The sequence below is a fragment of the Festucalex cinctus genome, chromosome 16, assembly GCF_051991245.1.
Source record: "Festucalex cinctus isolate MCC-2025b chromosome 16, RoL_Fcin_1.0, whole genome shotgun sequence".
NCBI classification, from domain to species: Eukaryota; Metazoa; Chordata; class Actinopteri; order Syngnathiformes; family Syngnathidae; genus Festucalex; species Festucalex cinctus.
Genome location: NC_135426.1, coordinates 12,346,731 through 12,418,819, shown reverse-complemented (window position 1 = coordinate 12,418,819; position 72,089 = coordinate 12,346,731). Strand labels below are relative to the sequence as shown.

At 32.8% G+C, this 72,089-nt stretch overlaps 3 protein-coding genes across 12 annotated transcripts; 1 reads left to right on the top strand and 2 right to left on the bottom strand.

Annotated features, from left to right (window-relative positions):
* Positions 1-40,214: 40,214 nt before the first annotated feature.
* LOC144003631 (uncharacterized) lies at positions 40,215-43,438 on the bottom strand. Of its 7 annotated transcripts, none has more exons than XM_077500091.1 (7): positions 43,068-43,438; positions 42,692-42,738; positions 42,516-42,557; positions 41,661-41,720; positions 41,296-41,434; positions 41,167-41,211; positions 40,215-40,698 (listed from the first exon to the last, which is right to left on the bottom strand). In XM_077500091.1, exons 1-7 carry the CDS (start codon positions 43,096-43,098, stop codon positions 40,694-40,696), a joined length of 369 nt encoding a protein of 122 aa, XP_077356217.1. In that variant the 5' UTR covers positions 43,099-43,438; the 3' UTR covers positions 40,215-40,693. The 7 variants fall into 7 exon arrangements, 5 of the variants coding, with proteins under 5 accessions (XP_077356217.1, XP_077356218.1, XP_077356219.1 ...); XM_077500092.1 differs by having other exon boundaries at positions 41,170-41,211; XM_077500093.1 differs by having other exon boundaries at positions 41,661-41,687.
* Positions 43,439-43,686: 248 nt separating this feature from the next.
* LOC144004201 (dnaJ homolog subfamily B member 9-like) lies at positions 43,687-45,393 on the top strand. Its single transcript, XM_077501225.1, has 3 exons — positions 43,687-43,971; positions 44,251-44,486; positions 44,720-45,393. The coding sequence occupies exons 2-3, from the start codon at positions 44,270-44,272 to the stop codon at positions 45,148-45,150; spliced, it is 648 nt and encodes a 215-aa protein (XP_077357351.1). The 5' UTR covers positions 43,687-43,971; positions 44,251-44,269; the 3' UTR covers positions 45,151-45,393.
* A 3,045-nt stretch (positions 45,394-48,438) lies between these two features.
* LOC144003206 (aldo-keto reductase family 1 member B10-like) lies at positions 48,439-58,911 on the bottom strand. 4 transcript variants are annotated; one of them, XM_077499200.1, is made up of 10 exons: positions 58,718-58,911; positions 56,854-57,021; positions 56,572-56,688; positions 56,417-56,494; positions 56,115-56,237; positions 55,571-55,677; positions 55,405-55,486; positions 54,263-54,346; positions 54,114-54,196; positions 48,439-49,427 (listed from the first exon to the last, which is right to left on the bottom strand). In XM_077499200.1, exons 1-10 carry the CDS (start codon positions 58,781-58,783, stop codon positions 49,298-49,300), a joined length of 1,038 nt encoding a protein of 345 aa, XP_077355326.1. In that variant the 5' UTR covers positions 58,784-58,911; the 3' UTR covers positions 48,439-49,297. The 4 variants fall into 4 exon arrangements, with proteins under 4 accessions (XP_077355326.1, XP_077355327.1, XP_077355328.1 ...); XM_077499201.1 differs by having other exon boundaries at positions 58,590-58,730; XM_077499202.1 differs by lacking the exon at positions 58,718-58,911 and adding an exon at positions 58,298-58,581.
* Between the last annotated feature and the right edge of the window lie 13,178 nt (positions 58,912-72,089).

Here is a 72,089-nt window from a genome sequence, read left to right as displayed (position 1 = left end):
AAACACCATGTATAGTAAGGCGTTTTTTATTTGATTAGAAAAAACGACCATGTATAGTAAGGCGTTTTTTATTTTGTCAAAAAAACGACCATGTATAGAAAGGCGTTTTTTATTTAATTAAAAAAACGACCATGTATAGTAAGGCGTTTTTTATTGTATTAAAAAAACGACCATGTAAAGTAAGGCGTTTTTTATATTATTAAAAAAACAACCATGTATAGTAAGGCGTTTTTTATTTAATTAAAAAAACGACCATGTATAGTAAGGCGTTTTTTATTTTGTCAAAAAAACGACCATGTATAGTAAGGCGATTTTTATTTTGTCAAAAAAATGACCATGTATAGTAAGGCGTTTTTTATTTTGTCAAAAAAACGACCATGTATAGTAAGGTGTTTTTTATTTTATTAAAAAAAAACACCATGTATAGTAAGGCGTTTTTTATTTTATTAAATAAACGACCATGTATAGTAAGGCGTTTTTTATTTTGTCAAAAAAACGACCATGTATAGTAAGGCGTTTTTTATTTTATTAAAAAACAACAACCATGTAAAGTAAGGCGTTTTTTATATTATTAAAAAAAACGACCATGTATAGTAAGGCGTTTTTTATTTAATTAAAAAAACGACCATGTATAGTAAGGCGTTTTTTATTTGATTAAAAAAACGACCATGTATAGTAAGGCGTTTTTTTATTGTATTAAAAAAACGACCATGTATAGTAAGGCGTTTTTTATTTTGTCAAAAAAACGACCATGTATAGTAAGGCGTTTTTTATTTTATTAAAAAAAACAACCATGTAAAGTAAGGAGTTTTTTATATTATTAAAAAAACGACCATGTATAGTGAGGCGTTTTTATTTAATTAAAAAAATGACCATGTATAGTAAGGCGTTTTTTATTTGATTAAAAAAACAACCATGTATATAGTAAGGCATTTTTTTTTCTCCCCCCCCAAAAAATAACCATGTATAGTAAGGCATTTTTTTTCTCCCAAAAAAAACGACCATGTATAGTAAGGCTTTTTTTTTTCTCCCAAAAAAACGACCATGTATAGTAAGGCATTTTTTTTCTCCCAAAAAAACGACCATGTATAGTAAGGCTTTTTTTTTTCTCCCCCAAAAAAACGACCATGTATATAGTAAGGCATTTTTTTTCTCCCAAAAAAACGACCATGTATAGTAAGGCATTTTTTTTTTCTCCCCAAAAAAACCGACCATGTATAGTAAGGCTTTTTTTTTTCTCCCAAAAAAACGACCATGTATAGTAAGGCATTTTTTTTCTCCGAAAAAAAAAACGACCATGTATAGTAAGGCTTTTTTTTTCTCTGAAAAAAACGACCATGTATAGTAAGGCATTTTTTTTCTCCCAAAAAAACGACCATGTATAGTAAGGCTTTTTTTTTCTCCCAAAAAAACGACCATGTATAGTAAGGCATTTTTTTTCTCCCAAAAAAACGGCCATGTATAGTAAGGCTTTTTTTTTTCTCCCCAAAAAACGGCCATGTATAGTAAGGCTTTTTTTCAGACGAAAAAACGACCATGTATAGTAAGGCTTTTTTTTTTCCGACAAAAAAACGACCATGTATAGTAAGGCTTTTTTTTCCGACAAAAAAACGACCATGTATAGTAAGGCTTTTTTTTCCGACAAAAAACGACCATGTTTCGTAAGGCTTTTTTTTTCAGACAAAAAAAACGACCATGTATAGTAAGGCTTTTTTTTTCCGACAAAAAAACGACCATGTATAGTAAGGCTTTTTTTTTTCTGACAAAAAAACGACCATGTATACTAAGGCTTTTTTTTTCGACAAAAAAACGACCATGTATAGTAAGGCTTTTTTTTTTCTCCCCAAAAAACGACCATGTATAGTAAGGCTTTTTTTTTTCCGACAAAAAAACGACCATGTATAGTAAGGCTTTTTTTTCCGACAAAAAAACGACCATGTAAAGTAAGGCTTTTTTTTTCCCGACAAAAAAACGACCATGTATAGTAAGGTTTTTTTTTTTCTCCCCAAAAAACGACCATGTATAAGGCATTTTTTTTTCCCGACAAAAAAACGACCATGTATAGTAAGGCTTTTTTTTTTCCTGACAAAAAAACGACCATGTATAGTAAGGCTTTTTTTCAGACGAAAAAACGACCATGTATAGTAAGGCTTTTTTTTTTCCCACAAAAAAACGACCATGTATAGTAAGGCTTTTTTTTCCGACAAAAAAACGACCATGTATAGTAAGGCTTTTTTTTCCGACAAAAAACGACCATGTATAGAAGGCTTTTTTTTTCCGACAAAAAAACGACCATGTATAGTAAGGCTTTTTTTTCCGACAAAAAAACGACCATGTAAAGTAAGGCTTTTTTTTTCCCGACAAAAAAACGACCATGTATAGTAAGGCTTTTTTTTCCGACAAAAAAACGACCATGTATAGTAAGGCGTTTTTTATTTTGTCAAAAAAACGACCATGTATAGTAAGGCGTTTTAATTTTATTAAAAAAAACGACCATGTATAGTAAGGCGTTTTTTATTTGATTAAAAAAAACGACCATGTATAGTAAGGCGTTTTTTATTGTATTAAAAAAAAAACGACCATGTATAGAAAGGCGTTTTTTTATTTAATTAAAAAAACGACCATGTATAGTAAGGCGTTTTTTATTGTATTAAAAAAACGACCATGTATAGTAAGGCGTTTTTTATTTTATTAAAAAAAAACAACCATGTAAAGTAAGGCGTTTTTTATATTATTAAAAAAACGACCATGTATAGTAAGGCGTTTTTTATTTAATTAAAAAAACGACCATGTATAGTAAGGCGATTTTTATTTTGTCAAAAAAATGACCATGTATAGTAAGGCGTTTTTTATTTTGTCAAAAAAAACGACCATGTATAGTAAGGCGTTTTTTATTTTATTAAAAAAAAACACCATGTATAGTAAGGCGTTTTTTATTTTATTAAATAAACGACCATGTATAGTAAGGCGTTTTTTATTTTGTCAAAAAAACGACCATGTATAGTAAGGCGTTTTTTATTTTATTAAAAAAAAACAACCATGTAAAGTAAGGCGTTTTTTATATTATTAAAAAAACGACCATGTATAGTAAGGCGTTTTTATTTTATTAAAAAAAACGACCATGTATAGTAAGGCGTTTTTTATTTAATTAAAAAAATGACCATGTATAGTAAGGCGTTTTTTATTTGATTAAAAAACGACCATGTATAGTAAGGCGTTTTTTATTGTATTAAAAAAAAACGACCATGTATAGTAAGGCGTTTTTTATTTAATTAAAAAAGCAACCATGTATAGTAAGGCGTTTTTTATTTGATTAAAAAAACGACCATGTATAGTAAGGCGTTTTTTTATTGTATTAAAAAAACGACCATGTATAGTAAGGCGTTTTTTATTTTGTCAAAAAAACGACCATGTATAGTAAGGCGTTTTTTATTTTATTAAAAAAAACAACCATGTAAAGTAAGGCGTTTTTTATATTATTAAAAAAACGACCATGTATAGTGAGGCGTTTTTATTTAATTAAAAAAATGACCATGTATAGTAAGGCGTTTTTTATTTGATTAAAAAAACGACCATGTATAGTAAGGCGTTTTTTATTGTATTAAAAAAAAACGACCATGTATAGTAAGGCGTTTTTTATTTAATTAAAAAAACGACCATGTATAGTAAGGCATTTTTTATTTTATTAAAAAAACGACCATGTATAGTAAGCCGTTTTTTATTTAATTAAAAAAACGACCATGTATAGTAAGGCGTTTTTTATTTGATTAAAAAAACGACCATGGATAGTAAGGCGTTTTTTATTGTATTAAAAAAAAACGACCATGTATAGTAAGGCGTTTTTTATTTAATTAAAAAAACGACCATGTATAGTAAGGCGTTTGTTATTTGATTAAAAAAACAACCATGTATAGTAAGGCGTTTTTTATTGTATTAAAAAAAACGACCATGTATAGTAAGGCGTTTTTTATTTAATTAAAAAAACGACCATGTATAGTAAGGCGTTTTTTATTTGATTAAAAAAACGACCATGCATAATAAGGCGTTTTTTATTGTATTAAAAAAAACAACCATGTATAGTAAGGCGTTTTTTATTTTGTCAAAAAAACGACCATGTATAGTAAGGCGTTTTTATTTTATTAAAAAAAAAAACACCATGTATAGTAAGGCGTTTTTTTATTTTATTAAATAAACGACCATCTATAGTAAGGCGTTTTTTATTTTGTCAAAAAAACGACCATGTATAGTAAGGCGTTTTAATTTTATTTAAAAAAACGACCATGTATAGAAAGGCGTTTTTTATTTAATTAAAAAAACGACCATGTATAGTAAGGCGTTTTTTTCATTGTATTAAAAAAACGACCATGTATAGTAAGGCGTTTTTTATTTTATTAAAAAAAAACAACCATGTAAAGTAAGGCGTTTTTTATATTATTAAAAAAACGACCATGTATAGTAAGGCGTTTTTTATTTAATTAAAAAAACGACCATGTATAGTAAGGCGTTTTTTATTTTGTCAAAAAAACGACCATGTATAGTAAGGCGATTTTTATTTTGTCAGAAAAATGACCATGTATAGTAAGGCGTTTTTTATTTTGTCAAAAAAACGACCATGTATAGTAAGGCGTTTTTTATTTTATTAAAAAAAAACACCATGTATAGTAAGGCGTTTTTTATTTGATTAGAAAAAACGACCATGTATAGTAAGGCGTTTTTTATTGTATTAAAAAAAAAACGACCATGTATAGAAAGGCGTTTTTTATTTAATTAAAAAAACGACCATGTATAGTAAGGCGTTTTTTATTGTATTAAAAAAACGAGTATAGTAAGGCGTTTTTTATTTTATTAAAAAAAAACACCATGTATAGTAAGGCGTTTTTTATTTGATTAGAAAAAACGACCATGTATAGTAAGGCGTTTTTTATTTTGTCAAAAAAACGACCATGTATAGAAAGGCGTTTTTTATTTAATTAAAAAAACGACCATGTATAGTAAGGCGTTTTTTATTGTATTAAAAAAACGACCATGTATAGTAAGGCGTTTTTTATTTTATTAAAAAAAAACAACCATGTAAAGTAAGGCGTTTTTTATATTATTAAAAAAACGACCATGTATAGTAAGGCGTTTTTTATTTAATTAAAAAAACGACCATGTATAGTAAGGCGTTTTTTATTTTGTCAAAAAAACGACCATGTATAGTAAGGCGATTTTTATTTTGTCAAAAAAATGACCATGTATAGTAAGGCGTTTTTTATTTTGTCAAAAAAACGACCATGTATAGTAAGGCGTTTTTTATTTTATTAAAAAAAAACACCATGTATAGTAAGGCGTTTTTTATTTTATTAAATAAACGACCATGTATAGTAAGGCGTTTTTTATTTTGTCAAAAAAACGACCATGTATAGTAAGGCGTTTTTTATTTTATTAAAAAACAACAACCATGTAAAGTAAGGCGTTTTTTATATTATTAAAAAAACGACCATGTATAGTAAGGCGTTTTTATTTTATTAAAAAAAAAGACCATGTATAGTAAGGCGTTTTTTATTTAATTAAAAAAATGACCATGTATAGTAAGGCGTTTTTTATTTGATTAAAAAAACGACCATGTATAGTAAGGCGTTTTTTATTGTATTAAAAAAAAACGACCATGTATAGTAAGGCGTTTTTTATTTAATTAAAAAAACGACCATGTATAGTAAGGCGTTTTTTATTTGATTAAAAAAACGACCATGTATAGTAAGGCGTTTTTTTATTGTATTAAAAAAACGACCATGTATAGTAAGGCGTTTTTTATTTTGTCAAAAAAACGACCATGTATAGTAAGTGGGTTTTTTATTTAATTAAAAAAAACAACCATGTAAAGTAAGGAGTTTTTTATATTATTAAAAAAACGACCATGTATAGTGAGGCGTTTTTATTTAATAAAAAAAATGACCATGTATAGTAAGGCGTTTTTTATTTGATTAAAAAAACGACCATGTATATAGTAAGGCTTTTTTTTTTCTCCCCCCCCAAAAAATAACCATGTATAGTAAGGCATTTTTTTTTCTCCCAAAAAAACGACCATGTATAGTAAGGCTTTTTTTTTTCTCCCAAAAAAACGACCATGTATAGTAAGGCATTTTTTTTCTCCCAAAAAAACGACCATGTATAGTAAGGCTTTTTTTTTTTCTCCCCCAAAAAAACGACCATGTACAGTAAGGCTTTTTTTTTTCTCCCAAAAAAACGACCATGTATAGTAAGGCATTTTTTTTCTCCCAAAAAAACGACCATGTATAGTAAGGCATTTTTTTTTTCTCCCCAAAAAAACCGACCATGTATAGTAAGGCTTTTTTTTTTCTCCCAAAAAAACGACCATGTATAGTAAGGCATTTTTTTTCTCCGAAAAAAAAAACGACCATGTATAGTAAGGCTTTTTTTTTCTCTGAAAAAAACGACCATGTATAGTAAGGCATTTTTTTTCTCCCAAAAAAACGACCATGTATAGTAAGGCATTTTTTTTCTCCCAAAAAAACGGCCATGTATAGTAAGGCTTTTTTTTTCTCCCAAAAAAACGACCATGTATAGTAAGGCTTTTTTTTTTCTCCCCAAAAAACGACCATGTATAGTAAGGCTTTTTTTCAGACGAAAAAACGACCATGTATAGTAAGGCTTTTTTTTCCGACAAAAAACGACCATGTATAGTAAGGCTTTTTTTTTCAGACAAAAAAACGACCATGTATAGTAAGGCTTTTTTTTCCGACAAAAAAACGACCATGTATAGTAAGGCTTTTTTTTTCTGACAAAAAAACGACCATGTATACTAAGGCTTTTTTTTTCGACAAAAAAACGACCATGTATAGTAAGGCTTTTTTTTTTCTCCCCAAAAAACGACCATGTATAGTAAGGCTTTTTTTTTTCCGACAAAAAAACGACCATGTATAGTAAGGCTTTTTTTTCCGACAAAAAAACGACCATGTAAAGTAAGGCTTTTTTTTTCCCGACAAAAAAACGACCATGTATAGTAAGGTTTTTTTTTTTTCTCCCCAAAAAACGACCATGTATAAGGCATTTTTTTTTCCCGACAAAAAAACGACCATGTATAGTAAGGCTTTTTTTTTTCCTGACAAAAAAACGACCATGTATAGTAAGGCTTTTTTTCAGACGAAAAAACGACCATGTATAGTAAGGCTTTTTTTTTTTCGACAAAAAAACGACCATGTATAGTAAGGCTTTTTTTTCCGACAAAAAAACGACCATGTATAGTAAGGCTTTTTTTTCCGACAAAAAACGACCATGTATAGAAGGCTTTTTTTTTTCCGACAAAAAAACGACCATGTATAGTAAGGCTTTTTTTTCCGACAAAAAAACGACCATGTAAAGTAAGGCTTTTTTTTTCCCGACAAAAAAACGACCATGTATAGTAAGGCTTTTTTTTCCGACAAAAAAACGACCATGTATAGTAAGGCGTTTTTTATTTTGTCAAAAAAACGACCATGTATAGTAAGGCGTTTTAATTTTATTAAAAAAAACGACCATGTATAGTAAGGCGTTTTTTATTTTATTAAAAAAAAACACCATGTATAGTAAGGCGTTTTTTATTTTATTAAATAAACGACCATGTATAGTAAGGCGTTTTTTATTTTGTCAAAAAAACGACCATGTATAGTAAGGCGTTTTTTATTTTATTAAAAAACAACAACCATGTAAAGTAAGGCGTTTTTTATATTATTAAAAAAACGACCATGTATAGTAAGGCGTTTTTATTTTATTAAAAAAAACGACCATGTATAGTAAGGCGTTTTTTATTTAATTAAAAAAATGACCATGTATAGTAAGGCGTTTTTTATTTGATTAAAAAAACGACCATGTATAGTAAGGCGTTTTTTATTGTATTAAAAAAAAACGACCATGTATAGTAAGGCGTTTTTTATTTAATTAAAAAAACGACCATGTATAGTAAGGCGTTTTTTATTTGATTAAAAAAACGACCATGTATAGTAAGGCGTTTTTTTATTGTATTAAAAAAACGACCATGTATAGTAAGGCGTTTTTTATTTTGTCAAAAAAACGACCATGTATAGTAAGTGGGTTTTTTATTTTATTAAAAAAAACAACCATGTAAAGTAAGGAGTTTTTTATATTATTAAAAAAACGACCATGTATAGTGAGGCGTTTTTATTTAATTAAAAAAATGACCATGTATAGTAAGGCGTTTTTTATTTGATTAAAAAAACGACCATGTATATAGTAAGGCTTCCCCCCCCCCCCCCCCCCCCCAAAAAATAACCATGTATAGTAAGGCATTTTTTTTCTCCCAAAAAAACGACCATGTATAGTAAGGCTTTTTTTTTTCTCCCAAAAAAACGACCATGTATAGTAAGGCATTTTTTTTCTCCCAAAAAAACGACCATGTATAGTAAGGCATTTTTTTTTTCTCCCCCAAAAAAACGACCATGTACAGTAAGGCTTTTTTTTTTCTCCCAAAAAAACGACCATGTATATAGTAAGGCATTTCCCCCCCCCCCCCCCCCCCCCCCAAAAAATAACCATGTATAGTAAGGCATTTTTTTTCTCCCAAAAAAACGACCATGTATAGTAAGGCATTTTTTTTTTCTCCCCAAAAAAACCGACCATGTATAGTAAGGCTTTTTTTTTTCTCCCAAAAAAACGACCATGTATAGTAAGGCATTTTTTTTCTCCGAAAAAAAAAACGACCATGTATAGTAAGGCTTTTTTTTTCTCTGAAAAAAACGACCATGTATAGTAAGGCATTTTTTTTCTCCCAAAAAAACGACCATGTATAGTAAGGCATTTTTTTTCTCCCAAAAAAACGGCCATGTATAGTAAGGCTTTTTTTTTTCTCCCAAAAAAACGACCATGTATAGTAAGGCTTTTTTTTTTCTCCCCAAAAAACGACCATGTATAGTAAGGCTTTTTTTCAGACGAAAAAACGACCATGTATAGTAAGGCTTTTTTTTCCGACAAAAAACGACCATGTATAGTAAGGCTTTTTTTTTCAGACAAAAAAACGACCATGTATAGTAAGGCTTTTTTTTCCGACAAAAAAACGACCATGTATAGTAAGGCTTTTTTTTTTCTGACAAAAAAACGACCATGTATACTAAGGCTTTTTTTTTCGACAAAAAAACGACCATGTATAGTAAGGCTTTTTTTTTTCTCCCCAAAAAACGACCATGTATAGTAAGGCTTTTTTTTTTCCGACAAAAAAACGACCATGTATAGTAAGGCTTTTTTTTCCGACAAAAAAACGACCATGTAAAGTAAGGCTTTTTTTTTCCCGACAAAAAAACGACCATGTATAGTAAGGGTTTTTTTTTTCTCCCCAAAAAACGACCATGTATAAGGCATTTTTTTTTCCCGACAAAAAAACGACCATGTATAGTAAGGCTTTTTTTTTTCCTGACAAAAAAACGACCATGTATAGTAAGGCTTTTTTTCAGACGAAAAAACGACCATGTATAGTAAGGCTTTTTTTTTTTCGACAAAAAAACGACCATGTATAGTAAGGCTTTTTTTTCCGACAAAAAAACGACCATGTATAGTAAGGCTTTTTTTTCCGACAAAAAACGACCATGTATAGAAGGCTTTTTTTTTCCGACAAAAAAACGACCATGTATAGTAAGGCTTTTTTTTCCGACAAAAAAACGACCATGTAAAGTAAGGCTTTTTTTTTCCCGACAAAAAAACGACCATGTATAGTAAGGCTTTTTTTTCCGACAAAAAAACGACCATGTATAGTAAGGCGTTTTTTATTTTGTCAAAAAAACGACCATGTATAGTAAGGCGTTTTAATTTTATTAAAAAAAACGACCATGTATAGTAAGGCGTTTTTTATTTGATTAAAAAAAACGACCATGTATAGTAAGGCGTTTTTTATTGTATTAAAAAAAAAACGACCATGTATAGAAAGGCGTTTTTTTATTTAATTAAAAAAACGACCATGTATAGTAAGGCGTTTTTTATTGTATTAAAAAAACGACCATGTATAGTAAGGCGTTTTTTATTTTATTAAAAAAAAACAACCATGTAAAGTAAGGCGTTTTTTATATTATTAAAAAAACGACCATGTATAGTAAGGCGTTTTTTATTTAATTAAAAAAACGACCATGTATAGTAAGGCGTTTTTTATTTTGTCAAAAAAACGACCATGTATAGTAAGGCGATTTTTATTTTGTCAGAAAAATGACCATGTATAGTAAGGCGTTTTTTATTTTGTCAAAAAAACGACCATGTATAGTAAGGCGTTTTTTATTTTATTAAAAAAAAAACACCATGTATAGTAAGGCGTTTTTTATTTGATTAGAAAAAACGACCATGTATAGTAAGGCGTTTTTTATTGTATTAAAAAAAAAACGACCATGTATAGAAAGGCGTTTTTTATTTAATTAAAAAAACGACCATGTATAGTAAGGCGTTTTTTATTGTATTAAAAAAACGACCATGTATAGTAAGGCGTTTTTTATTTTATTAAAAAAAAACCACCATGTATAGTAAGGCGTTTTTTATTTGATTAGAAAAAACGACCATGTATAGTAAGGCGTTTTTTATTTTGTCAAAAAAACGACCATGTATAGAAAGGCGTTTTTTATTTAATTAAAAAAACGACCATGTATAGTAAGGCGTTTTTTATTGTATTAAAAAAACGACCATGTATAGTAAGGCGTTTTTTATTTTATAAAAAAAAAACAACCATGTAAAGTAAGGCGTTTTTTATATTATTAAAAAAACGACCATGTATAGTAAGGCGTTTTTTATTTAATTAAAAAAACGACCATGTATAGTAAGGCGTTTTTTATTTTGTCAAAAAAACGACCATGTATAGTAAGGCGATTTTTATTTTGTCAAAAAAATGACCATGTATAGTAAGGCGTTTTTTATTTTGTCAAAAAAACGACCATGTATAGTAAGGCGTTTTTTATTTTATTAAAAAAAAACACCATGTATAGTAAGGCGTTTTTTATTTTATTAAATAAACGACCATGTATAGTAAGGCGTTTTTTATTTTGTCAAAAAAACGACCATGTATAGTAAGGCGTTTTTTATTTTATTAAAAAAACAACAACCATGTAAAGTAAGGCGTTTTTTATATTATTAAAAAAACGACCATGTATAGTAAGGCGTTTTTATTTTATTAAAAAAAACGACCATGTATAGTAAGGCGTTTTTTATTTGATTAAAAAAACGACCATGTATAGTAAGGCGTTTTTTATTGTATTAAAAAAAAACGACCATGTATAGTAAGGCGTTTTTTATTTAATTAAAAAAACGACCATGTATAGTAAGGCGTTTTTTATTTGATTAAAAAAACGACCATGTATAGTAAGGCGTTTTTTTATTGTATTAAAAAAACGACCATGTATAGTAAGGCGTTTTTTATTTTGTCAAAAAAACGACCATGTATAGTAAGGCGTTTTTTATTTTATTAAAAAAAACAACCATGTAAAGTAAGGAGTTTTTTATATTATTAAAAAAACGACCATGTATAGTGAGGCGTTTTTATTTAATTAAAAAAATGACCATGTATAGTAAGGCGTTTTTTATTTGATTAAAAAAACGACCATGTATATAGTAAGGCATTCCCCCCCCCCCCCCAAAAAAATAACCATGTATAGTAAGGCATTTTTTTTCTCCCAAAAAAACGACCATGTATAGTAAGGCTTTTTTTTTTCTCCCCAAAAAACGACCATGTATAGTAAGGCATTTTTTTTCTCCCAAAAAAACGACCATGTATAGTAAGGCATTTTTTTTTTCTCCCCCAAAAAAACGACCATGTATAGTAAGGCTTTTTTTTTTCTCCCAAAAAAACGACCATGTATAGTAAGGCATTTTTTTTCTCCGAAAAAAAAAAACGACCATGTATAGTAAGGCTTTTTTTTTCTCTGAAAAAAACGACCATGTATAGTAAGGCATTTTTTTTCTCCCAAAAAAACGACCATGTATAGTAAGGCATTTTTTTTCTCCCAAAAAAACGGCCATGTATAGTAAGGCTTTTTTTTTTCTCCCAAAAAAACGACCATGTATAGTAAGGCATTTTTTTTTTCTCCCCCAAAAAAACGACCATGTATAGTAAGGCTTTTTTTTTTCTCCCAAAAAAACGACCATGTATAGTAAGGCATTTTTTTTTTCCGAAAAAAAAAACGACCATGTATAGTAAGGCTTTTTTTTTCTCTGAAAAAAACGACCATGTATAGTAAGGCATTTTTTTTCTCCCAAAAAAACGACCATGTATAGTAAGGCATTTTTTTTCTCCCAAAAAAACGGCCATGTATAGTAAGGCTTTTTTTTTTCTCCCAAAAAAACGACCATGTATAGTAAGGCTTTTTTTTTCTCCCCAAAAAACGACCATGTATAGTAAGGCTTTTTTTCAGATGAAAAAACGACCATGTATAGTAAGGCTTTTTTTTCCGACAAAAAACGACCATGTATAGTAAGGCTTTTTTTTTCAGACAAAAAAAACGACCATGTATAGTAAGGCTTTTTTTTCCGACAAAAAAACGACCATGTATAGTAAGGCTTTTTTTTTTCTGACAAAAAAACGACCATGTATACTAAGGCTTTTTTTTTCGACAAAAAAACGACCATGTATAGTAAGGCTTTTTTTTTTCTCCCCAAAAAACGACCATGTATAGTAAGGCTTTTTTTTTTCCGACAAAAAAACGACCATGTATAGTAAGGCTTTTTTTTCCGACAAAAAAACGACCATGTAAAGTAAGGCTTTTTTTTTCCCGACAAAAAAACGACCATGTATAGTAAGGGTTTTTTTTTTCTCCCCAAAAAACGACCATGTATAAGGCATTTTTTTTTCCCGACAAAAAAACGACCATGTATAGTAAGGCTTTTTTTTTTCCTGACAAAAAAACGACCATGTATAGTAAGGCTTTTTTTCAGACGAAAAAACGACCATGTATAGTAAGGCTTTTTTTTCCGACAAAAAACGACCATGTATAGAAGGCTTTTTTTTTCCGACAAAAAAACGACCATGTATAGTAAGGCTTTTTTTTCCGACAAAAAAACGACCATGTAAAGTAAGGCTTTTTTTTTCCCGACAAAAAAACCACCATGTATAGTAAGGCTTTTTTTTCCGACAAAAAAACGACCATGTATAGTAAGGCGTTTTTTATTTTGTCAAAAAAACGACCATGTATAGTAAGGCGTTTTAATTTTATTAAAAAAAACGACCATGTATAGTAAGGCGTTTTTTATTTGATTAAAAAAAACGACCATGTATAGTAAGGCGTTTTTTATTGTATTAAAAAAAAAACGACCATGTATAGAAAGGCGTTTTTTTATTTAATTAAAAAAACGACCATGTATAGTAAGGCGTTTTTTATTGTATTAAAAAAACGACCATGTATAGTAAGGCGTTTTTTATTTTATTAAAAAAAAACAACCATGTAAAGTAAGGCATTTTTTATTTAATTAAAAAAACGACCATGTATATAGTAAGGCGATTTTTATTTTGTCAAAAAAATGACCATGTATAGTAAGGCGTTTTTTATTTTGTCAAAAAAACGACCATGTATAGTAAGGCGTTTTTTATTTTATTAAAAAAAAACAACCATGTAAAGTAAGGCGTTTTTTATATTATTAAAAAACAACAACCATGTAAAGTAAGGCATTTTTTATATTATTAAAAAAACGACCATGTATAGTAAGGCGTTTTTATTTTATTAAAAAAACGACCATGTATAGTAAGGCGTTTTTTATTTAATTAAAAAAAAACGACCATGTATAGTAAGGCGTTTTTTATTTTATTAAATAAACGACCATGTATAGTAAGGCGTTTTTTATTTTGTCAAAAAAACGACCATGTATAGTAAGGCGTTTTTTATTTTATTAAAAAAAAACAACCATGTAAAGTAAGGCGTTTTTTATATTATTAAAAAACAACAACCATGTAAAGTAAGGCGTTTTTTATATTATTAAAAAAACGACCATGTATAGTAAGGCGTTTTTATTTTATTAAAAAAACGACCATGTATAGTAAGGCGTTTTTTATTGTATTAAAAAAAAACGACCATGTATAGTAAGGCGTTTTTTATTTTATTAAATAAACGACCATGTATAGTAAGGCGTTTTTTATTTTGTCAAAAAAACGACCATGTATAGTAAGGCGTTTTTTATTTTATTAAAAAAAAACAACCATGTAAAGTAAGGCGTTTTTTATATTATTAAAAAAACGACCATGTATAGTAAGGCGTTTTTTATTTTGTCAAAAAAACGACCATGTATAGTAAGGCGATTTTTATTTTGTCAAAAAAAATGACCATGTATAGTAAGGCGTTTTTTATTTTGTTAAAAAAAACACCATGTATAGTAAGGCGTTTTTTATTTTATTAAATAAACGACCATGTATAGTAAGGCGTTTTTTATTTTGTCAAAAAAACGACCATGTAAAGTAAGGCGTTTTTTATATTATTAAAAAAACGACCATGTATAGTAAGGCGTTTTTATTTTATTAAAAAAAACGACCATGTATAGTAAGGCGTTTTTTATTTGATTAAAAAAACGACCATGCATAATAAGGCGTTTTTTATTGTATTAAAAAAAACAACCATGTATAGTAAGGCGTTTTTTATTTTGTCAAAAAAACGACCATGTATAGTAAGGCGTTTTTTATTTTATTAAATAAACGACCATCTATAGTAAGGCGTTTTTTATTTTGTCAAAAAAACTACCATGTATAGTAAGGCGTTTTAATTTTATTAAAAAAAACGACCATGTATAGTAAGGCGTTTTTTATTTTATTAAAAAAAAACAACCATGTAAAGTAAGGCGTTTTTTATTTAATTAAAAAAACGACCATGTATAGTAAGGCGTTTTTTATTTTGTCAAAAAAACGACCATGTATAGTAAGGCGATTTTTATTTTGTCAAAAAAATGACCATGTATAGTAAGGCGTTTTTTATTTTGTCAAAAAAACGACCATGTATAGTAAGGCGTTTTTTATTTTATTAAAAAAAACACCATGTATAGTAAGGCGTTTTTTATTTTATTAAATAAACGACCATGTATAGTAAGGCGTTTTTTATTTTGTCAAAAAAACGACCATGTAAAGTAAGGCGTTTTTTATATTATTAAAAAAACGACCATGTATAGTAAGGCGTTTTTATTTTATTAAAAAAAACGACCATGTATAGTAAGGCGTTTTTTATTTAACTAAAAAAATGACCATGTATAGTAAGGCGTTTTTTATTTGATTAAAAAAACGACCATGTATAGTAAGGCGTTTTTTATTGTATTAAAAAAAAACGACCATGTATAGTAAGGCGTTTTTTATTTAATTAAAAAAACGACCATGTATAGTAAGGCGTTTTTTATTTGATTAAAAAAACGACCATGTATAGTAAGGCGTTTTTTTATTGTATTAAAAAAACGACCATGTATAGTAAGGCGTTTTTTATTTTGTCAAAAAAACGACCATGTAAAGTAAGGCGTTTTTATTTTATTAAAAAAAACGACCATGTATAGTAAGGCGTTTTTATTTTATTAAAAAAAACGACCATGTATAGTAAGGCGTTTTTTATTTAATTAAAAAAATGACCATGTATAGTAAGGCGTTTTTTATTTGATTAAAAAAACGACCATGTATAGTAAGGCGTTTTTTATTGTATTAAAAAAACGACCATGTATAGTAAGGCGTTTTTTATTTTATTAAAAAAAAACAACCATGTAAAGTAAGGCGTTTTTTATATTATTAAAAAAACGACCATGTATAGTAAGGCGTTTTTTATTTAATTAAAAAAACGACCATGTATAGTAAGGCGTTTTTTATTTAATTAAAAAAATGACCATGTATAGTAAGGCGTTTTTTATTTGATTAAAAAAACGACCATGTATAGTAAGGCGTTTTTTATTGTATTAAAAAAAAACGACCATGTATAGTAAGGCGTTTTTTATTTAATTAAAAAAACGACCATGTATAGTAAGGCGTTTTTTATTTGATTAAAAAAACGACCATGTATAGTAAGGCGTTTTTTATTTAATTAAAAAAACGACCATGTATAGTAAGGCGTTTTTTATTTGATTAAAAAAACGACCATGTATAGTAAGGCGTTTTTTATTGTATTAAAAAAACGACCATGTATAGTAAGGCGTTTTTTATTTTGTCAAAAAAAACGACCATGTATAGTAAGGCGTTTTTTATTTTATTAAAAAAACGACCATGTATAGTAAGCCGTTTTTTATTTTGTCAAAAAAAACGACCATGTATAGTAAGGCGTTTTTATTGTATTAAAAAAAAACGACCATGTATAGTAAGGCGTTTTTTATTTAATTAAAAAAACGACCATGTATAGTAAGGCGTTTTTTATTTGATTAAAAAAACGACCATGTATAGTAAGGCGTTTTTTATTGTATTAAAAAAACGACCATGTATAGTAAGGCGTTTTTTATTTTATTAAAAAAAAACAACCATGTAAAGTAAGGCGTTTTTTATATTATTAAAAAAACGACCATGTATAGTAAGGCGTTTTTTATTTAATTAAAAAAACGACCATGTATAGTAAGGCGTTTTTTATTTAATTAAAAAAATGACCATGTATAGTAAGGCGTTTTTTATTTGATTAAAAAAACGACCATGTATAGTAAGGCGTTTTTTATTGTATTAAAAAAAAAACGACCATGTATAGTAAGGCGTTTTTTATTTAATTAAAAAAACGACCATGTATAGTAAGGCGTTTTTTATTTGATTAAAAAAACGACCATGTATAGTAAGGCGTTTTTTATTTAATTAAAAGAACGACCATGTATAGTAAGGCATTTTTTATTTTATTAAAAAAACGACCATGTATAGTAAGCCGTTTTTTATTTAATTAAAAAAACGACCATGTATAGTAAGGCGTTTTTTATTTGATTAAAAAAACGACCATGGATAGTAAGGCGTTTTTTATTGTATTAAAAAAAAACGACCATGTATAGTAAGGCGTTTTTTATTTAATTAAAAAAACGACCATGTATAGTAAGGCGTTTTTTATTGTATTAAAAAAAACGACCATGTATAGTAAGGCGTTTTTTATTTAATTAAAAAAACGACCATGTATAGTAAGGCGTTTTTTATTTGATTAAAAAAACGACGATGCATAGTAAGGCGTTTTTTATTGTATTAAAAAAAACAACCATGTATAGTAAGGCATTTTTTATTTTATTAAAAAAACGACCATGTATAGTAAGGCGTTTTTTATTTTGTCAAAAAAACGACCATGTATAGTAAGGCGTTTTAATTTTATTAAAAAAAACGACCATGTATAGTAAGGCGTTTTTTATTTTGTCAAAAAAACGACCATGTATAGTAAGGCATTTTAATTTTATTAAAAAAAAACGACCATGTATAGTAAGGCGTTTTTTATTTGATTAAAAAAAATGACCATGTATAGTAAGGCGTTTTTTATTGTATTAAAAAAAAACGACCATGTATAGAAAGGCGTTTTTTATTTAATTAAAAAAACGACCATGTATAGTAATGCGTTTTTTATTTAATTAAAAAAATGACCATGTATAGTAAGGCGTTTTTTATTTGATTAAAAAAACGACCATGTATAGTAAGGCGTTTTTTATTGTATTAAAAAAAAACGACCATGTATAGTAAGGCGTTTTTTATTTTATTAAATAAACGACCATGTATAGTAAGGCGTTTTTTATTTTGTCAAAAAAACGACCATGTATAGTAAGGCGTTTTAATTTTATTAAAAAAAACGACCATGTATAGTAAGGCGTTTTTTATTTGATTAAAAAAAACGACCATGTATAGTAAGGCGTTTTTTATTGTATTAAAAAAAAAACGACCATGTATAGAAAGGCGTTTTTTATTTAATTAAAAAAACGACCATGTATAGTAAGGCGTTTTTTATTGTATTAAAAAAACGACCATGTATAGTAAGGCGTTTTTTATTTTATTAAAAAAAAACGACCATGTAAAGTAAGGCGTTTTTTATATTATTAAAAAAACGACCATGTATAGTAAGGCGTTTTTTATTTAATTAAAAAAACGACCATGTATAGTAAGGCGTTTTTTATTTTGTCAAAAAAACGACCATGTATAGTAAGGCGATTTTTATTTTGTCAAAAAAATGACCATGTATAGTAAGGCGTTTTTTATTTTGTCAAAAAAACGACCATGTATAGTAAGGCGTTTTTTATTTTATTAAAAAAAAACAACCATGTAAAGTAAGGCGTTTTTTATATTATTAAAAAAACGACCATGTATAGTAAGGCGTTTTTATTTTATTAAAAAAAACGACCATGTATAGTAAGGCGTTTTTTATTTAATTAAAAAAATGACCATGTATAGTAAGGCGTTTTTTATTTGATTAAAAAAACGACCATGTATAGTAAGGCGTTTTTTATTGTATTAAAAAAAACAACCATGTAAAGTAAGGCGTTTTTTATATTATTAAAAAAACGACCATGTATAGTGAGGCGTTTTTATTTAATTAAAAAAATGACCATGTATAGTAAGGCGTTTTTTATTTGATTAAAAAAACGACCATGTATAGTAAGGCGTTTTTTATTGTATTTAAAAAAAAACGACCATGTATAGTAAGGCGTTTTTTATTTAATAAAAAAAACGACCATATATAGTAAGGCATTTTTTATTTTATTAAAAAAACGACCATGTATAGTAAGCCGTTTTTTATTTAATTAAAAAAACGACCATGTATAGTAAGGCGTTTTTTATTTGATTAAAAAAACGACCATGGATAGTAAGGCGTTTTTTATTGTATTAAAAAAAAACGACCATGTATAGTAAGGCGTTTTTTATTTTATTAAAAAAAAACACCATGTATAGTAAGGCGTTTTTTATTTTATTAAATAAACGACCATGTATAGTAAGGCGTTTTTTATTTTGTCAAAAAAACGACCATGTATAGTAAGGCGTTTTTCATTTTATTAAAAAAAAACAACCATGTAAAGTAAGGCGTTTTTTATATTATTAAAAAAACGACCATGTATAGTAAGGCGTTTTTATTTTATTAAAAAAAACGACCATGTATAGTAAGGCGTTTTTTATTTAATTAAAAACACGACCATGTATAGTAAGGCGTTTTTTATTGTATTAAAAAAAAACGACCATGTATAGTAAGGCGTTTTTTATTTAATTAAAAAAACGACCATGTATAGTAAGGCGTTTTTTATTTGATTAAAAAAACGACCATATATAGTAAGGCGTTTTTTTATTGTATTAAAAAAACGACCATGTATAGTAAGGCGTTTTTTATTTTGTCAAAAAAACGACCATGTATATATAGTAAGGCGTTTTTTATTTTATTAAAAAAAACAACCATGTAAAGTAAGGCGTTTTTTATATTATTAAAAAAACGACCATGTATAGTGAGGCGTTTTTATTTAATTTAAAAAATGACCATGTATAGTAAGGCGTTTTTTATTTGATTAAAAAAAAACGACCATGTATAGTAAGGCGTTTTTTATTGTATTAAAAAAAAACGACCATGTATAGTAAGGCGTTTTTTATTTTATTAAAAAAAAACACCATGTATAGTAAGGCGTTTTTTATTTTATTAAAAAAACGACCATGTATAGTAAGGCGTTTTTTATTTTGTCAAAAAAACGACCATGTATAGTAAGGCGTTTTTTATTTTATTAAAAAAAACAACCATGTAAAGTAAGGCGTTTTTTATATTATTAAAAAAACGACCATGTATAGTGAGGCGTTTTTATTTAATTAAAAAAATGACCATGTATAGTAAGGCGTTTTTTATTTGATTAAAAAAACGACCATGTATAGTAAGGCGTTTTTTATTTGATTAAAAAAACGACCATGCATAGTAAGGCGTTTTTTATTGTATTAAAAAAAACAACCATGTATAGTAAGGCATTTTTTATTTTATTAAAAAAACGACCATGTATAGTAAGGCGTTTTTTATTTTGTCAAAAAAACGACCATGTATAGTAAGGCGTTTTTTATTGTATTAAAAAAAAACGACCATGTATAGTAAGGCGTTTTTTATTTAATTAAAAAAACGACCATGTATAGTAAGGCGTTTTTTATTTGATTAAAAAAACGACCATATATAGTAAGGCGTTTTTTTATTGTATTAAAAAAACGACCATGTATAGTAAGGCGTTTTTTATTTTGTCAAAAAAACGACCATGTATAGTAAGGCGTTTTTTATTTTATTAAAAAAAACAACCATGTAAAGTAAGGCGTTTTTTATATTATTAAAAAAACGACCATGTATAGTGAGGCGTTTTTATTTAATTAAAAAAATGACCATGTATAGTAAGGCGTTTTTTATTTGATTAAAAAAACGACCATGGATAGTAAGGCGTTTTTTATTGTATTAAAAAAAAACGACCATGTATAGTAAGGCGTTTTTTATTTTATTAAAAAAAAACACCATGTATAGTAAGGCGTTTTTTATGTTATTAAATAAACGACCATGTATAGTAAGGCGTTTTTTATTTTATTAAAAAGAAACAACCATGTAAAGTAAGGCGTTTTTTATATTATTAAAAAAAACGACCATGTATAGTAAGGCGTTTTTATTTTATTAAAAAAAACGACCATGTATAGTAAGGCGTTTTTTATTTAATTAAAAAAATGACCATGTATAGTAAGGCGTTTTTTATTTGATTAAAAAAATGACCATGTATAGTAAGGCGTTTTTTATTGTATTAAAAAAAAACGACCATGTATAGTAAGGCGTTTTTTATTTAATTAAAAAAACGACCATGTATAGTAAGGCGTTTTTTATTTGATTAAAAAAACGACCATGTATAGTAAGGCGTTTTTTTATTGTATTAAAAAAACGACCATGTATAGTAAGGCGTTTTTTATTTTGTCAAAAAGACGACCATGTATAGTAAGGCGTTTTTTATTTTATTAAAAAAAACAACCATGTAAAGTAAGGCGTTTTTTATATTATTAAAAAAACGACCATGTATAGTGAGGCGTTTTTATTTAATTAAAAAAATGACCATGTATAGTAAGGCGTTTTTTATTTGATTAAAAAAAAACGACCATGTATAGTAAGGCGTTTTTTATTTAATTAAAAAAACGACCATGTATAGTAAGGCATTTTTTATTTTATTGAAAAAACGACCATGTATAGTAAGCCGTTTTTTATTTAATTAAAAAAACGACCATGTATAGTAAGGCGTTTTTTATTTGATTAAAAAAACGACCATGCATAGTAAGGCGTTTTTTATTGTATTAAAAAAAACAACCATGTATAGTAAGGCATTTTTTATTTTATTAAAAAAACGACCATGTATAGTAAGGCGTTTTTTATTTTGTCAAAAAAACGACCATGTATAGTAAGGCGTTTTTATTTTATTTAAAAAAAAAACACCATGTATAGTAAGGCGTTTTTTATTTTATTAAATAAACGACCATGTATAGTAAGGCGTTTTTTATTTTGTCAAAAAAACGACCATGTATAGTAAGGCATTTTAATTTTATTAAAAAAAACGACCATGTATAGTAAGGCGTTTTTTATTTGATTAAAAAAAACGACCATGTATAGTAAGGCGTTTTTTATTGTATTAAAAAAAAAACGACCATGTATAGAAAGGCGTTTTTTATTTAATTAAAAAAACGACCATGTATAGTAAGGCGTTTTTTATTGTATTAAAAAAACGACCATGTATAGTAAGGCGTTTTTTATTTTGTCAAAAAAACGACCATGTATATTAAGGCGTTTTTTATTTTATTAAATAAACGACCATGTATAGTAAGGCGTTTTTTATTTTGTCAAAAAAACGACCATGTATAGTAAGGCGTTTTAATTTTATTAAAAAAACGACCATGTATAGTAAGTCGTTTTTTATTGTATTAAAAAAACGACCATGTATAGTAAGGCGTTTTTTATTTTATTAAAAAAAAACAACCATGTAAAGTAAGGCGTTTTTTATATTATTAAAAAAACGACCATGTATAGTAAGGCGTTTTTTATTTAATTAAAAAAACGACCATGTATAGTAAGGCGTTTTTTATTTTGTCAAAAAAACGACCATGTATAGTAAGGCGATTTTTATTTTGTCAAAAAAAATGACCATGTATAGTAAGGCGTTTTTTATTTTGTCAAAAAAACGACCATGTATAGTAAGGCGTTTTTTATTTTATTAAAAAAAAACAACCATGTAAAGTAAGGCGTTTTTTATATTATTAAAAAAACGACCATGTATAGTAAGGCGTTTTTATTTTATTAAAAAAAACGACCATGTATAGTAAGGCGTTTTTTATTTAATTAAAAAAATGACCATGTATAGTAAGGCGTTTTTTATTTGATTAAAAAAACGACCATGTATAGTAAGGCGTTTTTTATTGTATTAAAAAAAAACGACCATGTATAGTAAGGCGTTTTTTATTTAATTAAAAAAACGACCATGTATAGTAAGGCGTTTTTTATTTGATTAAAAAAACGACCATGTATAGTAAGGCGTTTTTTTATTGTATTAAAAAAACGACCATGTATAGTAAGGCGTTTTTTATTTTGTCAAAAAAACGACCATGTATAGTAAGGCGTTTTTTATTTTATTAAAAAAAACAACCATGTAAAGTAAGGCGTTTTTTATATTATTAAAAAAACGACCATGTATAGTGAGGCGTTTTTATTTAATTAAAAAAATGACCATGTATAGTAAGGCGTTTTTTATTTGATTAAAAAAACGACCATGTATAGTAAGGCGTTTTTTATTGTATTAAAAAAAAACGACCATGTATAGTAAGGCGTTTTTTATTTAATTAAAAAAACGACCATGTATAGTAAGGTTTTTTTTTTTTTCTTAAAAAACCCCCCGACCATGTATAGTAAGGCGTTTTTTATTTTGTCAAAAAACGACCATGTATAGTAAGGTGTTTTTTATTTTATTAAAAAAACGACCATGTATAGTAAGGCGTTTTTATTTTATTAAAAAAACGACCATGTATTGTAAGGCGTTTTTTTATTGTATTAAAAAAACGACCATGTATAGTAAGGCGTTTTTTATTTTATTTAAAAAAAAAACGACCATGTATAGTAAGGCGTTTTTTATTTTATGAAAAAAAAAACTACCATGTATAGTAAGGCGTTTTTTATTTTGTCAAAAAAACGACCATGTATAGTAAGGCGTTTTTTATTTAATTAAAAAAACGACCATGTATAGTAAGGCGTTTTTTATTGTATTAAAAAAACGACAATGTATAGTAAGGCGTTTTTTATTTTATTAAAAAAAACGACCATGCTAACAATGCAAAATGCCATTGATGGGCTAACAAATAGCATATTAAATAGGCGTTTTTTATTTTATTATTAAAAAAAACGACCATGTATAGTAAGGCATTTTTTAAATTATTAAAAAAACTACCATGTATAGTAAGGCGTTTTTTATTTTATTAAAAAAAACGACCATGTATAGTAAGGCGTTTTTTATTTTATTATTAAAAAAAACGACCATGTATAGTAAGGCATTTTTTATATTATTAAAAAAACTACCATGTATAGTAAAGCGTTTTTTATTTTGTCAAAAAAACAACCATGTATAGTAAGGCGTTTTTTATTTTATTAAAAAAACGACCAAGGCGTTTTTTATTTTCTTAAAAAAAAAAAAAACACGACCATGTATTGTAAGGCGTTTTTTATTTTATTAAAAAAAACAAACGACCATGTATAGTAAGGTTTTTTTTTTTTTCTTAAAAAACCCCCCGACCATGTATAGTAAGGCGTTTTTTATTTTGTCAAAAAACGACCATGTATAGTAAGGTGTTTTTTATTTTATTAAAAAAACGACCATGTATATTAAGGCGTTTTTTATTTTATTAAAAAAAACGACCATGTATAGTAAGGTGTTTTTTATTTTGTCAAAAAAACGACCATGTATAGTAAGGCGTTTTTATTTTATTAAAAAAAACGACCATGTATAGTAAGGTGTTTTTTATTTTGTCAAAAAAACGACCATGTATAGTAAGGCGTTTTTATTTTATTAAAAAAAACGACCATGTATAGTAAGGTGTTTTTTATTTTGTCAAAAAAACGACCATGTATAGTAAGGCGTTTTTATTTTATTAAAAAAAACGACCATGTATAGTAAGGCGTTTTTTTATTGTATTAAAAAAAACGACCATGTATAGTAAGGCGTTTTTTATTTTGTCAAAAAAACGACCATGTATAGTAAGGCGATTTTTATTTTGTCAAAAAAATGACCATGTATAGTAAGGCGTTTTTTATTTTGTCAAAAAAACGACCATGTATAGTAAGGCGTTTTTTATTTTATTAAAAAAAAACACCATGTATAGTAAGGCGTTTTTTATTTTATTAAATAAACGACCATGTATAGTAAGGCGTTTTTTATTTTGTCAAAAAAACGACCATGTATAGTAAGGCGTTTTTTATTTTATTAAAAAAACAACAACCATGTAAAGTAAGGCGTTTTTTATATTATTAAAAAAACGACCATGTATAGTAAGGCGTTTTTATTTTATTAAAAAAAACGACCATGTATAGTAAGGCGTTTTTTATTTGATTAAAAAAACGACCATGTATAGTAAGGCGTTTTTTATTGTATTAAAAAAAAACGACCATGTATAGTAAGGCGTTTTTTATTTAATTAAAAAAACGACCATGTATAGTAAGGCGTTTTTTATTTGATTAAAAAAACGACCATGTATAGTAAGGCGTTTTTTTATTGTATTAAAAAAACGACCATGTATAGTAAGGCGTTTTTTATTTTATTAAAAAAAACAACCATGTAAAGTAAGGAGTTTTTTATATTATTAAAAAAACGACCATGTATAGTGAGGCGTTTTTATTTAATTAAAAAAATGACCATGTATAGTAAGGCGTTTTTTATTTGATTAAAAAAACGACCATGTATATAGTAAGGCATCCCCCCCCCCCCCCCCAAAAAAAATAACCATGTATAGTAAGGCATTTTTTTTCTCCCAAAAAAACGACCATGTATAGTAAGGCTTTTTTTTTTCTCCCCAAAAAACGACCATGTATAGTAAGGCATTTTTTTTCTCCCAAAAAAACGACCATGTATAGTAAGGCATTTTTTTTTTCTCCCCCCAAAAAACGACCATGTACAGTAAGGCTTTTTTTTTTCTCCCAAAAAAACGACCATGTATATAGTAAGGCATTTTTTTTCTCCCCCCCAAAAAAATAACCATGTATAGTAAGGCATTTTTTTTCTCCCAAAAAAACGACCATGTATAGTAAGGCATTTTTTTTTTCTCCCCCAAAAAAACGACCATGTATAGTAAGGCTTTTTTTTTTCTCCCAAAAAAACGACCATGTATAGTAAGGCATTTTTTTTCTCCGAAAAAAAAAAACGACCATGTATAGTAAGGCTTTTTTTTTCTCTGAAAAAAACGACCATGTATAGTAAGGCATTTTTTTTCTCCCAAAAAAACGACCATGTATAGTAAGGCATTTTTTTTCTCCCAAAAAAACGGCCATGTATAGTAAGGCTTTTTTTTTTCTCCCAAAAAAACGACCATGTATAGTAAGGTGTTTTTTATTTTGTCAAAAAAACGACCATGTATAGTAAGGCGTTTTTATTTTATTAAAAAAAACGACCATGTATAGTAAGGTGTTTTTTATTTTGTCAAAAAAACGACCATGTATAGTAAGGCGTTTTTATTTTATTAAAAAAAACGACCATGTATAGTAAGGTGTTTTTTATTTTGTCAAAAAAACGACCATGTATAGTAAGGCGTTTTTATTTTATTAAAAAAAACGACCATGTATAGTAAGGCGTTTTTTTATTGTATTAAAAAAAACGACCATGTATAGTAAGGCGTTTTTTATTTTGTCAAAAAAACGACCATGTATAGTAAGGCGATTTTTATTTTGTCAAAAAAATGACCATGTATAGTAAGGCGTTTTTTATTTTGTCAAAAAAACGACCATGTATAGTAAGGCGTTTTTTATTTTATTAAAAAAAAACACCATGTATAGTAAGGCGTTTTTTATTTTATTAAATAAACGACCATGTATAGTAAGGCGTTTTTTATTTTGTCAAAAAAACGACCATGTATAGTAAGGCGTTTTTTATTTTATTAAAAAAACAACAACCATGTAAAGTAAGGCGTTTTTTATATTATTAAAAAAACGACCATGTATAGTAAGGCGTTTTTATTTTATTAAAAAAAACGACCATGTATAGTAAGGCGTTTTTTATTTGATTAAAAAAACGACCATGTATAGTAAGGCGTTTTTTATTGTATTAAAAAAAAACGACCATGTATAGTAAGGCGTTTTTTATTTAATTAAAAAAACGACCATGTATAGTAAGGCGTTTTTTATTTGATTAAAAAAACGACCATGTATAGTAAGGCGTTTTTTTATTGTATTAAAAAAACGACCATGTATAGTAAGGCGTTTTTTATTTTGTCAAAAAAACGACCATGTATAGTAAGGCGTTTTTTATTTTATTAAAAAAAACAACCATGTAAAGTAAGGAGTTTTTTATATTATTAAAAAAACGACCATGTATAGTGAGGCGTTTTTATTTAATTAAAAAAATGACCATGTATAGTAAGGCGTTTTTTATTTGATTAAAAAAACGACCATGTATATAGTAAGGCATTCCCCCCCCCCCCCCCCCCCCCCCCAAAAAAATAACCATGTATAGTAAGGCATTTTTTTTCTCCCAAAAAAACGACCATGTATAGTAAGGCTTCTTTTTTTTCTCCCCAAAAAACGACCATGTATAGTAAGGCATTTTTTTTCTCCCAAAAAAACGACCATGTATAGTAAGGCATTTTTTTTTTCTCCCCCCAAAAAACGACCATGTACAGTAAGGCTTTTTTTTTTCTCCCAAAAAAACGACCATGTATATAGTAAGGCATTTTTTTTCTCCCCCCCAAAAAAATAACCATGTATAGTAAGGCATTTTTTTTCTCCCAAAAAAACGACCATGTATAGTAAGGCATTTTTTTTTTCTCCCCCAAAAAAACGACCATGTATAGTAAGGCTTTTTTTTTTCTCCCAAAAAAACGACCATGTATAGTAAGGCATTTTTTTTCTCCGAAAAAAAAAAACGACCATGTATAGTAAGGCTTTTTTTTTCTCTGAAAAAAACGACCATGTATAGTAAGGCATTTTTTTTCTCCCAAAAAAACGACCATGTATAGTAAGGCATTTTTTTTCTCCCAAAAAAACGGCCATGTATAGTAAGGCTTTTTTTTTTCTCCCAAAAAAACGACCATGTATAGTAAGGCATTTTTTTTTTCTCCCCCAAAAAAACGACCATGTATAGTAAGGCTTTTTTTTTTCTCCCAAAAAAACGACCATGTATAGTAAGGCATTTTTTTTTTCCGAAAAAAAAAAACGACCATGTATAGTAAGGCTTTTTTTTTCTCTGAAAAAAACGACCATGTATAGTAAGGCATTTTTTTTCTCCCAAAAAAACGGCCATGTATAGTAAGGCTTTTTTTTTTCTCCCAAAAAAACGACCATGTATAGTAAGGCTTTTTTTTTCTCCCCAAAAAACGACCATGTATAGTAAGGCTTTTTTTCAGATGAAAAAACGACCATGTATAGTAAGGCTTTTTTTTCCGACAAAAAACGACCATGTATAGTAAGGCTTTTTTTTTCAGACAAAAAAAACGACCATGTATAGTAAGGCTTTTTTTTCCGACAAAAAAACGACCATGTATAGTAAGGCTTTTTTTTTTCTGACAAAAAAACGACCATGTATACTAAGGCTTTTTTTTTTCGACAAAAAAACGACCATGTATAGTAAGGCTTTTTTTTTTCTCCCCAAAAAACGACCATGTATAGTAAGGCTTTTTTTTTTCCGACAAAAAAACGACCATGTATAGTAAGGCTTTTTTTTCCGACAAAAAAACGACCATGTAAAGTAAGGCTTTTTTTTTCCCGACAAAAAAACGACCATGTATAGTAAGGCTTTTTTTTTTCTCCCCAAAAAAACGACCATGTATAGTAAGGCTTTTTTTCAGACGAAAAAACGACCATGTATAGTAAGGCTTTTTTTTCCGACAAAAAACGACCATGTATAGAAGGCTTTTTTTTTCCGACAAAAAAACGACCATGTATAGTAAGGCTTTTTTTTCCGACAAAAAAACGACCATGTAAAGTAAGGCTTTTTTTTTCCCGACAAAAAAACCACCATGTATAGTAAGGCTTTTTTTTCCGACAAAAAAACGACCATGTATAGTAAGGCGTTTTTTATTTTGTCAAAAAAACGACCATGTATAGTAAGGCGTTTTAATTTTATTAAAAAAAACGACCATGTATAGTAAGGCGTTTTTTATTTGATTAAAAAAAACGACCATGTATAGTAAGGCGTTTTTTATTGTATTAAAAAAACGACCATGTATAGTAAGGCGTTTTTTATTGTATTAAAAAAACGACCATGTATAGTAAGGCGTTTTTTATTTTATTAAAAAAAAACAACCATGTAAAGTAAGGCGTTTTTTATATTATTAAAAAAACGACCATGTATAGTAAGGCATTTTTTATTTAATTAAAAAAACGACCATGTATATAGTAAGGCGATTTTTATTTTGTCAAAAAAATGACCATGTATAGTAAGGCGTTTTTTATTTTGTCAAAAAAACGACCATGTATAGTAAGGCGTTTTTTATTTTATTAAAAAAAAACAACCATGTAAAGTAAGGCGTTTTTTATATTATTAAAAAACAACAACCATGTAAAGTAAGGCATTTTTTATATTATTAAAAAAACGACCATGTATAGTAAGGCGTTTTTATTTTATTAAAAAAACGACCATGTATAGTAAGGCGTTTTTTATTTAATTAAAAAAAAACGACCATGTATAGTAAGGCGTTTTTTATTTTATTAAATAAACGACCATGTATAGTAAGGCGTTTTTTATTTTGTCAAAAAAACGACCATGTATAGTAAGGCGTTTTTTATTTTATTAAAAAAAAACAACCATGTAAAGTAAGGCGTTTTTTATATTATTAAAAAACAACAACCATGTAAAGTAAGGCGTTTTTTATATTATTAAAAAAACGACCATGTATAGTAAGGCGTTTTTATTTTATTAAAAAAACGACCATGTATAGTAAGGCGTTTTTTATTGTATTAAAAAAAAACGACCATGTATAGTAAGGCGTTTTTTATTTTATTAAATAAACGACCATGTATAGTAAGGCGTTTTTTATTTTGTCAAAAAAACGACCATGTATAGTAAGGCGTTTTTTATTTTATTAAAAAAAAACAACCATGTAAAGTAAGGCGTTTTTTATATTATTAAAAAAACGACCATGTATAGTAAGGCGTTTTTTATTTTGTCAAAAAAACGACCATGTATAGTAAGGCGATTTTTATTTTGTCAAAAAAAATGACCATGTATAGTAAGGCGTTTTTTATTTTGTTAAAAAAAACACCATGTATAGTAAGGCGTTTTTTATTTTATTAAATAAACGACCATGTATAGTAAGGCGTTTTTTATTTTGTCAAAAAAACGACCATGTAAAGTAAGGCGTTTTTTATATTATTAAAAAAACGACCATGTATAGTAAGGCGTTTTTATTTTATTAAAAAAAACGACCATGTATAGTAAGGCGTTTTTTATTTGATTAAAAAAACGACCATGCATAATAAGGCGTTTTTTATTGTATTAAAAAAAACAACCATGTATAGTAAGGCGTTTTTTATTTTGTCAAAAAAACGACCATGTATAGTAAGGCGTTTTTTATTTTATTAAATAAACGACCATCTATAGTAAGGCGTTTTTTATTTTGTCAAAAAAACGACCATGTATAGTAAGGCGTTTTAATTTTATTAAAAAAAACGACCATGTATAGTAAGGCGTTTTTTATTTTATTAAAAAAAAACAACCATGTAAAGTAAGGCGTTTTTTATTTAATTAAAAAAACGACCATGTATAGTAAGGCGTTTTTTATTTTGTCAAAAAAACGACCATGTATAGTAAGGCGATTTTTATTTTGTCAAAAAAATGACCATGTATAGTAAGGCGTTTTTTATTTTGTCAAAAAAACGACCATGTATAGTAAGGCGTTTTTTATTTTATTAAAAAAAAACACCATGTATAGTAAGGCGTTTTTTATTTTATTAAATAAACGACCATGTATAGTAAGGCGTTTTTTATTTTGTCAAAAAAACGACCATGTAAAGTAAGGCGTTTTTTATATTATTAAAAAAACGACCATGTATAGTAAGGCGTTTTTATTTTATTAAAAAAAACGACCATGTATAGTAAGGCGTTTTTTATTTAACTAAAAAAATGACCATGTATAGTAAGGCGTTTTTTATTTGATTAAAAAAACGACCATGTATAGTAAGGCGTTTTTTATTGTATTAAAAAAAAACGACCATGTATAGTAAGGCGTTTTTTATTTAATTAAAAAAACGACCATGTATAGTAAGGCGTTTTTTATTTGATTAAAAAAACGACCATGTATAGTAAGGCGTTTTTTTATTGTATTAAAAAAACGACCATGTATAGTAAGGCGTTTTTTATTTTGTCAAAAAAACGACCATGTAAAGTAAGGCGTTTTTATTTTATTAAAAAAAACGACCATGTATAGTAAGGCGTTTTTATTTTATTAAAAAAAACGACCATGTATAGTAAGGCGTTTTTTATTTAATTAAAAAAATGACCATGTATAGTAAGGCGTTTTTTATTTGATTAAAAAAACGACCATGTATAGTAAGGCGTTTTTTATTGTATTAAAAAAACGACCATGTATAGTAAGGCGTTTTTTATTTTATTAAAAAAAAACAACCATGTAAAGTAAGGCGTTTTTTATATTATTAAAAAAACGACCATGTATAGTAAGGCGTTTTTTATTTAATTAAAAAAACGACCATGTATAGTAAGGCGTTTTTTATTTAATTAAAAAAATGACCATGTATAGTAAGGCGTTTTTTATTTGATTAAAAAAACGACCATGTATAGTAAGGCGTTTTTTATTGTATTAAAAAAAAACGACCATGTATAGTAAGGCGTTTTTTATTTAATTAAAAAAATGACCATGTATAGTAAGGCGTTTTTTATTTGATTAAAAAAACGACCATGTATAGTAAGGCGTTTTTTATTTAATTAAAAAAACGACCATGTATAGTAAGGCGTTTTTTATTTGATTAAAAAAACGACCATGTATAGTAAGGCGTTTTTTATTGTATTAAAAAAACGACCATGTATAGTAAGGCGTTTTTTATTTTGTCAAAAAAAACGACCGTGTATAGTAAGGCGTTTTTTATTTTATTAAAAAAACGACCATGTATAGTAAGCCGTTTTTTATTTTGTCAAAAAAAACGACCATGTATAGTAAGGCGTTTTTATTGTATTAAAAAAAAACGACCATGTATAGTAAGGCGTTTTTTATTTAATTAAAAAAACGACCATGTATAGTAAGGCGTTTTTTATTTGATTAAAAAAACGACCATGTATAGTAAGGCGTTTTTTATTGTATTAAAAAAACGACCATGTATAGTAAGGCGTTTTTTATTTTATTAAAAAAAAACAACCATGTAAAGTAAGGCGTTTTTTATATTATTAAAAAAACGACCATGTATAGTAAGGCGTTTTTTATTTAATTAAAAAAACGACCATGTATAGTAAGGCGTTTTTTATTTAATTAAAAAAATGACCATGTATAGTAAGGCGTTTTTTATTTGATTAAAAAAACGACCATGTATAGTAAGGCGTTTTTTATTGTATTAAAAAAAAACGACCATGTATAGTAAGGCGTTTTTTATTTAATTAAAAAAACGACCATGTATAGTAAGGCGTTTTTTATTTGATTAAAAAAACGACCATGTATAGTAAGGCATTTTTTATTTTATTAAAAAAACGACCATGTATAGTAAGCCGTTTTTTATTTAATTAAAAAAACGACCATGTATAGTAAGGCGTTTTTTATTTGATTAAAAAAACGACCATGGATAGTAAGGCGTTTTTTATTGTATTAAAAAAAAACGACCATGTATAGTAAGGCGTTTTTTATTTAATTAAAAAAACGACCATGTATAGTAAGGCGTTTTTTATTGTATTAACAAAAACGACCATGTATAGTAAGGCGTTTTTTATTTAATTAAAAAAACGACCATGTATAGTAAGGCGTTTTTTATTTGATTAAAAAAACGACGATGCATAGTAAGGCGTTTTTTATTGTATTAAAAAAAACAACCATGTATAGTAAGGCATTTTTTATTTTATTAAAAAAACGACCATGTATAGTAAGGCGTTTTTTATTTTGTCAAAAAAACGACCATGTATAGTAAGGCGTTTTAATTTTATTAAAAAAAACGACCATGTATAGTAAGGCGTTTTTTATTTTGTCAAAAAAACGACCATGTATAGTAAGGCATTTTAATTTTATTTAAAAAAAACGACCATGTATAGTAAGGCGTTTTTTATTTGATTAAAAAAAACGACCATGTATAGTAAGGCGTTTTTTATTGTATTAAAAAAAAACGACCATGTATAGAAAGGCGTTTTTTATTTAATTAAAAAAACGACCATGTATAGTAATGCGTTTTTTATTTAATTAAAAAAATGACCATGTATAGTAAGGCGTTTTTTATTTGATTAAAAAAACGACCATGTATAGTAAGGCGTTTTTTATTGTATTAAAAAAAAACGACCATGTATAGTAAGGCGTTTTTTATTTTATTAAATAAACGACCATGTATAGTAAGGCGTTTTTTATTTTGTCAAAAAAACGACCATGTATAGTAAGGCGTTTTAATTTTATTAAAAAAAACGACCATGTATAGTAAGGCGTTTTTTATTTGATTAAAAAAAACGACCATGTATAGTAAGGCGTTTTTTATTGTATTAAAAAAAAAACGACCATGTATAGAAAGGCGTTTTTTATTTAATTAAAAAAACGACCATGTATAGTAAGGCGTTTTTTATTGTATTAAAAAAACGACCATGTATAGTAAGGCGTTTTTTATTTTATTAAAAAAAAACGACCATGTAAAGTAAGGCGTTTTTTATATTATTAAAAAAACGACCATGTATAGTAAGGCGTTTTTTATTTAATTAAAAAAACGACCATGTATAGTAAGGCGTTTTTTATTTTGTCAAAAAAACGACCATGTATAGTAAGGCGATTTTTATTTTGTCAAAAAAATGACCATGTATAGTAAGGCGTTTTTTATTTTGTCAAAAAAACGACCATGTATAGTAAGGCGTTTTTTATTTTATTAAAAAAAAACAACCATGTAAAGTAAGGCGTTTTTTATATTATTAAAAAAACGACCATGTATAGTAAGGCGTTTTTATTTTATTAAAAAAAACGACCATGTATAGTAAGGCGTTTTTTATTTAATTAAAAAAATGACCATGTATAGTAAGGCGTTTTTTATTTGATTAAAAAAACGACCATGTATAGTAAGGCGTTTTTTATTGTATTAAAAAAAACAACCATGTAAAGTAAGGCGTTTTTTATATTATTAAAAAAACGACCATGTATAGTGAGGCGTTTTTATTTAATTAAAAAAATGACCATGTATAGTAAGGCGTTTTTTATTTGATTAAAAAAACGACCATGTATAGTAAGGCGTTTTTTATTGTATTTAAAAAAAAACGACCATGTATAGTAAGGCGTTTTTTATTTAATAAAAAAAACGACCATATATAGTAAGGCATTTTTTATTTTATTAAAAAAACGACCATGTATAGTAAGCCGTTTTTTATTTAATTAAAAAAACGACCATGTATAGTAAGGCGTTTTTTATTTGATTAAAAAAACGACCATGGATAGTAAGGCGTTTTTTATTGTATTAAAAAAAAACGACCATGTATAGTAAGGCGTTTTTTATTTTATTAAAAAAAAACACCATGTATAGTAAGGCGTTTTTTATTTTATTAAATAAACGACCATGTATAGTAAGGCGTTTTTTATTTTGTCAAAAAAACGACCATGTATAGTAAGGCGTTTTTCATTTTATTAAAAAAAAACAACCATGTAAAGTAAGGCGTTTTTTATATTATTAAAAAAACGACCATGTATAGTAAGGCGTTTTTATTTTATTAAAAAAAACGACCATGTATAGTAAGGCGTTTTTTATTTAATTAAAAACACGACCATGTATAGTAAGGCGTTTTTTATTGTATTAAAAAAAAACGACCATGTATAGTAAGGCGTTTTTTATTTAATTAAAAAAACGACCATGTATAGTAAGGCGTTTTTTATTTGATTAAAAAAACGACCATATATAGTAAGGCGTTTTTTTATTGTATTAAAAAAACGACCATGTATAGTAAGGCGTTTTTTATTTTGTCAAAAAAACGACCATGTATATATAGTAAGGCGTTTTTTATTTTATTAAAAAAAACAACCATGTAAAGTAAGGCGTTTTTTATATTATTAAAAAAACGACCATGTATAGTGAGGCGTTTTTATTTAATTTAAAAAATGACCATGTATAGTAAGGCGTTTTTTATTTGATTAAAAAAAAACGACCATGTATAGTAAGGCGTTTTTTATTGTATTAAAAAAAAACGACCATGTATAGTAAGGCGTTTTTTATTTTATTAAAAAAAAACACCATGTATAGTAAGGCGTTTTTTATTTTATTAAAAAAACGACCATGTATAGTAAGGCGTTTTTTATTTTGTCAAAAAAACGACCATGTATAGTAAGGCGTTTTTTATTTTATTAAAAAAAACAACCATGTAAAGTAAGGCGTTTTTTATATTATTAAAAAAACGACCATGTATAGTGAGGCGTTTTTATTTAATTAAAAAAATGACCATGTATAGTAAGGCGTTTTTTATTTGATTAAAAAAACGACCATGTATAGTAAGGCGTTTTTTATTTGATTAAAAAAACGACCATGCATAGTAAGGCGTTTTTTATTGTATTAAAAAAAACAACCATGTATAGTAAGGCATTTTTTATTTTATTAAAAAAACGACCATGTATAGTAAGGCGTTTTTTATTTTGTCAAAAAAACGACCATGTATAGTAAGGCGTTTTTATTTTATTAAAAAAAACGACCATGTATAGTAAGGCGTTTTTTATTTAATTAAAAAAACGACCATGTATAGTAAGGCGTTTTTTATTGTATTAAAAAAAAACGACCATGTATAGTAAGGCGTTTTTTATTTAATTAAAAAAACGACCATGTATAGTAAGGCGTTTTTTATTTGATTAAAAAAACGACCATATATAGTAAGGCGTTTTTTTATTGTATTAAAAAAACGACCATGTATAGTAAGGCGTTTTTTATTTTGTCAAAAAAACGACCATGTATAGTAAGGCGTTTTTTATTTTATTAAAAAAAACAACCATGTAAAGTAAGGCGTTTTTTATATTATTAAAAAAACGACCATGTATAGTGAGGCGTTTTTATTTAATTAAAAAAATGACCATGTATAGTAAGGCGTTTTTTATTTGATTAAAAAAACGACCATGGATAGTAAGGCGTTTTTTATTGTATTAAAAAAAAACGACCATGTATAGTAAGGCGTTTTTTATTTTATTAAAAAAAAACACCATGTATAGTAAGGCGTTTTTTATGTTATTAAATAAACGACCATGTATAGTAAGGCGTTTTTTATTTTATTAAAAAGAAACAACCATGTAAAGTAAGGCGTTTTTTATATTATTAAAAAAAACGACCATGTATAGTAAGGCGTTTTTATTTTATTAAAAAAAACGACCATGTATAGTAAGGCGTTTTTTATTTAATTAAAAAAATGACCATGTATAGTAAGGCGTTTTTTATTTGATTAAAAAAACGACCATGTATAGTAAGGCGTTTTTTATTGTATTAAAAAAAAACGACCATGTATAGTAAGGCGTTTTTTATTTAATTAAAAAAACGACCATGTATAGTAAGGCGTTTTTTATTTGATTAAAAAAACGACCATGTATAGTAAGGCGTTTTTTTATTGTATTAAAAAAACGACCATGTATAGTAAGGCGTTTTTTATTTTGTCAAAAAAACGACCATGTATAGTAAGGCGTTTTTTATTTTATTAAAAAAAACAACCATGTAAAGTAAGGCGTTTTTTATATTATTAAAAAAACGACCATGTATAGTGAGGCGTTTTTATTTAATTAAAAAAATGACCATGTATAGTAAGGCGTTTTTTATTTGATTAAAAAAAAACGACCATGTATAGTAAGGCGTTTTTTATTTAATTAAAAAAACGACCATGTATAGTAAGGCATTTTTTATTTTATTGAAAAAACGACCATGTATAGTAAGCCGTTTTTTATTTAATTAAAAAAACGACCATGTATAGTAAGGCGTTTTTTATTTGATTAAAAAAACGACCATGCATAGTAAGGCGTTTTTTATTGTATTAAAAAAAACAACCATGTATAGTAAGGCATTTTTTATTTTATTAAAAAAACGACCATGTATAGTAAGGCGTTTTTTATTTTGTCAAAAAAACGACCATGTATAGTAAGGCGTTTTTATTTTATTAAAAAAAAAAACACCATGTATAGTAAGGCGTTTTTTATTTTATTAAATAAACGACCATGTATAGTAAGGCGTTTTTTATTTTGTCAAAAAAACGACCATGTATAGTAAGGCATTTTAATTTTATTAAAAAAAACGACCATGTATAGTAAGGCGTTTTTTATTTGATTAAAAAAAACGACCATGTATAGTAAGGCGTTTTTTATTGTATTAAAAAAAAAACGACCATGTATAGAAAGGCGTTTTTTATTTAATTAAAAAAACGACCATGTATAGGAAGGCGTTTTTTATTGTATTAAAAAAACGACCATGTATAGTAAGGCGTTTTTTATTTTGTCAAAAAAACGACCATGTATATTAAGGCGTTTTTTATTTTATTAAATAAACGACCATGTATAGTAAGGCGTTTTTTATTTTGTCAAAAAAACGACCATGTATAGTAAGGCGTTTTAATTTTATTAAAAAAACGACCATGTATAGTAAGTCGTTTTTTATTGTATTAAAAAAACGACCATGTATAGTAAGGCGTTTTTTATTTTATTAAAAAAAAACAACCATGTAAAGTAAGGCGTTTTTTATATTATTAAAAAAACGACCATGTATAGTAAGGCGTTTTTTATTTAATTAAAAAAACGACCATGTATAGTAAGGCGTTTTTTATTTTGTCAAAAAAACGACCATGTATAGTAAGGCGATTTTTATTTTGTCAAAAAAAATGACCATGTATAGTAAGGCGTTTTTTATTTTGTCAAAAAAACGACCATGTATAGTAAGGCGTTTTTTATTTTATTAAAAAAAAACAACCATGTAAAGTAAGGCGTTTTTTATATTATTAAAAAAACGACCATGTATAGTAAGGCGTTTTTATTTTATTAAAAAAAACGACCATGTATAGTAAGGCGTTTTTTATTTAATTAAAAAAATGACCATGTATAGTAAGGCGTTTTTTATTTGATTAAAAAAACGACCATGTATAGTAAGGCGTTTTTTATTGTATTAAAAAAAAACGACCATGTATAGTAAGGCGTTTTTTATTTAATTAAAAAAACGACCATGTATAGTAAGGCGTTTTTTATTTGATTAAAAAAACGACCATGTATAGTAAGGCGTTTTTTTATTGTATTAAAAAAACGACCATGTATAGTAAGGCGTTTTTTATTTTGTCAAAAAAACGACCATGTATAGTAAGGCGTTTTTTATTTTATTAAAAAAAACAACCATGTAAAGTAAGGCGTTTTTTATATTATTAAAAAAACGACCATGTATAGTGAGGCGTTTTTATTTAATTAAAAAAATGACCATGTATAGTAAGGCGTTTTTTATTGTATTAAAAAAAAACGACCATGTATAGTAAGGCGTTTTTTATTTAATTAAAAAAACGACCATGTATAGTAAGGTTTTTTTTTTTTTCTTAAAAAAACCCCCGACCATGTATAGTAAGGCGTTTTTTATTTTGTCAAAAAACGACCATGTATAGTAAGGTGTTTTTTATTTTATTAAAAAAACGACCATGTATAGTAAGGCGTTTTTATTTTATTAAAAAAACGACCATGTATTGTAAGGCGTTTTTTTATTGTATTAAAAAAACGACCATGTATAGTAAGGCGTTTTTTATTTTATTTAAAAAAAAAACGACCATGTATAGTAAGGCGTTTTTTATTTTATGAAAAAAAAAACTACCATGTATAGTAAGGCGTTTTTTATTTTGTCAAAAAAACGACCATGTATAGTAAGGCGTTTTTTATTTAATTAAAAAAACGACCATGTATAGTAAGGCGTTTTTTATTGTATTAAAAAAACGACAATGTATAGTAAGGCGTTTTTTATTTTATTAAAAAAAACGACCATGCTAACAATGCAAAATGCCATTGATGGGCTAACAAATAGCATATTAAATAGGCGTTTTTTATTTTATTATTAAAAAAAACGACCATGTATAGTAAGGCATTTTTTAAATTATTAAAAAAACTACCATGTATAGTAAGGCGTTTTTTATTTTATTAAAAAAAACGACCATGTATAGTAAGGCGTTTTTTATTTTATTATTAAAAAAAACGACCATGTATAGTAAGGCATTTTTTATATTATTAAAAAAACTACCATGTATAGTAAAGCGTTTTTTATTTTGTCAAAAAAACAACCATGTATAGTAAGGCGTTTTTTATTTTATTAAAAAAACGACCAAGGCGTTTTTTATTTTCTTAAAAAAAAAAAAAACACGACCATGTATTGTAAGGCGTTTTTTATTTTATTAAAAAAAACAAACGACCATGTATAGTAAGGTTTTTTTTTTTTTCTTAAAAAACCCCCCGACCATGTATAGTAAGGCGTTTTTTATTTTGTCAAAAAACGACCATGTATAGTAAGGTGTTTTTTATTTTATTAAAAAAACGACCATGTATATTAAGGCGTTTTTTATTTTATTAAAAAAAACGACCATGTATAGTAAGGTGTTTTTTATTTTGTCAAAAAAACGACCATGTATAGTAAGGCGTTTTTATTTTATTAAAAAAAACGACCATGTATAGTAAGGTGTTTTTTATTTTGTCAAAAAAACGACCATGTATAGTAAGGCGTTTTTATTTTATTAAAAAAAACGACCATGTATAGTAAGGTGTTTTTTATTTTGTCAAAAAAACGACCATGTATAGTAAGGCGTTTTTATTTTATTAAAAAAAACGACCATGTATAGTAAGGCGTTTTTTTATTGTATTAAAAAAAACGACCATGTATAGTAAGGCGTTTTTTATTTTATTAAAAAAAAAAAAAAAGAGAGACTGCAACTGCCCCCTATCCTCAACGCACCCGACGTTGGATTAGAACCCGTGACCCACGGGGTGGCAAACGGAAACCTTGCCGCTGGACCAGTGTGGCACCGGGTGCCTCTGGTCTCTGCGCACTTTTGTCTTTTGTTTCCTAACAGTAGCGCCCCCCTCGCCTGAAAAATATGATTGTTCCACATAATTGGACGCAGAGCGGCGATCACCCTTACCGTACCGCTCGCCGAGTGGTTAGGTACGCAGCTTGCGAACCCTGAGGTCCAGAGTACGAATCTCACCATGTGAAAAGTAAATGTCTATGTATTGCGTGCAACTAACCTGGTTTCACTGCGTGTACTGTGCTCGCTGTCGTAACGATCAATGTGATTCTCCCTCCAGGATATAAAACAATGCTCTAGATGTGAAAGTAACGGTCACGCTTTTCTCTCTGTGCAATTAACACACAATTACAAATAAAAACTATGAGTAACATTTCCTTAAAAAGGTTGTTTTGTTTTTAAACAGTTATTTAGTGTAAAGTGATGCATCATCCTAAAAGTGTCTTCACACAAATGGACATCATTAACAATCTTTGTATCAAACTGTTCACCCTTCACATTTATCAGCAGTAGCTCTGAGTCTACAAAATGGCAACCACCTGGTCACCAAATCATCTCCTGAGCCAAAAAGTGAAATTGTTTTTGGACCATTGCAACTGAAGGGACTTGAAATGTAGGGCCCCAACCTCAGCTTGAGGGTCACTTGAGTGTAGCCACAGGCACCTGAAGCACACAGACAGCAGGCGGCAGCAGAAGCGCCAGCAGCAGTTTGGGGTCCTGTAGTGACCAACAATCCCTGGCATGAGTGGAGGAAGAACTCAGACCACACACACACACACCAACAACAAAATTAAAAAAAAAAAAGCACACACACCAACAACAAAATAAAAAAAATAAAAAAAGAATCACTTTAGTCAGGTTACTTTACATCTGTGTCAGGCTCTGTACTTTTCTTTACAGTACACATTACTACTCCCCCCCACCCGAAAGTAAAGATTTGTTTTTTTTTAAGGGGGCGGGGGGTATTGTGAAAAATGCCATAAATGTTTAATATTTCATTCTGCATGTTTAATGCTTTATTGTACAACAGGCTTGGCAAAATGTAGTGCAACACGACATATTTGTAGTCATTAAATGCATATACTCTCCAATCTCTCAAAAGGACAACTTGCAATGTTAAATTGTTAATTCAAGCAAAACAAAAAAAAGGGGGAGCTTCTGTTCCACTTGGAATTTAAAAAAAAAAAAAAAAAAAAAAACCTGTTGAAAATAACATTTCATAGCGTATTCCACAAACAGACTTCATTATCATTTTTGATTGGAAGCACAGCTCAGGACAAAAAGGACAAGCATGCAGTCATCTTAAATGAGTTTGCAGCATCCACAAGCACCTTTGGGAACACGGTGTGGGGGGGAACTCATGAATGTGTTGTCATCCATGTTGACGCACAACATTTGCACATTCAACTCCAGAGCAATGTAGCCGTTCATCTTGAGCTCCAGGCTGTTTGTGTACATTTCTTCTTCAGCCTGAAACATCGAGAAAGGTTTTTGTTTATGTTGCTCAATATGATGTAGTCCTCACACAAAGACCACACTACAAACAAACAAAATATTACTTCCCCCCCCCCCCCTCCTGTTCATGTTTATTTGTTCTTTTGTCACTGCTGTGGTTCGACTTGACTCTGGCTCCCCCCTGCAAGAACAAGTCAAATGCATTGTCTAGTCCTTTATTCACAAAAACAATCTCAAAGAGTTTCCTAGCTGGCCAAAAGGTTTACGGCACCACCCAACCTAAACCCCATATGACAAAACCTTGTTCTCTTACCAATAGTGGATCAACTAACGTACAACTCAGTAAGGTGTTTTGCCCCTATAATCCAAAACAATACATTTTGTTAACCTGGATTTTTGGCACATCGCCCAATATGCACACTGCATTAAGAAAATGTAAAAATCAGTTGTGAGCAGGTCACTTAAATGTGTTCATGTACTCATTACCTTGGTCCAGGTCCTCTTCTACGACCTGGTGCTGAGACAACCCTGAAACAGACAAAAATTGTGTTGATCAATATGGACTCCTGCCTCAAATCCTACCGACACTGTGTACCCCAGCTTTCAACTTGCCATCAAACCAACAAAACGCTGCTCTGGATCCAGACAAGGCAAACAACAACAGACCATCTTCAGCAAGATCTTGCAAACAACTTGACTGCACTGGCATGTAACAGCCATCAGCTCTCCCAACATTTTCTCCATACCTGTCCTGATTGCAATCAGACCTTTCTAAGAAAACAACTAAGGCATGCCACAAAGCACCATATTCTGCCCCCTCCTGGTCACAATTCACATGCACCCCCAGACAGTTTATGCACCAACAAACATCTCGTGTCAAGTCGTGTCATTTATTGTGCCACGTTTCCTAAATTGATGGGGAAAGCATACAAATTCATCAGTTGTGTGCCAACTTCATTTGTGTTTGTACATATTACCCTCTTGCGTTTGATCCATCGCTGCCTCTGCAACACAAGAACAGCAAACTTCATGAAGACCTACCAACATTTACAAAATCCCAGATGACCACAATTAAAAAAAAAAAAAAAGAAAAGAAAAAAAAGCCAATCATTTAACTTAAGAGTAAATTTGTAAATAAAATGAACAGGTAAAAACACTGCACATTATCTGTGCGTAAAAAAATAAAACCAAGCACAATGTATTTGAAAAGAGGTTCTTCAAATGGGTGTCTGTGAGATTTTAAAATGTATATTTAAAAAAAAAAAATAGCATCAATGCAAAAATAAAAGCTTGATCACAGCAGAACATCCTCAGTGAAACAAAAGCCCAATGTCTCCCTAAATATGCACTCAGTTCAGTGCAACAATATAATATTCAGTACTGACAGTTACTAATGTCAGTCTTCTTAATCATTAATTTTTTTTAATTGAGATTCGCAGATTTGTACTATGATCCCAAAGGAGGGCACCTTATTGGTGTACAAAACTATTTTCAATAACGTTAATTATATTCTTTGTTATGTCTTTTTGTCTTAGTTTTACAGATATGATTATAAATGGAGTTGCAAAGTTAACACCAGACTGACGGCACAGAACTGAGATATATAAAATCCAAAACGCTTTGCACTAATTAGGGGGTACTTGGCTTAAAGAAAAAAAATAAATAAATAAAAAAAATAAATAAAAATAATTCACATCTGAAAAAAGGTTGAGAATCACTATTAGAATTGTTTTTTTGTTTTTTTTACACATACAGCAAAACTATAAGTGCCCTCCAAAAATGAAAGGGGGGCGAATGGGATTAAGAGCTATACAATATACAGTACCACAAACCTTTCCTTGAACACTGCTCCTGTTCCTCTGATGGTAAAACACCTACAAAAAGCACAAAACCACTGTGGAAAAACAATGACAAACAGCTTCCAGTCAATCTAGTACTGGCTTTTAGCGTAAAAAAAAAAAAAACCCGGTCGCCATCTTGCTGCGAGGCATGTGGTCATTTAGTGCACCTGTTGACACCACTCCCAATGCCACACGTCTCCAATTATCTGGACGCCTGAAACAAAAATGAAGCCCAAACAGCACATTTATTCACACGTTGCACACATTTATTCCCCTGCCTTCACTCGCTATGGGAAAGATGGACCTTACCACTCGGAAACTTCAAATTACGACCGAGTTCTGTCCATATACTTTTGTTATAGCTAAAAAAAATAAATAAAAACAAACAAAAAAAAAATACAGCAGCATGTACTATTTTTCTCGTAAAACCGAACAATTACGGCAAATGAGTCGTAAAGGACAGGACATAATTTCGTATGCTACATAATTGTGTAGAACCTGCTACCGGAAGTTAACGCCTTTGTAAATGTTAATAGTTCTTGCCATTCACGAATCCTTCTGCGCTCTCCGCCATGTTGAAACTTGAATAGTTCTCTGAACTCGGAAACTCTGGTGTTCAAATGCAATTTCCTACTCGACATGTATTTACAATAATTACGATAACACATGATGATGACGGCAGCTGACGGGCGCTAAAACAAAAACACCTCAGTAAGCATCCATGTGCGCTAGCCTACGACAGCAATTCAATTACGACACCACTTCCGGGTCACTTCCTGTCAACATTTCCCGCCAACAGGTAGACTTCATCGGAACCGCCCTGCAGCTTCCGGCGAGGGCTATCGCCACCTTGTGGCAAGAAAACAGCATTACATTTACGAAGGACCGGCTGGACGATTTTGAAAATTCACTCAAGAAATATATAAAAATGAAAACAAAAACAAATAAAAATACATTATGTGTGTGTGTGTGTATATATATATATATATATATATATATATATATATATATATATATATATATATATATATATGCATTGCTTCTCATTCTCTTTTCTCTTACGCCCCTAAAGCTGAACATATTTTTGCGCCGCCCTCACTCTCTACCGCCGCTATAAATAGCATCGTTCGTTTGTACACGCACATTATACAAGTACTACCCAAGCAGCTGGGTGCGGCGCGACACGACGCGTATTATTTTGCTTTAAAACGAAACCGGAAGTAAGCGACGAATGTTCTCTTGATTCATTTGTTTCGTGAAGCTACGTGGACAGTTTTCACCAATGAGAGAGCTTTGAGACGATACGTCCGAGGAATGGACCAATAGCGTTGCGAGTCGTGGTGCTCCGGCGCAAGAATGCATTTCGTCAACAAACCGTAGCTTGTGGTTTCGTATCAGCTGGAGCTGTCAGCACTCGGCAGTGTACCTGTCTTTTTCGGTGACCCAGGTAAGCCACACGTTACATAATTTATATCGTAATTAGTTAACTACTCTTAAAGAGCTTTATGTAGACTATAGGACAACGAAACGCCCTCGTTTTTCATCCAAAATGGCGATTTGTCATTTTCTTAACCATGTAAACGTCTCGATTTGTAAGAACGTTTGAAAAAAAACTGTCCAAACTGTTAGCTATAACTCTTCAACTCGAACGCTATTAGGCACACGCTTTAAACCCTTTGCAAATGTTTTCATGTGTTACTAACAAAGTTATCAACATCCGCTAAAGGTGCCCAACAAAAGCAGTCATGGCAACAGTGCAGTGTTTGTTGCTGCTCGCCTTTCACATCTTGCTCATTTCCGAGTTCATATTGGCCAAGAGGGACTACTATGACATCCTGGGGGTGCCCAGAGACGCCTCCGACCGCCAGATCAAGAAGGCCTTCCATAAGCTGGCTCTCAAGTACCACCCGGACCGCAACAAGGGCCCGGACGCCGAGGGCAGGTTCAGAGAAATAGCTGAGGGTAAGTGACTCTCTTTGCATTCCAAGTAGGATCAGGAATGTTTGAGTCTCTTTGAAAAGTACCTTGTTTTTGGTTGGTTGGTGTGATGTGACAACTTTGCAAACTTCAGACCTGCTTGATTAGAGGCACATTTGTGGAAAGAGGCATTTAATAAAATAGACATTTTTTTTTTAGAATTTCAAAGCTTGTATACAAGCAATTAAAAGGTCAATTTTCCCTTTGTCTGACCTCAGCGTACGAGACGTTATCAGACGACAAGAGACGGCGAGAGTACGACCAGTTTGGCCACGGCCCGTCGAGGCACGGCGGCAGCGGTGGAGGAGGCGCCAACTACAACTTTCGGCAGCACTACCGGTCGTTCAACATGGACGACATCTTCAAGGACTTTGACCTTTTTGGTCAGCAGCAACACTTCCACTCCCATCATCAAGCCCATCAGAAGAGGTTCTTCCGGGAGGCCACAGGGAACCAACAGAGGCGGTCCTTTGGAGGAGGGGGTGCTGGACTGTTTGATGACATGTTTGAGGACTTGGAGAAGATGTTCTCCTTTAACGCACACACTACCAGGAGTGACGGCAGATTCCAGCGCTCAACCAAGCAGCACTGCAGGACAGTGACGCAGAGAAGGGGCAACATGGTGACCACCTTCACTGACTGCTCCTGAGGGGGCCTCAGGATATTGCTGGATTTGGTTTGGAAATTGAATACTAATTTATCACGTTTTTTTTGGTGATTTTGAGTGTAAGATTTGTATTCAAGGAACAAAGTGGGCTTTCAGTCACTTCCAATTAGGTCAGCTTGTTTACTTGCTCAGGAATCGACATAAGCTCGTGCATTCTTGGCTTCAACAAGCTGCACTGGGGTATTATTCTTTGAACAAGCCAGGACTGAATAAGGAAAAAGAAAACAAGCACTTATGTTATACTTTGCTGGAGATGTTTTTCATGTTAAAACGAAAACCTCAAATGACCCATGTGCAATATTCAGCACTTTTTGCTCTTCACGTTGCCTATAATGCATAGACAGTGCTGTTTGAATAATCATTGTCTAAATGTCTGCACTTTTCGTGTGTGTGTGTGTGTGTGTTGATTGATTGGACAATGTTTGAAAATGGAATAAAAAAAAAAAAGTTGCAACAGGACAGCTTATGACTTAGTGTGTGTGTCAAGATTTGCTAATTAGGGGTGGGAGAAAAAATAGATATTGCAATATATTGTTGCGCTCTCTGTTGCAATAAATTATTGATACACTGACGATATCAATATAATGTGTCCTGTTGTGCAGTGTTGTTATAAATGTTTATGCACTTTAATTTGTCTCACTTTACAATGTTTACAGTGAAAAGACTAAGAGGCAGTGAGGCACGAGGCAGAACTTTGTACATTGTACAAAGTTTTGGCATTGAATAAATGCATAATTAGACATTTTCCTTTTTATGGCCATTTGTTGGCTTTTCAAGTCACATATCGTGATATAGTGCTAAACTTGTTTTGACAATATACCAAAAATCATAGATATCGTGTATCGTGATATTATCGATATTGCGAGCAAAATATCGTCACAGTATCGAATCGTGGTTTACCCGTATCGTCCCACCCCAATTGCTAATGAACTTGCGAGAGGCCTCATGAGGCCTTAGTACAATTTTTGACCATATTTACTAAGGAAAATTGGTCGGGTTCAGGTTGTCAAATGGGCCCATTCAACCTTCTTTTAGTTACCATACTGTTCCGGTTAGATGCGGATTTCACTCTGTATCTAAATCTGATTAAGTTGGCTTCGGGCAGTAGGCTGGGTACACTCTGAACTGGTTGCCAGGGCACACACAGACGAACAACCATACATCCTCACGATCACACCTTCGGACAAATCAGAGCACCCGATTAACCTGCTATGCATGTCTTTGGAATGTGAGAGGAGACGGGAGCGCACAGAGAAGACCTACACAGGCACAGGGAGAACATGCAAATTCCACTCAGGAAAGCCGAAGCCCGGACTTGATCTTACATCCTTAGCATTGGGAGCAGATGTGCTAACTAGGGATGTAACAATTAGTGTTGTTCCGATACCGTTTTTTGGCTACCGATACCCAGCTTTGCAGTATCGGCCGATACCGATACCATACCGAAACTTAAGGTTTTTTTTCCTCAACATGAAAAAGCTGTCCTGCTATTGGTTCAGAGCATTCAAGGCCCAATAGGATGTCTTAGATCAGCATGCAGTGAACATGTCACATACCAGTGAATGTCGTGCACGAGCAAGACACAAGATGCTGCATCCAAAATCCTATATAAGCCTTGGAATTAATGGTAGTGGCATGTTACTTGTGAGTACTCACCGATGCCGATAGCACTGTTTTAATGAAGTATCAGCACCTCTGCCAATATTTAAATAAGATCACAATATTGTAAGAAAAAAAAGAGATCATGCTAAAAACAAAACAAAAAAAAAAGCATAATATTGTGCTTTTGTCCATAACAGCAAACCACCTACAATCTCTAAAGCACTTACTTGCTAATGCAAGCACATATTGATCACTTCACAAGCAAATTAGTTTCCCATTCATCTGACAATTAGCATAATTTTAAACATAGGCCAAAACATCCCTAATTAAAATTAAATTGCACTAATAAACTAGCCACCAGAGGGTGCCAGAACTGCACAAATAGAATTCAACCTGACTTTCCTTTTTTTAACAGATGTGTTCCTTTTAAATATTGTGAACATGACGACAACGATATTGTGGAAGCTTTAATATCCCGATATTGCTCTTATCTCCTTAGTGCTAACCAGTGCCACTGGATGCCAATTTTCTCCCAGAGTTGTCAATTAGAATTATTCTTATGGTAACAGTCAATAGAGCACCAAACACTGACCAAATAAAATAATGAGGAGTGGGGGCAAATGTTGATGGAAGCACAATAGATTGTATAAAATTCATCATGGACACTGAAATTACATCACATAAAAATACAGGGGAAATTGGTTTTCTTTGTAATGACCACTGCAGACCACTAAGTGGACTCAGAAATCACATTCAAGACTCATTTTTCTTTTTCTTTCTTTTTTTTTTTAAACTCTGAAAAAGCCTATGAATAAACAACTTACAATGAAAATAATGTCAGTGAGTTGGCACATGAACAAAGTTAGAAAGTAGAGGAAGACGAGAACGAGATCACCACATGGAGATCAAGAAATATAATGGGGCCTTGCACTTTCTACTTTTGAGAAAGATAAAAACACAGATCCTCTCATGGCCCCAAGAATGGCGAAGAGGAGACATTTATGACATGAATGGCGGTCAGGAGTCACGGCCAGGGCCCTCTTGAAACCGCAGGCAACCGAGCGAGGGAAAGAAACGTTGGCTAAACCCAGCTGGTCAGTGAGCCCCTCGTCAATAATGACATCAGACCCATAGCCAATGAAAGTAGAAAGGCTATTGCTATTATATGGAATATTGCATTTGCTTTGCCTAAATCCGATGTGTTTACAGTAGGTCAGTTGACCCCCATCCCTAACCCACCCACTGGTTTTATCTCCGCCTCCGGGTCAGCAGACCTCCTCTCGCTGATATATAGCACCACTGTCATGTGTGTATTGTGGTCGCCCTCTTCCTTACTCTTTTTTTTTCTTTCCACAGAAATGAGTGGGAAGAAGAACTACAATGAGATTCCTACCATTACACTCAACAATGGAGCAAAGATGCCCTTTGTGGGGCTCGGGACGTGGAGGGTAAGCCTTAATACTTGTATGACATATTCAAGGATGTCACTGCATGCATGAATTGTTTCTTTTTAATCGGAGGGCAGCAAATTCCCTGTCTTGCCGCTTTAAATTGTGCTACTTCTGAGGTATTTTAAATTAAAAGAGGTCAGTGGCGTTCTATTTTTGTTGTGAAATGGAGTGGATAAGTACAAGTCCAGGCATGGAAAACTATGGAAAATGCTTCCAGTGGCGGAAACAACAAGCCTGAACAATTTTAATTCCTTCTTGCACAGTCGACCTGATTCAGAAAACAGATGGCAAGAGAGCGTGAAGCGGTGAGTTGGCAGAAATGGTGGGCAAACGTGAGCGTCCTTTGTGCTTCTAGTACAAAGAAAAGCACTCATTTGAACTACATAAATCTTTCATTCTTAATTGATGTGTTGAGATGATAGCGGCAGCAAACTGAAAATAAGATAAACAAACCGAGTATGAGATGAGCAAATGACCCCAACATACTGCCAAGACAACAAATCAATCCGACAGGGATAAGACGTGAAAGATTTTCAACTAGCAAAAATAATCTCTCCAGACTTAAACTCTAACGAGCACACTGCTGAAGGATTCTGGGGCAAAAAAGAAAATATTCTCTCGAAAAGGTGCATTTTATTTGCCCAAGATGTGCCTGAAGGGACCCATTCAATTACCCTCTGTCACCAGGCGGACCCCGGAAAGGTCACTGAAGCGGTCAAAGTGGCGATTGGCGCCGGCTACCGGCACATCGACGCGGCATACGTGTATGAGAACGAGGAGGACGTTGGCGCCGGGATTCAAACCGTGGTTGAGCAAGGCGAGGTGGGGAGGGAGGAGCTCTTCATTGTCAGTAAGGTAAACCTCCAGTGTTTTTCAGGCATGCCAATCCCATGACATCATTGCACCCATCACACACTGAATGACATTTTCTGCAGTTATGGTGCACCTTCCATCTCCCATCTCTGGTGAGAAAGGCCTTCAAGAAGACTCTCAGTGACCTCAGACTGGACTACCTGGACCTGTACCTCATTCACTTCCCAATGGGCACCAGGGTCTGAAACGCTGCTCAAAAGAACTCAGCCAATAGTTTGTCCAACTTGGAAGTAAAAGTTCTGACTTTGCAGGCTGGGGAGGAGCTCTTTCCTTTGGATGAGCACGAGCAGGTCATCCCCGACGGCAGCAGCTTCCTGGACACTTGGGAGGTAACTGGAACAAGAAACAGATGCATAAAGAGGCGTGACGTGTCACTAATTTGCGGTACGCAGGCCATGGAGGAGCTCGTGGATGCCGGCTTAGTCAAGGCCATCGGCGTGTCCAACTTTAACAAGCAGCAAATCGAAGCCATTCTCAAAAAGCCGGCTCTCAAGTACAAGCCGGCCATCAATCAGGTAATCAAAAGGGACTGTCAAAAGAACATATGCTAAATTTGGCTTAGTTGCATCTGTGTGTATTAGATTGAGTGTCATCCATTCCTGATCCAAGAGAAGCTGATCAACTATTGCCATTCAAAGGACATCGTTGTTACGGCTTACAGTCCGCTCGGATCCCCTGACAGACCCTGGTAAGCTACAGCAAAACTCAAATAGCATATTGTGCCAATATGTGTAATTAGGGGAATATTGTGCTGATTTTGAAGAATATCCTAATCACTTTTAAATCTTTAAACATATCACAACTGCAGCTTGTAGCTAAATCTGGCATTTTAACACTAAATCTTTTGCTAAAAAGGCCAGCCCAGACAATTTAATGCTTATTTTCTTTCCTACGTCTTGTGACCATGTGCTATGCATGAGGTATGAGATTCCCCCCACACACTTTTTTTTTTTTTTTTAACTTGCAAAGGGCATTTTCTGGTGAACCTTCACTCTTGGATGAGCCAACAGTCAAGGAAATTGCTCGAAAGTACACCAAGACTGCAGCACAGGTAACGTGCCCTCCTCCTGTACTGGGCTGTTATCTTGCTCCAATTGGTCACAATTAAGTCAGAAATAGCCAATGAACTTGTGACATTACAACCAACATCATTCATGCACACTTTATGATTTACCATTAAAAACAATTGCTTTCAGTATGAAATCGACCTTATGCAATTATATAACAAAAACAATAACAACATTATGTTTTGCCCAGCTTGAAACATTAAGACAGAAGAGGACAGAGCAAGACTGAAAACAAATATGGTTATTGTATTTTACAAGTTAACATTTTGGGCAGTAGACCAATTTGTAACCAACCCCAAACCAAGGAATCCTCATACAAGGAAGGCAGTGTTGCGAACCGTTGCAAATGATGCCTCGCTGATGATTTTCTATGTTAATGCTGCACATCATCACCACCAGATTCTGATCAGGTTCCACATTCAGCGGAACGTGACTGTCATCGCCAAGTCGGTGACTCCACATCGGATCAGGGAGAATTTTCAGGTATTCAAATCAAAACACAAGACAACTTAATTAAAGACCAAGCAACAATCCTAATGATTTGGTTGAGTCAAAGGTCAACAGGTTGCCATTCAACTTTTCAGGGATGCAAGCAAGAAGTCTATGGAGCAGTTTTTATAATTTAGTGGCAGAACCAGCAACCAAAGGGGAGCTGGTGCCCTTGGAACAGTTAAAAAGTGGTTGGAAAGAATTTCAGGTCTAGCCACTCAGATGGATACCGTAAATGTAAAAATCACTATTTATAGGCCTCAAAAGGCTTTAAAAACAAACAAACAAACAAACAAAAAAAAAACACCTTGAAGAAAAAATGGTAAGGACATAACAACACTAATCCCTATTTTATAATTGTTCTGTTCTGCCTCCCATTTCTATCCATCCATCCATCCATCTTGACCACTTATTCCTCACAAGGGTTGTGGTGGTGCTGGAGCCCATTCCAGCTGCATGGGCAGTAGGCGGTACACCCTGGGCTGGTTGCCAGCCAATCGCAGGCCACACAGAGACGAACAACCATCCACACTCACAAGCACACCTTGGGACAACTCGGAGCACCCAATTAACCTGCCATGCATGTCTTTGGAATGTGGGAGGAGACCGGAGTACCCGGAGAAGACCCACGCGGGCACGGGGAGAACATGCAAACTCCACCCAGGAAGGCCGGAGCCTGGACTCAAACCCGAGTTGCTCTGCCTCCCATTTACTCAATATCGTTCACTTCTCCACTACTTGGGGTGTAAATTTATTCCACTGTCAACCACTAGATGGCAGCACACTATTGTATTTCATTTAGCTGAGTTTTTTGGTTAAGAAGATGACTGAATTGTTAAAACGTCTCCAATACTATAATTTTCATGCATGCTGAATGCGATGGCTGTCTAAATGAACATCTTTGGTACTGAATATTGTGAAATGATAAGTTTGGTAGTGTGTGTGTGTGCTTTTTTTTTTTTTTTTTTTAAACCATAAACACAGACGGGCGGCACGGTAGTCGAGTGGTTAGCACGTCCGCTTCCCAGTTCTGAGGTCTCCGGTTCGAGTCCAGGCTCGGACCTTCCTGGGTGGAGTTTGCATGTTCTCCCCGTGCCCGCGTGGGTCTTCTCCGGGTACTCCGGTCTCCTCCCACATTCCAAAGACATGCATGGCAAGTTAATTGGGCGCTCCGAATTGTCCCTAGGTGTGCGTGTGAGTGTGGATGGTTGTTCGTCTCTGTGTGCCCTGCGATTGGCTGGCAACCAGCCCAGGGTGTCCCCCGCCTACTGCCCAGAGCCAGCTGAGATAGGCGCCAGCAGCCCCCGCGACCCTTGTGAGGAATAAGCGGTCAAGAAAATGGATGGATGGATAAACACAGACGAATTTTGCACTGTTAGTGTAGCCACAAAACCCCCACCAATAATCAGGATAAAAAAAAAAAAAAATCAAAACACCATCCCAATTTTTTCTTTTCAATTATTTTAATATATATATATATATATATATTTAAAGTAAGGTTGAACCTGATAAATTTTTTTTTGGACTATTGCTCTTAAAAGGATACTTGACTTACGTAGCCATTTTTGGCAGTCAAACATTAATATTTTGCCGATAATAAATTTGATAATTTTCATTTTTTTTCATGTACAATTAATTAGTACCTTTAAAAACACATTTTGCAACTTGCTGTCAACTGAAAATGACATCACAAGGGCTCAGTTAAGCAATCACAGCTCAGCTTGTGAATGTCACATGACCAAACCTAGAAAACGGATGAGCTGTGATTGGTTAGCTGGTTGAGTACTGGATTTTTTTCAAGAAATTCTGTAATCATCAAGTAGGGAAGATTTTTAGAAATTTGATTAACTCTCTCTAGATTCCAAAACAACACTAGAAGCGACACAGGATTGAAATTTTCCTCAAAGATGTTTAAAAAGCATTTTTCACTTCTGTTCCTCGTGTAGGTGTTTGATTTTGAAATTCATGACAACGACATGAAGATCCTGCTCAGTTTAAACAAGAATTTTAGAGGTTTCCCCATTTTATGGTAAGTGGACAGAGACAAATGAGCACGTAATCGGATTACGTTCATGTGTCCTTTAAAGAGATACTTTACTTATTTAGCCATTTTTGGTAGTCAAACATTAATATTTTGCCTATAATAATTTTGATATTTTCATTACTTTTCATGTACAATTAGTACCTGTAAAAACACATTTTGCAAATTGCTGTCAACTGAAAATGACATCACAAGGGCTCAGTTAACCAATCACAGCTCAGCTTGTGAATGTCACATGACCATACCTAGAAAGCAGATGACCTGTGATTGGTTACCTGAGCCCTTGTGATGTCATTTTCAGTTGACAGCATGTTGCAAAATGTGTTTTTAAAGGTACTAATTGTACGTGAAAAATCATGAAAGTATCAAATTAATTTACAGACAAAATATGAACTTTTTATTGCTATAATGGCCTAAATAAGTGAAGTCTCCCTTTAACTTGCCGCTTTTGTTTTCCTGACAGGGCGTCGAAACACAAAGACTATCCACTCAACGCCGAATATTAACTCCGAACGGGGAGTTTCTGCGTAGGATCCAACAACTGAGGATCGTGCTTGTGTTCATGTTTGACTTCGACTTTCACGTAGTATGAATAAAACGTTTATCAGCTGTTTTCACCCCGTTAAATGGCTCGGTATGAAATGCTCTTCATGAATGCATATTTGTTTCATTTCATGAGAGGACTTCCATTCCTACACACGGCACACTAGGAGTGTAACGAATACGGATATGAATCGTAAAATTGGTTTGTTAAAATTTCGAAGAGGCGAGGGCGTCAAATTGAAACGCTCTTGAATGTATCACACGCCGACACCACAAATAAAACTCTTAAGACAAGACTCAGTACATACTACTTGATTTTATTGGAACATACTCCAGTCCTATTCTTCTTGCAATTATACTAACGTTCTGGCTGTGGCATTTACTGACCCCTCGTGCTTAGGAATAGCGCGAATAGCACACAGTCCTTCGTGCCCTGCAGGCACGGCACTGTGTGGCTTTGGCACACAGGAGAAGTGAAAATAATGAGGCAACAACCTCACAAGCAGCGCACATGACTCGGCGGTGACAACAGTCACAAGTGCAAATAAGAAGAAGTGCTAAGAAGAAAATGTATAATGCCACGAGTATTGATACATTTCAAACTTGGTTGCCCTTGCCAACATTAAGCTACTACGACAAATATAGTCAACATTTGTAAGGACAGTAATAGTACCAGCAGTGCTCTACAGAAACGAAAGTGAACTTCAGCACCCACGTTTGGCAATTTTCCACCTCAAAACTCAGCATGGAAAGGGTAATCCTTGTGATTCACGCTCCTGGAGGTCAAGGGGAAAGAAACAAAAAAACAAACAAAAAAACCCCGTATAAAAACGATGCCGTACAACAAGCAACGTCTTAACGTCATTTCTTTCCACTCACCAATGCATCCCACAGGCTCTCCAATTCCGATTAAATCCCAATATGGTCTTCATGTCGTCGTCGCTGAGTTGGAAGTCAAACACCTGCAAACACGCACATAAACACAACGTGCAAAGCAAGAGATTGTGGGCATTGGGGATGCTCCTTACCTTGAAATTGTCCTGGATGCGGTGAGGTGTGATCGATTTAGGAATCACAATCACATTCCTCTGGATGTGGAAGCGGATCAGGACCTGATTTTAAATCCAGAGTTCAGGCTCGGGCTCAGTCAACGATATTGGGAAAAATAATCTCATTGAAAAATTTCCCCCCGCAGAATCGCCATTTAATATGTGATTATTTTCTCAAGGTCCCTTTGCCATGTATTTTTAACAAATAAAAACAAATTAATTTGTATTACTATCATATTTATTTTACATAAAAACTTTGGTTTTATAAGTCAGACAAATTAATCATGAATTAATGAAATACAAATGTATTTATCTACTTCAATTAGTTAACTCACTAAACACTGACTCACAGCCTTCAATGTTGTTCACTATGACAACTTGACAAAATTCTACCAATTAGGGGCGGCCTAAACTTAAGCTAGTAAATCATATAACACATTACAACAATAATTGCAAACGTGTCTATCAAAGTGGCTTCATCATGTCAATTATTCAAATTTCATGAAACAATAATATGTAAACATGTGGACTGCACTTCAGACACTGAACTTATCTAGCCACATATACAAATAAAGCGACTGACCAAAATGAAGCCCCAAATTACAGCCTTTGTGATTTGCAATGTAGATTTGAATTCAATGATTTGTTCAGCCTAGGGATGATTATACTATCAATTATTCCATCAAATAGTCACACACCCATATAATTTATTTTTATTTTTTTAATCCACTAAGGTTGAATGTGAGTTGAATTGGGTGGATATAACTACACTAATTATCTTATGAACATATGCATGACTGCAACACCAACAGGATTAGCCTACACTATACGGTTAGCAATCGTGATTAGCATTAGCACGATAGCAATTACCATTTTATAAGGTAAACAAACACTCACCACTATCCATTTAGTTCACACATACATCATTAAATCTGTCTTCAAAGTCACTTTCGGACGATGCTTCAACAATAGAGCTGCCTGCTAGCTACAATGAGCTCAATAACTTCCTATCCATTGCGTGCGTCTGCAAAAAAAAAAAAAAAAAAAAGGGCTGTGCTTCCTTCCCCAAGTCATTATCTTTCCCTCGTTCAAAACGGATGTAGCTTTTATTGCTGTTGTACCTGAGCAGCTGTTTTGTTGTGTTTCTTGGCTATGGCCATGATATTGTGATCCTCCAAAAGTGAAGGGTCGTCTGGTTTTGCCCTGCAATGCGCAGCCAGCGGACTTTGTCACATGTTACTCGGAAAACAGCAGAGATGATCCACGTTTGAAGACGAGCAAAGCTACCAGGGTCTGTCCGGGGAGCCGAGGGGACTGTAGGCTGTCACGGCGATGCCCTTCGAGTGGCAGTAGTCGATCAGCTTCTCCTGGCACAAGAAGGGGTGGCACTCCACCTGTGGGCACAAATGTACAACAACACTTTCTTTGACTACTTCAAATGTTCCTTTGTTGAGTCATGACTGAAACTTTTCTCAAATCGTATTCTCTTTTTGGAAGCAACACAAAAGACTGAATGTCTGATGTTTTTGTAGAATGGCTGCAGGGCAGAGGAGCAAATGGTAGCTTAATTTAATACGAGGCACGATCAAGCCCAGATAGAAGGGGGTAAACAACAGACTAAGCTTATTAGCCTAGCTTCAGGGGAGGACTGGCTGCATCAAACTCAGGAGAATTAGAAAACCTTTAATTATCCCTTCTCGGGAGAAACAAACATGACAGCATTACAGACTGCTGCACTTTTAGGATGACCTGTCATATTGATAGAAAACATCAATACATGTGATTTTGATGTTATTCCTGTTTCATATTGTATGTGTGAGTGTTGGCGTACCTGGTTATTGGCAGGCTTGTATTTGAGGCCTGGCTTGTTGAGGAGACGTTCAATCTGATCCCGGTTGAAATTGGAGATGCCGATTGCTCTGACCAGACCGGCATCTACCAGCTCCTCCATCCCCTAAAACACACAATATGGGCAGTTTTTGCACTCTAAGGAGCTCCACAGGGCTCTGTACCGGATGCTCTGCCTTTGTTAAATAACCCACATGGAGTGATCAAAATCCAATCAGTCATCAAATCACATATGCAAGTAGAATTTTATGACTTTGTTTTTTATTTGACAAACTTTTACCTCACCTCCCACGTCTGCAGGTAGTCAGAATTATCAGTAATTATTTCGTCATTGCTGTCCAAAGGAAATACGTCGTCGCCAGCCTATATAATTACAAAGAATAAAAAAAAAAAATTAAAAATAATCTAGAACAATAATGGATAACACTTGCAGCATTTACCTTGAATCCCATTGGCCAGTGCACTAGATAGAGGTCAAGGTAGGCCAGTTTGAGATTGCTCAGGGTCTTCTCACAAGCTTTCCGAACCATGGACTTTTCATGGAAAGTGGACCACAGCTAAGGGACAAAAGATGTCGTGTAAGAACCCAAAAAAGGCAGTTGGATTATGTTGTCACACTGCCATCTGCTGGATTAGAGTCGCCATTTAAATGGCTTCGTTGCTGACCCATGCCATCGTGCTTAATGTACTGGGAATTTGGACTGAGATTTGACACAATTTACCTTACTAACAACAAAAAGGTTGTCTCGCTTGACCACTCCTTCCTTGATCATGGCCTGGATTCCCTCGCCCACCTCCGTCTCATTCTGGTAGATGAAAGCCCCGTCGATGTGCCTGTAGCCCGCCGATATGGCGGCTTTCACCGCCTCAGTCACTTTACCCGGTTCAGACTACAAGAGAATGACTGAAGTTATTTGGAACATGCAGTACAAATAACTGAAATGAAACCTAATAGTTGACAAATACTAAACATCATGTAAAGCTTGTCTGAAGGATAGCGGTAAGAAATAAAACTGACTGGAATCATAACAAATATTATTATTGGTTATGACCTCTGTTATGGTACCCTAGAGTACAAACCAAAACCACTTGGCGTCAACTGAAGATGACATCATGCGTGCTTCGGAAACAGATAACGACCAATCAGGGCTCTGTTTGCGAACGTCATACAACAAAACCCAGAAAACGGGAGCCGTGATTGGTCGCTTCCTGAACTCTGAGCACCTGTCATGTAGTATAATTGTACATGAAAAATAATTAAGTTGTCACATTAGTTCTAGACAAAATATTATCTTCCCACTGCTGAAAATGGCTAAAATGAGTCAAGTATCTCTTTAAGCGCCGTGCTGACTTCTCTCCCTGCCTGCTCTGCTCCCATTGGCCCAATCATCTCGCACATGCAACAAGTGGTGCCTTCAGATCCTCATTCCCTATTAAAATTAATGCACATACTATAAATTTGTTCCAGCCTCCCCCAAAAACGAAAACAACAAATGGAAAAATAGTGCCTTATACAATACAAATTACAAACAATTTCAGCTTTTACTTTTATGAACTGTTTACATTGTACATGGATGCCTTTCAGTGTACAATGTAGACTCGGCTTCTCTCAGCTGTTTCAGATCCTCACTGAAGATAAAGAATCTGACTTTGAGTCCAGTTCTATTGAATGTCTAAATGTGCACGTATTTCAACTGAGAGTGGCATTTGTGTGAAGCCTTTTTTTTTTTGCCAAATGAGTTGAATTTACTGCCACATGTATCAAAAGTTAGGACAAAATAAATCCATCAGATTGATCTTATCACAAAATGAATGAATGAATAAGCCTGAGTTGGGTCATTCGTATCTCAAGGCATCACTATAATAGTCCAGTAACACAATGCCAAGTTTGCAGCCAGGGCTTTTTGGTGCCATCTACAATGTATGGCTTCGCTACATATGAACAATATACTCAAATACCAAAAACAAACACCTATACACAGCAATTTAAACGTACAGCTAAGCCCCACATACACAATATAGTAATGATGAATACATGAAAGTAAAATATTTTCTAAATGGCATGTGTAGCCATTTAACCTCAACCGCATAATAATATTAACTACAGAGTTCATATTAGTATAGATAATTCTGCAAATACGTACAACGAAGAGTAAAATCCAATACTTCATTTGGGCACTTGAACTGTACAGCAAGCTAAGCACCTTCTCGTAAAAAACGTAAATAAAAATAGTCCAATTATGCTCGTTGCTCTGTTTTGTGCTATAACGGATTCATCTGCATATTAAATACTGAATCGGTGCATGATATAGCGAATCCCGAACGAATGTGTTATCTAACCTAGAATGTTAGCTAGCATTAGCCACAGTTAGCCTCACGATCAAAACGATTCATTCACACGCACAATTATAATGACACTCAGTGAGTTTATTTTCGACGCGGTATGCAACTCCCTCACGTCTAATTTTAAATTTCGATGGCCGCGCCGGTTTCTTATCCTGCTTCCCCCGTCGTCGTTGCACCCGCAGAAAGAAAGTAACTAGTAACTTTCCATTAGATCCAAGAGATTCGTAACGAATCACTCACTCTCCAAGTCCCCAGGCCGACGATGGGGATTAATGCGCCAGTGTTCAGCTTCACGGATGTTGCCATTGCTTCCGAAGGACGAGTTGAAGCCTTCAGGTCAGCTGCAGTACGCTGCAACAAGTGGAATTGGTGTGTGCGTGTGTTTGTGAGTGTGGCGGAGTGGGGAGGCGTCGTCGATTGATTGGTGATGCCTTGCAGGTTGCCCCAGGCGTGAAATCAAACAGTACAGTGATTCACATAAAACAAACAAACAAACAAACAAACAAACATAAACCACAAATATTATCTTGGACAGTGGATCATTATTATTATTGTTAATATTCACAGACTACTAGACTAGAAATTCTGAAATGATGAATTACTCCTGGAATGATGCTGCGATTTATCACGCCTGAAACATTCTTTCTGACGTTCTTGTTTTCGCCACTCGAGGGAGACAGTGCACCAGTCTTGTTTTGGACCCTTGGCAACATATGGTAATACAGTAAAATACTGTATCATTTCCTTCCTTTTACATTTAGACCTGTGTACTTTCATGTGTGATCAAATAAATAGCTTTATGGCCTAAAATGGCCTCTTATAATGAGTTATTTGACAAAATGATGATATAATATGGAAGCAGACACACGCACGCAAAGATCCTAATTGCCGTTAAAATATACGTCACCCTTCAATTTAAAATACAACCATCCAATGTCCTCACGATGGTAAAAAATTAAAAATACGAAAGCAAAAATAGCTAGTACATACTACATACGTTATCCTTGATGCATGTTCAATATACAATGTATGTTTTCTAATATTCCAAACTACAACACAACAAACAACAAACTACAACTGTTATTACAGTGAAATGTTAATAGATGCCAAACAAAAAACAAAACAAAACAATAATCATCAGTTTAACATGGCATGCGGTGATTTTAATTTTTATTAATTTAAATAAATGTATTAACAACATCCACAAAACAGTTATTACAATTTGTAGTCCAACCCACTGTAAATATGTGATGCTCATTAAATAAGGTGCAATTAATATCAAAAGTTCCAACTCTGTTATTCTTATTCATCTAATTTATAAGCATAGATTAGTAATTATGTCTACTACTAACAATAAATGCCATTTGACTCAGGGCTAGAATCAATCTTAAAAGCAGGATTAAAATAATTTAAATTTGTGTACACTGTTTTTTTACACTGGTCGTAGCTCCACGGTTCCGTCGTCTCTGTTGAATAAAGTGTAATTGCACATCCTCTACAGGAGGTGGCAGTGGCGCTCTCGCTGACAGAGTGCGCAAGGAGTATTCCTCTCCAGAAGTGTACTTGCAACAATTTTATAAACAAATTATAATATTTAGGGGAGAGTGGGGTAAATTGTGCCAATTTTTACTTGCAAGGGGATTACAGGAATGCCTCCAAATAAAATATGTTTATATGTTGTGCATCCCTGGGAGCAATCACGTTGGATCTTCAATAAACTGTAAACAAAAAAAAAAAAGAAAGAAAAAAAAGTGGTTTGTGGCACAACTTGCCTCCAGTGCGTTGTGTCATTAGTCAGAATTAAGTGAGGTAAATTGTGCCATTGATAACTGAAGTAAAAAAAAAAAAAAAAGATTTTAATCTCACAAACGATAATGCTATATAAAAGGAAGACAAATTATTCCCTCAATTTTCTTTTCCTGTTCACCTTTTTTAACTTCTCTTTCTTTGTGAGACTTCTCCAACTCCATCTTCTCAGGTGTGTCAGTCACAATTCTTGTTTTCACTTTCTTTTAAAAAAATAAAATAAATAAATAATAATTGGATTTTAGCAAGGGAAAATAAGTTCTTAAGACAAGTGAGCAGAACAACCAGATTTGTCACTTGGTGAGTGGTCGGGAGGTAAGCCTAAGCCTGTTTTTCTTAACCCTATTTTTTTTATGGTCACCTTGCAGATTTTTATCTCCTTTCCAGCTTAACATATGCTTTTTATCTCTTTCACTGCTCTTTCCAACTCCTCAAGAGGAATTGAAACACGGTCTGTCTTTCTTTTGTCTTGTGGCATGATTAATTTTGGTCAATAATTAAGAATGGCACATCGTTTTAGCGCCCAAATGTAAGAATACAGTTTATATCAATGAAATACAATAAAGCAATATAGAGTAAATAACCATAATTTAGGTGAAGTTGTGCCATTTACACAACTTATCCCAGGTCCTTTGGCACAAATTATTCCAAGGCCAACATTTTGGAAAAAAAAACACAACTCTGGCCTAGAGCAGTACACGCAACAAAGTCGCTTGCCATCCATTCTTATTATGCTTCTTTGTTGGTATGCCCAAATAAAAGAAGCTCATCCTGGGATGTGGCAATCTTGAACGAAAAAAAAAAAATCTTTCATCTGAAATGGCAATACACATACATGCACGCACACAATTACACAGTCAGCGAGGCAAGGTGAAACCAGCTCTTCAGTTAAAATCAGATTAAAACCTCACAATTCTTTAAGTGAGCCATGAGGAGACGATAAGAGCTGTGGAGAAAAGTGCTATATTTGACTAAAGAAAAAAAAAAAACATACAAAGGGAAAAGTTGCAGGAGCCAGTAGAGCTGTGTACCTTACAATGTCTCCTCTGATCTTCTCCCCCAGCTGGACGTCTGCATCTCCAGGCCCTCTCTCGCTCCTCTGATCTGACTTCAGACAGCCTCCAAACTGTCAAAGTGGCCCCGGAATCAAACGTGGTCACAAGCTGCCTTCATCAAAAGACCAAGACGCCACTGACACTGTTTTGTGCAGGGCAAGCATCTATTAGAATGAAAGGAAGAGGGCAAAAATGACCACATATTTGAACATGGCGTGTGAAATGAGGTGGCTCGACAGAAGAGTTTGAACACAAGTAACATCACCTTTCCAACATGATTCTTAATGACACAAACTGCTATTTGACAGACACAAGGGGTTGACAAAACCACCAAAAGCCTCCACAAGGAGGCTTTTGTTTTCTATCAGATTGTGTAACTTTTCTTTTATATATCATAGATTTAATAGAATTCACACAAGGCTAGACCCATTGAATATCAGTAAAATCTTACTGACCACATCAAAGAAAAAAAATGGCTAAATTTATTTTCTATTCAATTCAACAGGATTACTATTTTAGTCTAAGTTGATTTGAATTTGTTGTGCTCTGCAGGATATTATGTCTGCATTTCAAAATCACCACGGGATTTCCATTCAGCTTGTTTGCATGCGTGCCTTGACATCAGGCTGTAATCTAAATTTGAATTTCCCTGTACACTATCAAATGTAGTATCATAATTAATGCTAAACTAAAAAATCTAATCAATTTGTTGCATTTATTTCCAATCTGTTTTCATTTGGGAAGAAATTCTGGACCCTAGATAGAACTTGTACAACTCCTTTAAATAAAAATGATACGATTTGAATTCTTCGTACCCTCATTGATCCTGCTATGTACTGTAGCTAAATAAGGTAAGTAAAATATTAGAAACACCTCTCAGTATTGCACTCTTAAAACTGCTGAGCAAAATGCAACCCAAACTGGTTGAAATAGCTAACAAAGCACTGGGTCTAAAAGGAACCAAGACAATGCTGGGTTATTTCTAACGGAATTGAGGATTTGACCCAGAACAATGGGTTGAGATTTTGACCCAAGAAGAGGTAAAAAAAACAAAAAACAAAAAACAAAAAAAACAACAACAACAACAACAACAAAAACATCCATAGCTATCAAGAAATGGGTATGTGGGTTATCAATATACGTAGCTGTGCAGGTTAGAAATAAAAATGTTATTACCAACATTTTCAAAGAAGATGAAGCAATCTTCAGTTGTCAGGTGTTGCCAACCCAATTTCCTGGCTCAAATATATTGTAATTAAGCCAATCTTGGGTAAAAATAATCCGATCTGATCAAAATCCACAGCTCTCCAAACGAGTGTGTTAAGGAAACAACCTTTGTGCATGTACTATATTATAAATTCGACATGAATCAATCACTCACTCTCTCTGGGCATTATTACAATTATTTGGTGTGGGTGTACATTTTTGAGTGCCACAGCTGTAAAATAACCCATTTCCAAGCGAGGTGTCCTCTTTCAGGCCCTTCACATCAGTTTCGGTCTTGATTGCTCTCTCAGACGTCGCCCGGAGGAAAACAACTCATTGAGTGCTTTGCTATTTTTACGACGTCAGGTGCCAAGTGTCCATCCGCACTCCACCATTTTGTACCCTCATCAACCTTAACTGGTGTGAACAAACATCATTGTGGTCATTATGTAGATTACAGCGCCCTTTTGTGAAAAAGTTGTCACCAAAAACACAATTTGAACAGGCCTAATCAGCTAAATTTGAAAGTCAAGCCTTTATTTTATTTTATTTTTTTAGCTACAAGAGCACTTATCAACCTTGGAAGCAGCATCACATTGCTTTTGAGTTTTGACAACAGACAACTTTAATAATGTGGGAAGGGTTATCAAATCAACATATGATGGATACAAAAAGTCTACACAACCCTGTTCAAATGGCAGGTTTTTGTGATGTAAAAAAAAAGGAGGGAAATTATTTCAGAAACTTAAATCACCATTAATGTGATCCATAACCTGTGCAACTCCAATCCTTTAATTTTTTTATTTATTTTTACATTCCAGGCCCTCATTCACAGAGAGCTTCCACAGCATGAGAGCAAATATTAGCCATGAGCCAGAAAGAAAAAAAAAAAAAAAAAAGTCAAAACAATAAAAAGCTATTAGAATATCTGAAATTTATTAATCAGTGGGTTTCAGGTCACGTGAACGGTAGGAAATTTTTTGCAATTATTTATCTTGGCATTTTTTTTTTTAAATCACAGAAATAATTGAACAGGGGTGTGTAGATTTTTGCAGCAACTGTACCATGCTATGTATCCCATCTCACAAAAGGTGAGAACACACCTCACACTTTTGTGGAAAATGAAAAAAATCACATGACACAATTTCACTTAGGGGTGCACTCACTTTTGTTGCCAATGATTGAAACATTGACACTGTGTCTGAATCTTAATCTGTCTATTGTCGGAAAAGTACGCTGTTAATGTGTATAGGACGCGCCCACCATGACTTGCCAGAATAAGTGATTCGGTCTGGAAAATGGGTCAGTTGACGCAATCGCTCGTCTTTGCACCCAGCTCCAAAAGATGCCCAACAAAAAGAGGAAATGCGCTTTGCTTTAAATCCCCATGGCCTTTCACTTGCCCATATTTCGAGGAATCACCAAACGTAAACAGTAGGTCATCAAGAAAGAGTGAAGGAACAGATCATCCTGCAAAACTACAGGTAACAATTTTTTTTTCCCCGAAAAAATGAAATCAATGCTTATGTTACATTAATTGCCCTTTTGCTACGTGTATAAAACCTTTAAAATGGCATGCATCAGCTTTACTACTAAACCTGTAACATTGCACCTATGCAAAACTAGTGTTGTTCCGATACTGATACTGGTATCGGCAGAGGCTCAGATACTACATGAAAACAGTGGTATCGGTATTGGTGAGTACTAACAAGTAACATGCCGATACCATTATTTCTGACACTAAAGTAGGATTTTGGATGCAGCATCTTGTGTCTTGCTCGTGCACGACATTCACTGATATGTGAAATGTTCACTGCATGCCGAGCTAAGAAATCCTATTGGCCCTTAAATGCTCTGAACCAATGGCAGGACAGCTTTTTCATGTTGAGGAAAAAAAACCTTAGGTATCGATATGGTATCGGCATCGGCCGATACTGCAAAGCTGGGTATCGGAATCGGTATCGGGGGCCAAAAAAATGGTATCGGAACAACACTATCAAAAACCAGTGGATTGACTCAATTTACAGCAAGCAATATCCTGTTTGAACGAAGTAAATTCTGATGTGCGCCTTCAAAACACGACTGACAGTACGTGAAATAAAAACTGACATTGCTATTATTAAAATTGGAGATGATTGTCTACAATTATGACGAGCATCTGAACATCACAATTTAGTGGTAATTGCTTGGTAAAAGGATATTTCTCCTGTCTATAACTTCAAATACGTAATATGATACCAGTCGTGGAAGGTCAGGATGACACAGCAGGAAAAATCTTCCTCCACAAACTTCCTCCCGTGCCGCTTCCTCATTTTGAGTCAGCTGATTTTATTGACAATATGGCGAGTGAACTTCTCCAATGGGGGCATGTGCAATGTACAGGCAGATTGGATGCATAGAAAAGTGAGGAAACATCAAGATGCACATCTTTTGACTCCATTTTCCAAGTGACTTTAAATGTGAAGCATAGCTTAATCGGCATACAAGCGTGTATATTTAGATATGTGCTGTGTGAACATGTGTGCGTGTGTGACTTTGCACGCACTGCCATATTTGCACGTGGCAAACACAAACACTGCATTTTGCAATCTGGTCTGATCACCCGTGTCTGAGTCATAGATTATTTGCCAAGTCATAGAGGGAAGTATTTCATGTCACACCCTTAAGCAGCAAGCGGGAAGGAAGCATCAGTACAAACAAATGGCGTGCCAGCCAAAAAAAAAAAAAAAAAAAAAAAAACAAAAAAAAAACCAAACAAACATGCAATGGTTGTGTTTTGCAACATCTAGTGGCCAAACTGGGCATTGCTTCCAATGTTGCTCTGGCATTTGAAGGCTTTCCAGCCTATATTAATAAATAAATAAAAAAATGGATACAAGATCACAGGAAATGTTCATCCATCCATGTTCTTAGCTGCTTATTCATCTTAATAAAACTCACAAGCAGTAAGACCCAATCCCCTCACACTTGTCCCCAAAGGTCCAATCCTGCCTTGCCATTGACATTTGAATAAAATAAAATAAAATAAAATAAAATAAAATAAAATAAAATAAAATAAAATAAAATAAAATAAAATAAAATAAAACACGAGACAACTCAAAGCACACAGAGCAGGTAATGAAACAACAAAAAGCCATAGTAAAATACAAATATTATATAATAATAAAATGTGTTAATGCCTTATTTATAATGGCTAATAGTACAGTGATGTACGTTGACCTTGGTGTTGACCTGTAATTTTTTTTGGAGGTTATTCTGTGCTCTCATTCATATTATTCGTCTCTTTGATTTGTCACCAATTTTCCTCCTGCGGCCACGTTCGGAGATGTTGGCTTCCAGTCTGTGGTTTTTAAATTTCCGAATAATATGTGCAGCTGTAGCCACACAAACACAAGCTTGGAGATGGTCATATAGCATTTACCTTTAACGTTCTGGTCTATGATTTTCTTTCTAATCTCACGAGACAACTCTCTCATTCGCTCCCTCCGGGCCACGTTAATCATGTTTATCCTTATTATATTAACAGGGGGCTACAACAAATTTATCCATGTAATGAAAATGGCTTTTAAGGCGAAGAAGATGTGGTTGGCTTGACAGTGGAAGTGTATTGACACGGCGTTGAAGAGCAAAACGATGTGCGGGGAGAATGTCAACATTGTCTGCTCGGAGGCACCACTTCAAAGCCGGAGTGCGCTAACCTCCTCTCAGCGGTGGCGCGCACTCTTGACCGACGAAAAGTGAAAGTGAATGCTCATCCACGGTCTGCAGCCTCTTCCTGGGACGGCACTTTGAAGTCCCAAAATGGAGCTGATTGACTGGCGAAAAGTCGAGGAGAAAACAAGCTTTTTGTTGTTTTCCCCACGGAAAGAAACTGATCTTATATGATGGCCTACAAGCATCCACTGTCTGCTTTGAAAAAATTCACCTTTATGAAACAGAAACAAAAGAGTATCACTCTTATATTTTAACTAAGCAAAACTTGGAAGTACAATTAAAAACAGTCCAGGCATTATCTTCAACACTATCAGAATAACCGACCTACATTTATAACTTCATTTTTAATCCAGGAATTTGTATTCAATTATTCCCAACAATGTATTCTCTTCATTACGTAGCAATTTTGACTGCACTGCTTCCAGTATGTCGAAGTCTATTCAAGTGTGTCATGACTGGGTCATGCCAGGGTTATGTTTGGGTCATGTAAGGGCATGACAGGGTTATGTTTGAGTCATGCAAGGGTTATGTTTGGGTCCTGGTACTGTCATGACTGGGTCATGCCATCGTTATGTTTGGGTCATGCAAGCGCATGACAGGGTTATGTTTGGGTCATGCAAGGGTTACGTTTGGGTCATGGTACTGTTATGACTGGGTCATGCCAGGTTTATGTTTGGGTCATGCATGGGCATGACAGGATTATGTTTGGGTCATACAAGGGTTATGTTTGGGTCATGACCGTGTGGTCAAGTGTCTGTTTTGAACTGAGTTAAAGTGTCTATTTTGAACTGATGTAACCAGTATCTAGTTTCAACTGGTAAGACGCTATGTGATGTCAGGAGCTATGTGATGTCAAGACTATTTAATCTCTTTATCTGGTCAACAGCCAATCAGATGTCAGTCCTGTTTCCCACATGTCTAGCCACAGCCAATCAGATCGATTCACTGTGTATATAAACCTGACGGAGAAGTGTGTTTTTGTCGGATTATTACTCCTGTTCCTCTGTCCACCTCCACAGCCCAAGTTAGCTTAGCGTCTCGTGATTCTCGATACATTCTCGTTGCTTCTCATCTAGTCAAGTTTATTCTACGCCTCGATGTTATGCGAATAAAGAGTTAAAATCTTATTTGTGTCTGCGGTTTTGGGATTCAACTCCAGAACATAAAGTGAAATGCAATTTAGTGCCCACTATTTCACATCTTAGTGAATCGGGCCTACGTGTTGCCATTTCTATCTAACCTTCATCAGTGATGGCCAATAAGTCATTCGTTTGCCATCCTTGGTTGCTTCGTCAGGGCAAAACTGTAACAGACAAATTTGACAAGCTTTGCGCTGTTATAATGTTGATGGTTTCAATCCGAATTACGCGTTTTGCTTAAAAGGAAAATGCTGATACGATTGGACTCGGTCAATCCAGCGATTGATTTGCTATTATTAACTGTGCACCAGTGCCTGATACTGACATGGAAGTGACCCCTTTTGTGTGACGGAAGCATAACACACGTATTTTACCACTTTGTCACATGCTGCATGGCTTTGGTTTGACTTACGGCAACATGCAAACATTTGGAATCTGATCAAGATTTAATGTTTTGTAACATTTGTTCTTAAATTTGTATGCTGGTGTTGGGAAAGGTCACAAGTTGAGATGAATTTGATCATATATATATATGTATATATTAGTGTATCGGCAGAGGTGCCGATACTGTATTAAAACAGTGGTATCGGTATCGGTGACTACTCACAAGTAACATGCCGATACCATTAATTCCAACGCTAATATAGGATTTTGGATGCAGCATCTTGCGTCTTGCTGGTGCACGCCATTCACTGGTATGTGACATGTTCACTGCATTAAGATATCCTATTGGCCCTTGAATGGTCTGAACCAATGGCAGGACAGCTTTATATATATATATATATATATATATATATATATATATATATATATATATATATATATATATATATATATATATATAATAGCACAGAAACAAGGCTATTTTAGAAAAACTAAGGAAAAAAAAACTAAAATTCAAAAAAACAATTTTGTTAACAAAATAAAATAAAAACAAAAATGCTTTTTAAAAAACAAAAACTATAAAAAAAACTATATATATATATATAATAGCACAGAAACAAGGCTATTTTAGAAAAACTAAGGAAAAAAAAACTAAAATTCCAAAAACAATTTTGTTAACAAAATAAAATAAAAACAAAAATGCTTTTTAAAAAACAAAAACTATCTGAAACTACATTTTATGTTTACAAAACTAAATAAAACTAATTATATCAAAAATGTCCTTCATTTTCATCTTTGATAATTAATTTAATGCATGAGCCTTTGGGGATGATTTTAAATGATTTATTTTGATATTAACCGGAATAAGGATGTTTGAAAGTGTGTCACACAGATGTGACGCAGCCAATAGAAAAGCACCTTCCGATGACGTCGCTCTCATGGTGTTTTTTAAATATTGCGCACAAGTAATACACAGTTTTTTAAAATTAAAACTAATACTGAAACTAACTAAAACTAAGCATTTATTAAATAACTAAAACTAATAAAAACTAACAGAACCACCCTGAAAACTAATAAAAACTAACTAAATTTAAAAAACAAAACTCAAAATGAAATCAAAACTAACTAAATAAACTAAATAAATAAATTCCAAAACTATAATAACCCTGCACAGAACTCAACAGAATTGCACAGATTCTTTTTCACCTTTCATGTGATTGGCCTCCTGTTGCTAGGTAGACTTCACAGGCTCAGACGTTGTGTCAACTGCCTCACAGGCCTTGTGATTGTCACGTCAGTCACACTAGGCAAGAAATGACACCAAAACTGCAATATAACAGTTGAATGACACTCTGTATCGGACTCAGTATCGGACTGTTGGAATCGGTACTTGATCTCTTATGGCCTATTTATGATCAGGAAATAAAAGTTAGAAATGATAAGAATAGAAAATTGTCATTCATTTCTCAAGCAACCATCCTCAATAGGGGTGTATTCTTCCGGTACGGAGTGCCGACGTGGTTGGTGGTGGTCAATTCTGTACCACGGGAAGATTCTACCTGAGCTGTTGCCTTGAGGCTTTTAATACATTTCTACCTGACCTGCACACCAGGAGACATTCAGCTTCACAGCTGGATAAAAAAACAGGTCAAAAGATAATTGTGGCATCACAAGTTAAGGACATTGCAGCGTCATTGTCCTCGTGTTGTAAAACCATTCAGCAGCCAATCAGTAATAGGTTCCGCTGGATAATGAGCCAAGATGGAGGAAGGAACACCTTTGGCATACAACCAGAAATGTCAATTAAGAGTTTTTTTCTCATGGTACACGACTCATTGATGCATATTTGTGACCTAAATTTAACCAACCTGCAGCAAAAACTCATGTGCCAGTTGTTCGAATGATGCCTTGCTCGCGGGCGAACAGAGAGGCTCACAAAGCCCAGACAAAGACGGCGCATAAACCCCCGCACAAACGTCGCTGTTGTTACGACGTGAACACCGTTATGGGAATGCGACGAGGTCGACAGTTTGCAGAAAGGTCCGCATTATCCCACACGTTTTCACACAAACGCACACACATGCCTGGCAGTGGTATCTTTGCAATGTCGGCGACAGAATAAAGGCAATTAGGTTTGCTACTCTTACACACTGCCAATTAAACTCTATGTAAGGGGAGGCAAGGAATCAAGCCTCCCAGTAATAACATTCCACACTGACATGTAGTGTAATTTAGATACAATTAAGGTACTTTCAAAAATGTGCCCATTTCTCTCAATGGGGAAAAAGAAACATCAGCCTCTGTCTAACTATTAGAATGGCACAATCCTTATTTGCAATATTTGTTTCCTGTGCAGACCCAAATTTGTCATGAATCACTGATAATTAATATAAGTAAAAATAGAATTCCTTGCTCATCTTTAGCCACAATCCAATTTTCCTTTTCAACTAAAAAACAAAACAAAACAATTGTGGTAACTCTTTTCCTGTTTTGAGTGGATGCATGCTGCTTGTTGTTATTTTTATCCCATTTATATAATCAAACCCATGCATCCACAAACCCAGGGTTCCAAATTAGGTTATTGGGATTATTTCCTCCACACGAATCTCCCACAATGATATGAATTGGCCTGAGTTGACTTAGGCTGAGGACAGAACTAGTGGAATGTGCAGACAATTAGCCATGTTAGCCACTAATGCGTTCCAGTAACCTGCATCATTTATGCTAAAAGGCAATAAAAGGGATACTGTTCCAATGAAATGAATGTCCATTTTCAGAGATGTTCCCGTCAGGCCCAGAAGACCAGTGGATGATCAGTCGGCGAGATGCCAGACAGGCTTTGTGGAACTCTGGAGCGCAGCCACGTAGCTTGCTGCAGTTCTGTCCCGCATGGCCCAATAGCACCGGTCATGGCTTCTGGGCTCAATGTCCCTACAATGGCGCCTACAGTGGTGTACAATCATCCGCTTTGTACCACTCTCAAAACGCATGGAAGGTAAGCTAAAACACTATTGCAGGTTTTCATTTATGATCGAAACTTATTTTTTTATGCGAGTATACCTCTCTATTTTCATGGGTTAACCAAAAAGTAGCTCGCCTGACAACCAAAATGTCTTCTTCTTCGGCTTCCATTTATAAGAAGAACGTTTCATAATTTTGCCTAAAATTATAAACAGCCCTAGTATCAGCATAGGTATGTAATTACAAAATCAGACTACTCACATGTATGATTAGAGCGTGGCAAGCCCATGTATAAGCTGCCATCAATACTAAATAAACAACAGGGCAATAAACTGTGTTGCGGTGAACATATCACAAATAATGATGAAACACGATGAGTTTTTCTGCTGCACCAATAAGAATGTGATGAGGGACAACATTGTGTATGGAGACACAACCAGCAACACTGCCATTCAGCACGAATGTAGGCAAATGCGCACAGTGGTTGCCACTGGGAATGAAAACCAAGCAACTTGGTCTATTTTCCTGCTTTGATGCAAAATTGAGCCTGCATTCTGCAAGAGTGGCATAGGGGAACGGAAAAAGCACCAAATGACTCCCAGACTGACCACGGCGAGAAAGGAATTGAAGATGAAGCTCCACACGGCCGATATCAATCAGATTTGTAAAGGAGGAGGAAGAGAAAACATCCCGGCGTTAGATGGGTGACTGATAGACTTCAAAGCATTGTTGCGTGATGCGTTTCGCTTCTGTAGGAGGTCTTTCATGTGCTAAAGTTGCTGTGGCGAGTGGGTGTGTTTGTGTGAGCCTGGAGGAACAAGCCGCCCCCTTTCCAGAGGAGGAGAGGATGGGCAGGACTTGTGAGAATGTGCTCAGGTGCAAACGTCCTGCTTGAGGATGGAGAGAAAGCCTGGAGGATGCCTTGAAGTATTCAGTTGACATTTTCTCATCTCGAGAAAATGCAATTCCCTCGGGACTTGGGTGCGATGGTGAGAAGTGTGTCCATACAGCAAAATGCCAAGCAAATAAACAGGAAAAAAAAAATCGTACCTACGCGCAGATACTGTCAACATATTAAAATGTGTCCTGGTGGCTTCGACGAGTATAAAAAATGTCAGGAAAACAATTTGAGGATTCACAGAACTACAAAAAAAAAATAAAAAAATAAAAAAAAAATGAAAAAAAATATTGATATTAAGATCAGCAACATTCAAACTACATTTTTTTCCCCCCCATAAAAATGAAAAACATGCTTTTAACACAGGTTAAAGTGATATATCCGTCTTCCAACATTTAAAAAATTAAAAATACAAATGCTGGGGTGTTTTCCTAACCCAACTAACTATT

Excerpts from the sequence above, each read along its gene's own strand:
- LOC144004201 (XM_077501225.1), top strand. The coding sequence starts at position 44,270 with ATGGCAACAGTGCAGTGTTTGTTGCTGCTCGCCTTTCACATCTTGCTC. Across the intron at positions 44,487-44,719 it reads GTTCAGAGAAATAGCTGAGG|CGTACGAGACGTTATCAGAC; the intron begins GTAAGTGACTCT and ends GTCTGACCTCAG.
- LOC144003206 (XM_077499200.1), bottom strand. The coding sequence starts at position 58,783 with ATGGCAACATCCGTGAAGCTGAACACTGGCGCATTAATCCCCATCGTC. Across the intron at positions 55,678-56,114 it reads ACAAGCCTGCCAATAACCAG|GTGGAGTGCCACCCCTTCTT; the intron begins GTACGCCAACAC and ends TTGTGCCCACAG. Across the intron at positions 49,428-54,113 it reads AGAGCCTGTGGGATGCATTG|TTACCTCCCAAGTGTCCAGG; the intron begins GTGAGTGGAAAG and ends TTCTTGTTCCAG.
- LOC144003631 (XM_077500091.1), bottom strand. The coding sequence starts at position 43,098 with ATGGCGGAGAGCGCAGAAGGATTCGTGAATG. Across the intron at positions 41,435-41,660 it reads GATGGATCAAACGCAAGAGG|GACAGGTATGGAGAAAATGT; the intron begins GTAATATGTACA and ends GATTGCAATCAG. Across the intron at positions 41,212-41,295 it reads AGCGTTTTGTTGGTTTGATG|GGTTGTCTCAGCACCAGGTC; the intron begins GCAAGTTGAAAG and ends TGTCTGTTTCAG.